The sequence below is a fragment of the Mirounga leonina genome, unplaced genomic scaffold (assembly GCF_011800145.1).
Source record: "Mirounga leonina isolate KUSES-001 unplaced genomic scaffold, KU_Mleo_1.0 Mir_53, whole genome shotgun sequence".
Lineage (NCBI taxonomy): Eukaryota > Metazoa > Chordata > Mammalia > Carnivora > Phocidae > Mirounga > Mirounga leonina.
The window spans coordinates 78,897,023-78,969,111 of NW_023270807.1; the positions used below are offsets into that span (position 1 = coordinate 78,897,023).

Genomic DNA, 72,089 nt, shown 5'->3' on the forward strand with positions numbered 1-72,089 from the left:
TCTCTGCTTTCATCTGCTGGCTCACCTCTTCTATCTCCAATCACACTGGCTTCCTTATCACTTCTGAATACACCCAGCACACTCCTACCTCAAAAGCTGGCTTTTTCATCTCAAGATATCCATATTGCTCACTTTTTTCCTTATTCAGACTTCTGATCCATCACTTCTTGTCAGAAAGGCTTTCCCTAACCATGTATTCTTTTTAAATATTATTCCCCTGACTTGCTTTATTTTCTTCTTAGAACTAATTAACATAAGACCCATGTATTTGCTTATTTCTTTATTATCTTTCTTTCATAACTAGAATGCAAGCTCCATTAGGCCAGAAACTTTATCAATTTTGTTCACTGTTGAATGATATCTGGTAACATAGTTGGAGTCCTTTTAATATTTGTTGAACAAATGAAGGATATTCCTTTATTTATCCACCTTAATCTAATCTCAGCCAAATTTCCCAACAAGTCCTAGTTTTACTGGACTTTCTTTTCTTTTCTTGTTTTCTTTTTTTTGGGGGGGGGATTGATCATAGACCTTGATTATGATTATGGTCTTTATCATTCATTAAGCAGCCTGCACAAATCATCTTCTTTTCCTCTGCCTCAAACAGCAGCGGCTGCATCCAAGCCTAAGATGGAAAAACACAACTACAGGAAGGCCTTGTAGAGAAAAGCCAACAGGTGAGATCTCTGCTTATCCTGGCTTAGGTGAAGGTAGAACAGGAGAAGTATCTAAGTATAATATTCCAAATACTCTGTTCTTCAAAGCTGAGGCCTGCCGGACAAGAGCTAGCTGAAGGATGCAGGTGAAGGCTCACAAAACTTCCCAACTCGGCAATCAAGCCAAAGTTCCTTCCAGAAAAGCAAATTCATCCACAGCTTCTATTTCATTATCCAAATCTCTCCTCTGGAGGGTTTTCCCCTTTCCTTGTTGAGCACAGCAGTAGGCACCGTTTGCAATGGTCTCCAGGGCTTGTGACAGACTAAAGATGGCTTCCTGTCCCTTGAGGGTCACGTTGAGGTCCGACTCCACGAAGGCCTTCACTTGCGCCAGAGGCAGCCTCCAGCTAAAAGCCCAGGCGCACTCCAATAACAGGACTTGGGGCGCCAGCCCCACTGCCTCCCCCCTGGGCCCCTCCTCCTCTTCCCCCAGACGGCGTCCCACTTCCAGGCCGCTGCCATCTGGCTGGAGCATGCTGCGCAGGGCCACCCTTTATCGGACTTCCTTATTGTCCACTCAGGTTCTTAACAAATGATCACTGGAAGCAGACCGATGGCATGTCAAATAAATCACTCACGCAAAAATTGCAAGTTCACAAAAGCAAGAGACTATAAAGATATTGGTGAGCTTTGAAAAACCCAGATCTGGATTATGTGCTTAAGAATAAAAATAAGCAGAGCATAAAAAATATAATTGGAGAAAATAAATACAACTATGAACCATGCATGGAATGTGTAACTGACTTTAGTTTAAATCCACACCTCTAGGGAAAGAGGCCATTTAAGTTACAGAATAGAAAAAGACATACCCTCAGCCATATTCAGCCAATAAGTATATTTAAGTGACTATGAAAATAAACAGGAGGAAGGGGAAGGAAGAATACATGTGATTTAAATTGTAACAAATCATAATGCATTTAGTTGATATCATAGACTATTGAAAACAAAGTAAATTTTAAGGAAGGATTCACAGCCTTATTGGGAAAAAAATCAGTTAATACTACTTCAAAATTTATTGCTACATCTGTTTTCTTTATTTTTGTCTTTTTTTTCCCCCAGTAGAAAAGCTCATCCCTGAATTTGAATTAGTTGGCTTTTGCTAGACCAAAAATCTTACTTCTTAAGTCCTGTTGAAGACAGACAAGCACCAAAAAAAATGATACCATTTACTCAGGTCAACAGGTGACAGAAGATTTTATTTATTTATTTATTTGAGAGAGAGAATGAGAGAGAGAGAGAGAGAGCATGAGAGGAGGGAGGGTCAGAGGGAGAAGCAGACTCCCCGCTGAGCAGGGAGCCCGATGTGGGACTCGATCCCGGAACTCCAGGATCATGACCTGAGCCGAAGGTAGTCACTTAACCAACTGAGCCACCCAGGCGCCCCAAGGTTCAAATATTTCTTGACATAATACAGCTGGATTGCAAGAGCTAATTAATACCTTGGTTACTTTTCCATTACATTCCATTATTTTAGACATAGGTTAATGTGTCTTTTGGCTAATGTTTTAAAAATCAGATTTTTCCACTAGGAACATAAAATTCATTACCATCACTTAGCCATATTTCTTCCCCATGATATTTCTGTTTAGGACTTTTTAATATTGACATATGAAATTTTCTATTTTAGGAAAACTGGACAAATAATTTTTCATCTATCCCTTAACACTGAAGATCATTTTTAGGGTTAGTAATAAGGTAACATATATATACTATTTTGAGAACAGCTCCTGGCTGCTACTGGGCTCTAGTAGAGATGAGCGTTCGATTGTGAGTCAAGAGATCTTAATTCTAATCCTGCCTCTAGCAATAATAACTAGTAGCTCTATCACTTTCAGGAAAGTCATTTAATCTTTGTGTATCTTGGTTTTTTCTCATCTGTAAGAGGGCTAGAGAAGGACTAAGTTGGGTTCCATCTTTAAAATTATGAATCCATATTTAGTTGTTTTGTCTGGCATGGTTTGGTGCATTCCTGATCTGAATCTGTACAATTATAAATATATGTGACCCTAACAACAGAGCTCAAAATACATGGAACAAAAACTATCAGTACTGAAGGGAGAAATGCAAAAATAATAGTTGTAGGTTTCATTATTCCACCTTCAAAAAAGGATAGAACAACTAGACAGAAGATCAGCAAGGAAATAGAAGGCTTGAACTTTTTTTTTTAAGATTTTATTTATTTATTTGACAGAGAGAGACATAGCAAGAGAGGGAACACAAGGAGGGGGAGCGGGAGAGGGAGAAGCAGGCTTCCCACTGAGTAGGGAGCCCTTTGCAGGGCTATATCCCAGGACCCTGGGATCATGACCTGAGCCAAAGGCAGACGCTTAATGACTGAGCCACCCAGGCGCCCCTTGAACAACATTTTAGACCAACTAGACATAACGTATCTAGAAAACACTCCATTTAACAATAGCAGAACACAACATTCTTCTCAAGTGCAGATGGAACATTCTCCAGAATAGGCCATGTATTAAGCCATAAAACAAGTCTCAAATCTAAAAAGATTGCAATTATACAAAGTATATTCTCTGGCCATAAAGAAGTAAATTAGAAATCAATAACAAAAGGAAATTTGGCAAATTTACAAATATGTGGAAATTATAAGTACGTGGAAAATATGTGGCAATTACAGCACACTCCCAATCCTTTTCAAAATCTCAGCTGCCTTTTTTTTGCAGAAATTGACAAACTAAAATTCATAATAGCCAAACAATCTTGAAAAGGTATAACAAAGTTGGAGGACTCATACTTTCCAATTACAAAGCTATGAACTCACCATAAAGCTACAGTAATGAAGACTTTGTGGTATTGGCATAAGGATAAACATATAGATCAATAAAATAAAGATCCCAGAAATGAACCTACATATTTATGCTCAATTGATTTTGACAAGGGTGCCAGGATCATTCAATAGAAGAATAAGCTTTCTAACAAATGGTAGGACAACTGGATATCCACATTTAAAAGAATGAAGTTGGACCCCTATCCCACACCACGTACAAAAATTAACTCAAAATGGATCAAAGGCCCAAACGTAAGAGCTAAAACTATCAAAATCTTAAAAGAAAACAGGGAACTAAATCTTCATGTCCTTGAATTAAAGCAATGGTTTCCTAGATACAACACCAAAAGCACAAGTAACCAAAGAAAAAATAGACAAACTGGATTTCATCAAAATTTAGAAATTCTTGCTTTAAAAGACACTACCAAAAAGTGAAAAGATAAACAATAAGATGGGAGGAAATGTTTACAAATCATATATCTGAAAGTGATCCACTTTCTAAAATAAAGAACTCTTGCCACTCAATAATACAAGACAACCCAATTAATAAATGAGTGGAGGATTTGGATAGACATTTCTCCAAAGAATATACACAAATGACCAATAAGCACATGAAAAAATGCTCAATATCCTTAGTCATCAGAGAAATGCAAATCAAAACCACTATAAGACAGCACTTCACAACCATCAGATGGTTATAATCAAAAAGACATAATAACAAATGTTGACGAGGATGTGGAGAAATTGGAACCCTCAAACACTGGTGGTGGAAATGTAAAATAGTGCAATTACTTTAGAAAACTATTTAGCAGTTCCTCAACAAGTTAAACACACCGGTATCATATGACTCTTTAACTCTACTTCTATGCATATATAGCCAAGAGAACTGAAAACACATGTTCACACAAAAACACGCACATGAATGTTCATTACAGCATTACTTATAATAACCAAAAAGTGGAAACAACACAAATGCCAATCAACTGATGGAAGGTTAAACAAAATGTGATACATCCGTGGAATGGATATATTTCGTAAAAAGGAATGAAGTACTGATCGGTGCTACAAGATGGGTGAACCTTAAAAGAAACCAATCACAAAAGGTCATAGATTATATAATTCCATTTAGATGAAATGTCCAGAACAGGCAAATCTATAGTGACAGAAGGTAGATACTGGTTACTGAGGGCTGGGTGAGGACAGAAAATACGGGATAACTGCTAATGGGTATGGGATGTCTTTTGTGGGGAATGAAAACGTCCTGGAATTAGATAGTGATAATAGTTGCACAACCTTCTGAATATATTTGGAACTACTGAACTGTACACCTTAAAAAGGGGAATGTCATGATATGTAAATTAAACTTCAATTAAAAAAAAATCCAAATCTGCAGAGTAACAAGTTGTGTAAAATGCACTATATTCTGGGGTGTACTCTGCTGTGACACCCACAGAGTGAAGGTAAAGCAAAGAGGACAGACAGGTGGAGGTATATTGCTAGAAAACGAAAAACATCAATATTTTTTTCCTTCAGGCAGAAAAGTTTCTATACACCCATGACAAGGAGGTTAGTGACTATATCCAGAACTTATGTAGACTGTGAAAAATGAAGTGCCTAGTACTCAGATATACTTTTTTTGTGGTTTTAAGACCAAGAAATGGAAGGAGTTTCAATTCCTAGATCACACGTATTTTACTGAGCAAACAAAAGTCTGGGATAGTTATATTTAATTTAAAATCTGTGCCCCTTCTCAATCAGGTCCTTTAGCCAAAGACGTGCTGTGACATTTTCCCCTGTCCTAGTTATCAGGTCTTTTTAAGCTGAGAAAAAAGCCTGTCACCAAAAAAAGAGAAAGTTAAAAAAGACTTTGTATTTGAAAAGTTTCTACTTTGATTTTTAAAAAATAAAATTTCCAATAGCTTTGTACTTTTACTGTGAAGAAAATACATACCATTTCAGGATAGTAGTTACATCCAGAAAGAAAGGGAGAGAGAAACAAGGGGCAGGGGTTGGGGGTGGGGGGTTCTATCTTTAACAATGTGCTTTTATAAAGACAGAGAGAGCGCTAAAGCAAAGTATTTGCATTTGTTTAATTTTAGTGATAGGTATATGGGCCTCTGTTATTTTAGTTTTTGAACTTTTTGGTGTGTTTGAAATATTTTTAAAATATTAAAAAAGTTAAAAATGTTCAAAAATGATTTTTAAATTATTTGATACTAAAACATGATATATTCATCACTGTAATAATACTTTCTTATCATGAACACATTTTATGCTTTTTAAAATTATATTAAATTTTTAATTTTGTTTTATGTTTTCATCATGAAAAGTGTACTCTTTAATTCCCATCCTCTATTTCCCCCATCCCCCTACCCACCTCCCCTCTGGTAACCATCAGTTTGTTCTCTGTAATTAAGAGTCTGTTTCTTGGTTTGACTCTCTTTTTTTTTTCCCCCTTTTTTTTTGTTTCTTAAATTCCACATATGAGTGAGATCATATGGCATTTGTCTTTCTCTGGCTAACTTATTTCACTTAGCATTATACTCTTTAGCTCTATCCATGTTGTTGCAAATGGCACATTTCATTCTTTTTTATGGCCGAATTTTATATATATATATAATATATAAACATATATATATATAATCACCTCTTCATTATCTAATTAATCTATTGATGGACACTTGGGCTGCTTCCATAGTTTGGCTATTATAAATAATGCTGCAATAAACATAGGGGTGCATGTATTCTTTTGAATTAGTGTTTTTGTATTTTGGGGGCAAATAACCAGTAGTGTGATTCCTTGATCATAGGATAATTTTATTTTTAGTTTTCAAAGGAAAGTCTATACTGTTTTCCAGGGTTACTGCACCAATTTGCACTCCCACCAATAGTGCAAGAGGGTTTCTTTTTCTCCATATCCTTTTTGTTTCCTATGTTTTTTATTTTAACCATCCTGACACATATGAGGTGATATCTCATTGTAGTTTTGATTTGTATTTCCCTGATGATGAGTGATGTTGAGCATCTTTTCATGTGTCTGTTGGCCATCTGTATGCTTTGTTTGAAGAAATGTCTATTTATGTCTTCTGCCCACTTTTTACTTGGATTATTTACTTTTGGGGTATTGAGTTGTATCAGCTCTTTATATATTTTGTATACTAACCCTTTTTTGGATATGTCATTTGCAAATAGCTTCTGCCATTCAATAGATTGCCTTTTAGTTTTGTTGATCATTTTCTTCATTGTGCAGAAACTTTTTATTTTGATGTAACAATATTATGAAAACCTATATGCCAACAAACTGGACAATTAGGAGAAATGGATAAATTCCTAGAAAGATATAACCCACCAAAACTAAAGCAGGAAGAAATAGAAAATTTGAAAAGACCTGTTACCAGGAATGAAATTGAATCAGTAACCAAAAAAGCAAAAGTCCAGGACCAGATGGCTTCACAGGCAAATTCTCCCAAACACTTAAAGAAGAGTTAATACCCATTCTTCTCAAACTATTCCAAAAAATACAAGAGGAAGGAAAACTTCCAAATTCATTCTATGAGACCAGTATCACCCTTATACCAAAACCAGATAAAGACACCACAAAAAAGAGAACTACAGGCCAGTATCTCTCATGAATATGGATGCAAAAATCCTCAACAAAATATTAGCAAACTGAATCCAACAATATATTTTAAAAATCATTCACCACGATCAAGTGGGATTTATTCCCAGGATGCAAGGGTGGTTCAATATTCACAAATCAACATGATACATCACATCAATAAAAGAAAGGATAAAAAAATAATAAAAGGATAAAAAACACATGATCATTTCAATAGACACAGAAAAAGCATTTGACAAAGTATGAAATACATTCATGATAAAAATCCTCCTCAAAGTAGGTCTAGAGGGAATATACCTCAACATAATAAAGGCCATATATGAAAAAACCACAGCTGGGGCACCTGGGTGGCTCAGGCGTTTAAGCAGCTGCCTTCGGCTCCGATCATGATCCCAGGATGCTGGGATCGAGCCCCGCATCCGGCTTCTTGCTCAGCGGGGAGTTAGCTTCTCCCTCTGCCTCTGCCTGCCACTCCCCCTGCTTGTGCTCTCTCTCTCTGTCTAATAAATAAATAAAATCTTAAAAAAAAGAAGAAGAAGAAAAACCCACAGCCAACATCATACTCAATAATAAAAAACTGAGAGTTTTTCCCCTAAGGTCAGGAACAAGACAACAATGTCTACTCTCACTAGTATTATTCAACATAGTACTGGAAGTCCTAGCCTTAGCAATTGGACACATAAAGAAATAAAAGGCATCCAGATTAGTAGGGAAGAAGTAAAACTCTCACTATATGCAGATGACGTAAGACTATATATAAAAACCCTAAAAACTCCACCAAAAAAATACTAGAACTGATAAATGACGTCAATAAAGTCATAGGATACAAAATCAATGTACAAAATACTCTAATAATGAAGCAGCAGATTGTGAAATTAAGAAAACAATCCCATTTACAATTGCACCGACACCAATAAAATATCTAGTAAAAAATTTAATCAAAGAGGTGAAAGACTTGTGATCTGAAAACAATATAACACTGATGAAAGAAATTCAAGACGACACAAAGAAATGGAAAGACATTCCATGCTCTTGGGTTGGAAGAACAAATATTGTTAAAATGTCTATACTACCCAAAGCAATCTATAGATTTAATGCAATCCTTATTTAAATACCAACAGCATTTTTCACAGAACTGGAACAAATAATTCCTAAAGTTTGTATGGAACCACAAAAGACCTCAATTAGACAAAGCCATCATATAGAAAAACAACACTGGAGGTATCACAATTCCAGACTTCAAGTTATATTACAAAGTGGAGGTAATTAAAACAGTATGGTACTGGCATAAAAATAGAAACATAGATCAATGGGATAGAACCAAAAACCCAGAGATAAACCCATAATTATATGGTCAATTAATCTTTGACAAAGGAGGAACGAATATCCAACGGGAAAGGACAGTCTCTTCAGCAAAAGGTGTTGGGAAAACTGAACAGCCATATGCAAAAGAATGAAACTGGACCATTTGCTTACATCGTATACAAAAATAAACTCAAAATGGATTAAAGACCAAAATGTGAGACCTGAAACCATAAAAATCCTTGAAGAGAACACAGGTGGTACCTCTCTGCCATCAGCCATAGCAACATTTTTCTAGATCTGTCACCTGAGGCAAGGGAAATAAGAACAAAAATAAACTACTGGGAATGCTTAATTTTATTTTAAAGATGTTTCTTGGTGTAATTAATAATTACTAAGTCCTACTATAAGCTGGCACACAGTCCTTAAAAATACATTCCATCAGTCATGAAACATTTTTGGGGACCTACCATGGCACCATGTACCAAGTGCTATGAAACAAAGTGCTCATGAGGCAAAGATAAATAAGACAATGTCTCTGTCCTCAAAAAGCTCTTGGCCTAGTGGCTAATTCAAACCACTGAATGAATAATCCCAATACAATTTAGTAAGGGCTATGAGAGATACATGCACAGGAAGGGAGTGAAAAACAAAATCAGTCACATGTACTCCCCAATTCTCCTTGATGGATACATCAACCCAGTGGGGAAGGTAAGGTAAGGAGAAGACAACAAAAAAGTTTATTTTATCTAGCATAGGGACACAACCCACTGAATGTAGGCCACAATACATATAATTTTTCCCTTTATAATTTTTAAAACTTAATTTTATACAGTTATTTCAATCAAACTCACTTAGCCAACTACAACATTTTTGCATACTTATACTAGGGAAACTTTCATGGCTAACATTTATTTTTTACTACATGGAAGTCATCGTGCATGGATTATTTCATTAAATCTTTGTAACGTCTCTGGGAGATAGGTGCTGTTATCATCCCCATTTTACAGAGAAGGATAACTAAAAAATTTAGAGTAACTAGAAAATTTGTCCAGGTTTGCAATTCCAATTAAACAGAGCCTTTAACCATCTGTTCATGCTACATCAATGTCAGTTATGTAATAGGAAAATAAAGGATCCATAGAACCCTCTGTTAGCACAGAGAATATTTTCATCATGATGTTTGAAATTCCATCCAATTTTTAAGATGAAAAAAGCCCTTGAAATTATTTGGCTTATTATATCTTAGTAACAGAGTACTTGTATGTTTAATCTTTAACTCTGCAAAGTGTGCAAAGAGAAACCAATCCAATAGCATTCATTTTCCGTGATCGAACAACTGGATTTGGTTCTGGTCAATTAAAATGGTCTGCCCAGGGCTCTCAACAGGATGGTGATTGATGTTAAGAAAGAGCACTTATTGAGACCTACTGGCTGCTTTAAAAAGAAAAATCACAAGGATCCCATTCCTTAGTGCTGTTTGGACTAGGGGGACACAGTGCCATTGCCAACCAGCAGGGTGTTAGAAAAAAAAAACAAAAACAAAAAGAAAGGCATGTATTGTTTAATAGAGATCAGCTGCTCAAGAGACACTTATCAGAACCCCTTTGTTCCCAAGGCTGGGAGGATCTGCCACAGACTCACCAAACAATAAGAACTACAAGCAGCATCGCACAGAAGAAAAACACATCAGAAACTACCCTGGAGCCCAAGGGCCCAGGGAGATGCCCAAGAACCCAGTAGGATTGCAGAAAATGATGATTGTCTGAACAGCTCTCCAACGTTGCATGATGCCAGACTCCTGGGACAACAGGGGCTGAGGCGTCAGGGCTGCCAAAAGCCACAGAACTGTTGCCATTTAATGAGGCCTGGAAAAAAAAGGGCTGCGTGGATGTATTTTTACTGTTTTAATGGGCTTTAGCTCAGGTCTAGGCTAAGTGGGATCCTGTGTCTCTCAGTGACCCAGCCACCCGAAAGACTGCGCACCCACGGGGACCCTTCCCATCCCATCAAGTGTGTGAACAAATTTGGTAGATTCTCCTCCAGAGAGATCTTGACAATCACACAGCAGGTTGTAAAGCATTTCCTTGTATTCCAGTGACATTTGCTTCCATCCCTTGCTTCGACCCCTTGCTTCCACCTCTGTTTGCCTGGTCTGTAACACAGACACTGTGTTACATAAGACATTGTTTTGTGGGCTCAGGAGACATTCTTTATTATTTGACTGAGGCCATGGGTCACCATGCTGACACTGACAGTCCTCAAAGAGGCCAGGCCAAGGCTGAGGGGGCATCCACCTCCCTGCCAATTCACTTCATTGGAAACAGTGCATAAAGCAGAAATTCTAACTGGGTGTCCTGGCTTTGAAGCTTACTCTCTCTTTTCCCTTGTATAAGAACACAAATTAAACAGAAGGCTAATTTTGCTAGTTCAGAAGGCAACCATCAGAAGGTTCAAATGGTAACTTACCTAAACAAAGTGACCTGTCTATTCATAGGGACAACTATGCAACTATAAAAAGCATAAAAGCACTCTGTCTGAAAATGCATATGGCATTGTAAGTTAAGAGTTGAACTAAATATTTAGTTTACATTCTCTATTTAAAATGCTGAAACCTACCAGGGATAACTAAGGTCAGAATTTTAGGTGCTTAGTTGTATGCCACAGTTCAGAAAGTGATGCTTTGTATATTCAACAATTTCAGAGAAAATAGGCCCCCAAGTTTGGGGGTTCTTATAAAGACAGCTCTTCTGTAATGGCTTAGGATTCCATGTGGTTGTGATATTTCCAGAATGAAGGACTAAGTCAATCCTGATGAAATTTTGAAAGATGCCACCACGTCTAAATGTTTCAAAGCCAACACTTCAACTGCTAAATCATCCCCTCTGTTTTAAAGGAGTGATTATTTGATTGGCAATGGGGGTGGAGAGAAACCTGTCATCAGTAATGCAGATGGGCACATCATCTCCATGATTACATATGAAAGAGAATGGGATCTGGGGAAAACCTCCTGATTCGTTCAGACACACAAATCATCTGAAGGAGGGGCTTACCCCATTTTCTCTTGAACTCTAGTAGGAAATTTCCCATGCCATAATTGTATTTGTTATACTGCCATGATCAAAGTCAATAAATTCCTCCATCCATCCCCATTCAGGGAAACCATATGGCATTACTAGGAGAGTCACATGCAAGGCCGGTTTGTCATATACATGATTGAATACCCATGGGGAAAAGGAACACTGAAGAGAGCAAAAGTATTTAAGACTAAAGCATGAATTCCAAGAGACATGCGGATATATACTCTACTTCTTAAGCTCTCAAGTGGCAGGTCTATAAAGAAAACAAACAGCAATATGATCATGAAAAAAAAAAAAAAAAAAAACAGATTCCTGAAAAGAATAGGTGATTTCACTCCGCAGCTGTGCACATAGAACCACTGAAGTCTAGGTCAGAAGTTAGCACTTCTAGGAGGCAAGTAGGTCCATTCTGAAGTCTATTGATTATCAGACAGTCTTATTTTCTAGTGCTCTGTTTGGTTACAGAGAAAGGAAGGGAAGGAAAGGGAAGGGGAGGAAAGGGGAGGGGAGGGAAGGGAAGAGGAGGGGAGGGGAAGGGAGAGGAGAAGAGGGAAGGGGAGGGGAAGGGAGCGGAGAAACAAAAAGAAAAGAAACAGAAACTGTTTAGTAAAATGCCCCAAGAAGTAGGAATCTGGAGAACGAACTTTTACTTTTTCATCTTATATCATTTTGTTCTATTTGGTATTTTTTCTCTTAAATAAGCATGTAAACATATAACTTTTTAAAAACTAACTTGTAAAACGTCATCTGTAGCTCAAATTTTTCTCTTTTTCCTAATGAAACATTATTGAAATACAATTTATATGTAATAAAATTTCACTGCCTTTAAGTGAACAATTCAAAGCGTTATGACAAATGTACACAGTCTTGTAGCAGCTATCATAATCATCATCTAGAATATTTCCATCACTCCTAAAATTTGCTCCTACCCTTTTGCTACTAATTCCATAACCCTATCCCTGGGTCCTGGAAACCACTGATCTGCTTTCTATTATGAGTTTTGCTTTTGCTTGAATTTCATGTACCATAATCATATAACAAAATCACATAAAATGTTGTATCTGGCTTTTTTTACTTGGCATACTACTTTTAAGATTCATCTATGTTGTTGTACGTATAAGTAGTCTGTTCCTTTTCACTGCTAAGTAATATTTCATTGTGTGGATACACCACAACTTGTAAATCTAGTCACCAACTGATAGACATTTGAGTTCATTCCGATTGTTGACGATTTCAAATAAAGCTATTCTGAGTATTCAAGTACAAGTCTTTCTGTGGACATTTGTTTTCATTTTTCCTTGATAAGTAACTAGAAGTGGAATTACTGTGAAATGTGTTTTTCATTGATTTTTCTCTATTTTCCTCTTTTTTCTTTCATTTATTTCTGCTTTAATCTTTATTATTTCCTTCCTCTGCTTATTCTGTGTTTAATTTTCTCATCTTTTTCTAGTTTCCTAAGGTGGAAGCTTAGATCATGGATTTGAGAACTTTCTCCCAACTGTAATAGAAATTAATGCTTTAAATTTCTGTTTAAAACAGTGCCTTCACTGCATCCCACATGTGTTGGTATACTCTGTCTTCATTTTCCTTTTCAGTTCAAAATAATTTCTAGCTTTCTTTGTAATTTTTTCCTTGGCCCATATTTCGTTTTTTTTAATTGTGTTGTTTAATTTCCAAACCTGAAGATTCCTCAAATAAATATCCTTCTTATATTGATTTCTATTTAAAGCCATTGTGATTAGAGAACATACTTTGTATAATTTCAATGTTTTTTTAACTAATTGGGATTTGGTTTATGGCTCAGAACACAGTCTACCTGGGTGAATATTCCACACGCACAAAGGAATATTTATTCCGCTATTGTTGAGTGAATTATTCTGTAAGTATCAATTAGGTCAATTTGGCTGATAGTGTTGTTTAGTCCTCTTTTCCTCACGAATTTCTCTGTCTACTCTATCAACAAAAAGAACTATTAAAATCTACAACTATAATTGTGAGTTTGTCTTGTTGTCCTTTAATTTCTATCAGATTCATTTCATATATTTTGAAGTTCTTTTATTACATGCAATAACATTTAGGCTTGTTAAGTCCTCTTGATAGACTTCTCTCTTCATCATTATGAAATGTCCCTACTTATCCTGGTATATTACTTATTCTGAAATTTACTTTGATACTAATATAGCAACTCTAACTTTCTTCTGCATAGAATATCTATTTATTTCCTTTTATTTTTATACCATCTGTGTCTTTATATATTTTTTAAGGATTTTATTTATTAATTTGAGAGAGAGCATGAGTGGAAGGGATGGGCAGAAGGAGAAACAGACTCCCCGATGCGGGGCTTGATACCAGGACTGTGGGATCATGACCTGAGCCGAGATCAAGAGTTGGACGCTTAACCGACTGAGCCACCCAGGCGCCCCATCTGTGTCTTTATATTTAAAGTAGGTTTCTTTATAGATTTTTGATACTAGCCCTTTATCTGATATGTCATTTGCAAATATCTTCTCCCATTCGGTAAGTTGCCTTTTAGTTTTGTTGACTGCTTCCATTGCTGTGCGGGAGCTTTTTATCTTGATGAGGTCCCAATAGTTCATTTTTGCTTTTATTTCCTTTGCCTTTAGAGATGTGCCTTGCAGGAAGTTGCTGCAGCCAAGGACGAAGAGGTTGCTGCCTGTGTTCTCTAGGATTTTTTTTTTTTAAAGATTTATTTATTCATTTGAGAGAGTGAGAATGAGAGAGAGTACATGAGAGGGGGGAGGGTCAGAGGGAGAAGCAGGCTCCTCGCTGAGCAGGGAGCCCGATGCGGGACTCGATCCCGGGACTCCAGAATCATGACCTGAGCCGAAGGCAGTTGCTTAACCAACTGAGCCACCCAGGCGCCCGTTCTCTAGGATTTTGATGGATTCCTGTCTCACGTTTAGGTCTTTCATCTATTTTAAGTTTATCCAGTGTTCATAGCAGCAATGTCCACAATACCCTAAGTGTAGAAGGAGCTGAGATGTCCTTCAACAAATGAATGGATAAAGAAGATGTGGTTTATATGGACAATGAAATATTACTCAGCCATCAGAAGGGATGAATACCTACCATTTACATCGACATGGATGGGACTGGAGGGTATTATGCTAAGTGAAATAAGTCAATCAGAGAAACATAATTATCATATGGTTTCACTCATATGTGGAATATAACAAATAGTGCAGAGGATCATAGGGGAAGGGAGAGAAAACTGAATGGGAAGAATTCAGAGAGGGAGAAAAACCATGAAAGACTCTGGACTCTGATAAATGAAATGAGGTTGTGAAGGGGAGGTAGGTGGGAGGATGGGGTAACTGGGTGATGGGCATTAAGGACGGCATGTGATGTGATGAGCACTGGGTGATGAATTACTGAACACTACATCTGAAACTAATGAGTACTTACTGTATGTTGGCTGATTGAATTTAAATAAATAAATAAATAAATAAATAAATAAATAAATAAATAATAAATACATAAAGTAGGTCTTATAGATGGCATATAGTTGTCTTACTTTTTTTAATCCAAGATGACAATATTTGACTTTTAACTGAAATATTTAGATCTACATTGTACAATATGGTTGGCCATATGTGGCTATTAAGCACTTGAAATATGGCTACTGTAAATTGACATGTGCTTTAAGTATAAAATACACACAAGATTTTGAAGACTTCATCTTATATGAAAACAAAATAGAAAGTATCTTAGTAATATTTATCTGATTATATATTGAAATGATAATGTTTTTGATATTTGGGGTTAAGTAAGTTATTAAAATTATCTTCACATGTTTTTATTCTTTATGTGACTAACAGAAAAATTTAAATTATACACATGGCTCATATTGTATTTCTATTAAACAAAGCTAGTTTAAACAATGTACATTTAATATCATTGTCAATGCGTTTGGGTTTAAATCTACTACATGAATTTTTTTTTTTTTTTAGGTTCAGAGCAAATATGAGGAGAAAGTTCAGAGATTTCCCATATATCCCCTGCCTCCATACATGCATGCATAGCCTCCTCCTTTATCACCATTACTCACTAGAATGGTACATTTGTTCCAGCTGATGAACTTTCATTGACACATCATAATCACCCAAAGCCTATAGCTTACCTGAGGGTTCAGTCTTGGTATTCAGTAGGTTTGGACAATAATATAATAACATGTAACATGCATCCATCATTATGGTACCATATAGAATATTTTCACTGCCCTAAAAATCCTCTGTGCTCTGTCTATTCATCTCTCTTCAACACTATCCCCTGGAAACCACCGATCATTTCACTGTCTCCATAGTTTTGCTTTTTCCAGAATGGAATATAGTTGGAATCATACAGTATGTAGCCTTTTCAGATTAGCTTCTTTCACTTCATAACATGGATTTAAGTTTCCTCTATGTCTTTTCATGACTTGATAGCTCATTTCTTTTCAGAGCTGAATAGCAGCTGTTTCTAGATGTACCACAGTTTACCCACTCACCTGCTGAAGAATATCTTGGTTGCTTCCAAGTTTGGGCAAATATAAATAAAGCTGCTATAAACATCATGTGCATATTTTTGTACAGAATTAACTTTTCAACTCCTTTGGGTAATTATGAAGAGCATGACTGCTGTATCATATGGTAAGAGTATGTTCAGTTTTGTAAGAAACCACCAAACTATCTTCCAAAGTGGTGGTACTATTTTGTGTTCCCATCAGCAATAAATGAGAAGTTCCTGTTGTTCCAGATCCTCTCCAGCATTTGCTATTTTCAATGTTGCAGATTTTGGTCATTCTAATAAGGTGTGTAGTAGTATCTTTTTGTTTTAATTTGCATTTCCCTGATGCCATAAGTTGTGGAGCATCTTTTCATATGCCTGTTTGCCATCTCTTTGGTGAGGTATCTATTAAGGTCTTTGGGCCATTTTTAATCTGGATGATAATTTTCTTTTTGTTGAATTTTAAAGGTTCTTGGTGTATTTGGGATAATAGTCCTTTGTCAGATGTCTTTTGCAAATTTTTTTTTTCCCAGTCTGTGACTTGTCTTCTCATTTTCTTGACATTGTCACAGAGCAGAAGCTTTTAATTTTAATGAAGTCCAACTCAGCAGTTATGTCTTTTGTGGATCATGCTTTTGGTGTTATATCTAAAAAGGTCATCTAGGTTTTCTCCTATGTTATATTCTAGGAGTTCTATAGTTTCTTATTCTACATGTAGGTCTACAATCCATTTTGAGTTAATTTTTGTGAAGGGTGTAAGGTCTGTGTTTAGATTCATTTTTCTGCATGTAGATGGCCAATTGGTCCAGCATCATTTGCTGAAGAGACTGTCTTTGCTCCATTGTATTTCTTTTGCTCCTTTGTTGAAAATCAGTTAACTATATTTATGTGGATCAATCTCTGGTCTTTCAATCTATCTTGTGTGCCTTTGAGTTATTTGTCTATTCTTTTGCTAATACCTCACTGTCTTGATTACTCTGGCTTTATAATAAGTCTTGAAGTTGGGTAGTATCAGTCCTCCAATTTTGTTCTTCTCCGTCAGTATTGTTTTGGCTATTTTAGGTCTTTTTCCTCTCCATATAAATGTTAGAAACATTTGTCAATATCCACAGAATAACTTGCTGGGATCTTGATTGGGATTCAATTGAACCTATAGTTCAGATTAAGAAGAACTGATATCTTGACAATATTGAGTTTTCCTATCCATAAACATAGACTATCTCTCAATTTATTTAGTTTTTCTTTGATTCATTCATCAGAGTTTTGTAATTTTCCTCATATAGATCTTGTACATATTTTGTTATTATTTATAACACATTTGTTACAATTTTTTATACCTAAATTATACTTTGGTGGATGCTAATGTAAATGCTGTTGTGCTTTTAATTTCAAATTTCATCTGTTCATTGCTAGTATATGGGAAAGTAATCAACTTTTGTGTATTAACCTTGTATCCTGCAACCTTGCTGTAATTGCTTATAGTTTTGGGAGTGTTTTTGTCCATTCTTTCGATTTCCTACATGGATGACATATAATTTGTGAACAAGTTTTATTTATTCTTTCCCAATCTGTATACATTTTGTTTCCTTTTCTTTCTTTATTGCATTAGGCAATATCCAGTTAATGTCACAAAGAGGTAGTGAAAGGAGACATACTTGCTTTGTACCTGATCTTAGTGAGAAAGCTTCTAGTTTCTCACCATTAAGTATGATATCAATTATAGTTTTTTTGTAGATGTTCTTTATCAAGCTGAGAAAGTTTTCTTCTATTCCTAGTTTACTAAGAGTTTTTATCATGAATGGGTTATTATATTAATATTTCTTTTCATTTTTTGTCCCATCTGTTTTTTGTTCTTTTTTTTCTGTGTCTTTAACTGCTTCCTTTTGGATTCCCTGAAGATTAATTTACTTCATTTTATCTCCACTATTGGCTTAATAACTATACCTCTTTGTTTTACTTTTTTAGTGGCTCCTCTAGAATTTGCAATATACATCTTTAGTTTATCACAATCTACCTACAAATAATATTGCTTTTTGCATATTATAAGAACCTAAGAACAGTATACTTCTATTTGCCTTCTCTCATCCATTGTACTTTTGCTATACTTTTTACTACTATATGTTACAAATTTCATACTACCTTGTTAATTCTTTTTGCTTTAAACAGATCATTATCTTTTTTAATTGTTCATATCGTTTTTTCAGTATAATTCTATTTCCAGAAAGCTATCCTAAAGATTTAATAAACATGCATTCCAAGAAGATTCAATGGAACAGTATTTATTAAAGTGAAAATATGACAACAACTTAAATGATCTATTGGAAGGGAAGTGTTAAATTATTGTATTTCCGTACAATGGATTATTAGAGAGCTCTTAATTTATGTTTAAAGACATTTAAGGACACAGAAAATGCTCACATTTTTTTAAGTGAAAAGAAAGCAGAAACCTGAAGATCCAGTCAGTGAAACTTAATACTTGAGAGAGACAGGTTCTGAGAGAGAGAAAAGTAGGGAGACAGAATGATGCAAAAATACCACAAAATGCTTATCTATAACTGGTTAGGTAATTTTAATTGTTCTTTTCCTAACCCATTTTTACTATTAAATTATAGAAATATTTGTTTCATTGAAGATGCATATTATAGAATATCCAAAAATGCTACTGAATTTTAAATCCATTGAGTGCTTTTTTTTTTCTGTGCAAAGTTTACTTTCTAAATTGTTGTTTGCAGGGGTTTTTTTTGGTTCTTACAAGCTCTGAGATAGATATTTACATATCTATCCCACTGGTCATAAAAGATAATGAACTTTTGGGGTACCTGGGTGGCTCAGTTGGTTAAGCGTCTGTCTTCAGCTCAGGGTCCTGGGATGGAGCCCCACATCAGGCTCCCTGCTCAGTGGGAGTCTGCTTCTCTCTCTCTCTTCCTCTACCCTTCCTTCTTCCCCTCCCCATGCTTGTGCTCTCTCTCACTGTCTCTCTCAAAAAATAAATAAAATCTTAAAAAAAAAGATAATGAACTTTTTTCTTCATTAAAGTTCATTATATTTTAAAGAGATTTAAATAAAATAAAAATTGTCCTTTTTTAACACACATAGTGATCATTTTCAGAACTGTTCATTTCTTTATGTACATCTAGATTTTTATATTGTATCATTTTCCTTCTGCCTGAATCACTTCCTTTAATATTTCTTGTAGTGTAGATCTATTAATTAAATCTTTCAGCATTCATATGTCTGAAAAAGGCTTTATTTCACCTTTGTCTTTGAATGATATTTCCACTGGGGAAGGAATTCTAAGCTGACTATTTTTTCTTTCAAAAAAGTTAAAGTTGTTGCTTCATTGTCTCCTGGGTTGCATTATTTCCAATGGCAAATCAGTTGTCACCCTTATCTTTGTTCTTCTGTATTTAAGAGGTCTTTTTCCCACTATCTACTTCTAATAATTTCTCTGAATTATTAGTTTTGAGTAATTTTAGTGTTATATTCTTCTCTGGTGTGTTTTTCTTCATATTTCTTCTGCTTGCAATTCATTTAGCTTCTTGCATCTATGTATTTTTAGTTCTCATCAAATTTAGATATTTTTCAATTGATTATTACTTTAAATATTTTTCTACTAATCTATTTTTTGGGGAGTCTATTTGTTCAGTTATCATATATTACAGTTCTGTAAAGTGACACTGAAGTATATAAGCCTCTGAGAGATAATATTACATATTTTCTTCACTCCATATCTCACTATCATCCTGGATGAAGCCAGTATGTACAGACAACTGCTGCAACTCTATTTTCACAATTCTCTGAAAGTGTTGATTATTTTATGCTTGCCTGTTAGATCCAAATTTTGTGCTTCTCTACTTCTTTCTGCCTTCTGGTTAGGTTTAACCAATAGAAGGTCCTGGCAAGAGATCCAAGGGTGGGAGGAGACAGTGATCCCATCTGCCCACATTCTTTTTCAGCCAAGGTTTTGGCAAGAGCTGCATTCATCTCGGTATGGCCAGAGCTCCTAGAAGCAATCCCTCTCCCATGGCTACAAAACCAGCCAGATTCTAGTAACACCACTCCCTCTCCTTGGTTCTTCAGGTCTAAGAATGAAAATGGCTTAGCTTTCTGTCACTGCTAGTTCCTGAATGTATTACCATTCCTGTTTGCATTTTTTGTTTTGCCTGCTCACACCTCTATAATTGGTTCCTTTATTAAACTCTCTTTGGTTAATCCTTTAGTGGGTCATTCATTTCCTGCTGGGGTCTCTACAACTTCAGGCCACACTATTAATTCTCCACCTCTGAAATCATAAATTCAACATCCCAGTCTCTGACTACAACTTCCTATCCTTTCATTTGTCTACTTACATGATTTTGAATCTGTTCTTTCTCCAATCTCATGCCTCATCACCCCACCCCCACCTGCTTCTCCCAGTATTTAAACCTTTTTCTGTTTTTTCCCCCCAGTTTAGCCTAGATTCAATAGTCCTATGTCACTGGCTATGATGACATCTCTTTCAATGATTCTCTCCATTTCCAAGAGTCTGACTCCAGACTCGTGGTCAAGTTTTTTTAAATACGCTGGGTCTTTCTTTGTCTATAGAATGAAGAGTTGGATAATACAGTCTTGAAGTAGGATAACTATTGCCCAACTGGGTTGGTTTTGAGCATGAAAGGGAGCACTATTAATTAGTACACCAGGATAACAGGACAGTTGTAAGGAAACTGGACAAGTGACCATCTATCTCTATTGCATCTTCTAGTTCTAAAATGCCATGATTATATTACATACATTAAAATCAGAAAATAGATCTCAGTTTTTTCTAAAGTCATGGGCTAGCCTTACAATACATCTGCTTAGTGAACACAATGAAACATTTGGAAAAAATTAAGATAAGGATAAGAAATCAAAGACATAGAGGTGAAGGCTTTGAAGTGTGAAGACAGTGCAAGAAGAAAAGATCCACAAATAAACGTTTCTTTCCAAATCTCAGACTCATCTGACAGTTGCCCTCAAAGAAAGGCCCTGCTTTTTCTAACAAGTAAGTGGAAACAAATCCACAGAATAATCTATCCATTTGGGTATAAATGGAAAATCTAATGCCCTCTCGCCTTCTTGTCTCTTCTCTTCCATTTTCAGTTTTCAGTTTCAAACTCACAGAAGCTGATGCTCTGCCCGGTGCCCTGCCTCCTATCCCACAACAAAAAGACTCCTCAGCCTGAATAGGCATGGTCGCCATGGTAGCTGGGGGTCATAAACTCCTGAGCTGTGGGCCTTGGCACAATTCCATGCATTATCTGCATCCTGGTGCAAATCAGTCCCTTTATCTAATTAGTAGCCTTACAAATAGCCACCTGCCCCAGAGCTTAACCATTAAAGATGCAATATTGGCTGAATAGCTTGAGACAAGGGGCGAGGATAACAGAAAACTGAAAGCTGATCTTGGTGAGGCCCTGTCTCTCCTGGCTACAGACACCTGCAAGCTCCAGCCCACCCACATAGCAGGAGTTCAAAGGAGTCCAAGAACAAATCGCTTCTGTCTTCTTTTCACAGCTCACCTTGAGTGTCTCCTGATCTACTCGCCTCCCAGAAGCTGGGCTTGGTGACCTCTGCCTACAGGACCTGCATGACCATTTCTGCTCAGGTGCCCAGCTGTTCCCTGCTTCAGAGCTTCTTACCTGAAGCATCCTGCCCTGTCTCTTATCTCTAGAACTTGACTAACTGCTCTGATCCTGGTATTTCAGAACTATCTCCTGATTTACTTGAAAGATTGGATCCTTTCTAACCTGTTCAAATGCTAAAACTTTCTTGGATGAATGAGACCTTACTCCAGACTCATATTCTCTGGATGTTTGTTGGGTTCATCTTTTTCTTCCAGTTAAAAATTCTAAGGACAAAAAACAAAATTATTTTTATTCAACATTCCCTAAATAGAAGTATCTTCCTATAGTCATTCTAAAGGTAATGATGAATCTAAACTTTTAAAAGGTTGAAAGGAATGCATTCTGGATGTGCACACTGTGGCAAATCTGACTTTTGCACCCTGGGCTGAATTTCAGGAATGATATAAAATGCTGGGGATAGAAGGATGGCAGAGGAATCTAGCTACAGTTTCACAGTTGATGCTGTGGTGCCCCATTCAAGTGTTCCATTATGAAAACAAAAGAGAACTCTAATGCAGTATATCTACCCTGAGCTTCTAGAATTGAAACAGACTGAAAAATCACCCAATATTCTCCTTTATTATGGGGAATATTTGTTCCGTATGTGCTGAGCAAGTACATGTCTCATTGTAATTTTATTGTCATATAATGATTTCAAAATTTCTTGATTTTTATTATTATACTATGAGTTTATTTACCCAACAGAAACCTCTTAAAGTAGGAAATGATTATCCTCACTATGCTGGCAATGGTCACATATGAAAACTACAGATAAAAACCTAGAGGTAGAAAATGTTTACTAAGTCTTTTCTATTCTTTTGTTAGTGCAAGCTATGATTTCTTTTGTTTTACTATCAGATTAGTCACTCCAGTTTGAAACAATATCAACCAACAAGGTTTCTCATACATCCTTAGATATGCTAGTCCAGAGGCTAGCACATCTGACTGATACAGTCTTCTTAATATTCAGATATAGTCTATTTTCTTGAAGTTCTTATTATTCTTATTTGTTAATTTATATTGTTAAACAAAATATCTTCAGGATCTCTGAAAAGAAGTCGGTGTTTTAAATCTGTGCAAGCAAAAATGAAGCCAGGCCTACATTCCCTCCCTGCCCACTGTGACTTCCCAGACCATTCCAAGAACAACCAGATTCAATAGTTGTGCTCTGAACCAAAGCCGTAAGGCCATTATTTAGGTTTCCTTTGAAAAAGAGAGAAACTGCAAACTTAAAAACATGAGCTATCTTTGTGAAAATTCCCACTTTTCTTCTCCAGCCCTCTTCTGCTAAGGTTGCCAACTAATCACCACTGTATTCAACACAGTTTGAATAATTCCTCTGTGCATTTGTCTCTTTGGCAACTTATAATTCTTATCTGGTGTCAGTTGTAATTTTATTAAACAACAGCATTCAGAGATTAAGGAGGTGAGGCCTTCCTGGTACATAATTGCCTGTTTAATGTCTAATTTCACTCTAGATGTTGAACTCCATGAGGGAAGGCACAGCTCATTTTTTTATCACCACTCTGTCCCTGTGAATGGATGCTTATAAGAAGGAGAAAGTATGCAATGGCCTCTTTATTGTTTAGGAACTATAAAGAAAAATAAGTTAAAATTCTATGGCTTTTGGGAATTACAAAGTAGCATTTATATTACCAACAGTCTCTTCATAATATAAACCATATTATCATCAATGAATGAGCAAAAAGAGTATTTGGGCTTCAAAAAGCAATGGAAAATATGTTTGCTGAACCTATGACTCAAAAAATTTAAGGAAAATAAAAATTTCCCAAACAACCATTACATTGAAAAGTTAACCAATTTGAAACTTGTTGAGTTACTCAAAGGAAGGTGTGTTCACCAAAAATGCATTGTTAAGAAACACATGAAATAATCTGTAATTTCTCACTTATGTGGTCTTTGGGAGATAGCTTTTGACTTAAAGATAACCTTCCCAGCTTGAAAATTTTATCATTATCATTAATAAATACAGAATCATTTGTTTTTCTTTCCAGACTGTCTTGTCCTCTTCTGCAAATCCCATAGAGAACACAGTAGAGAAGTCAGGAATGCAAAGGAGGTCTGTGGTTTGGAAATGGCCCAAGACAAACTGAATTTTCCTAAATATGCATTAAACTGTCAGCAAAGAGCACCATGACCCAGAGCTTGAACAAAGGGAAAACCCCATAACCCTCTGAAGTCACTGGTTCTGTGAGTTGTATTAGGGAAAGGGCAGCTAAGCCCCAGTAAAACTTCCTCATGAGTAGAAAACTGGAATTATCTCCCTTTCTCCATCCCAGATTAAGTGTATACTCCCCTGAGCAGCTCAGATTTTAGAGCACTTGCTGAATCAACAGATCCCCACATTTTCTCTGAGACTTGCAATATAGGGTCCTGCCCTCATCCTAAAGGAAGGTTCCAGGAAATTGACATTTAAGATCTGGGATTGCAAGATGGTTGGAACCTGAAGGTAAGCAACTGGCCCCAATTCTTCCTGAAACATCACCTTATAGAGATATCCTAGCCAATGGTGTGGGTGGGAACTCTGGCAGAAATACCGGGGCAGGGAGAAGGGAGGATGAAGACAACCACCTGCTCAAGATTCTCCCATCTCCCCTTATTCTTATTCTGATGTGACTAATTGGGAAAAGAGAAGGTAGAGAAGAACCATCTTCCCTCACATGTTTATTAAATTCTTATAGAGTAAGTCTCTGGTGACTATATTGATTCATGTGTTTATACCCAAGGAACATGAAACTTAAAATAGCATTATTGATACAGAAAATAAAGAACAGACAAGAGCATAGAGTTAAACAACTTTAATCACCAAGGCTTGTGTCTGCTTAACTAGCTGCATGAATACGAGCAACTTAATTTCTCTAAGAATAATTTCCCCATCTTCTATATGAGGCAGATGAGGCCAAAAGTTTCTATTACTTCCAGCTTTACAGTTATATGATTCTCTGTCCTAGTAATGAATGTCTATAAATGCTACATGTAAGCAGAAAGCATATGCTGTGTGACATTCAATAATAGTAAAGAGGGAGGGCGCCTGGGTGGCTCAGTCGGTTAAGCGACTGCCTTCGGCTCAGGTCATGATCCTGGAGTCCCGGGATCGAGTCCCGCATCGGGCTCCCTGCTTGGCAGGGAGTCTGCTTCTCCCTCTGACCCTCCCCCCTCTCATGCTCTCTCTCTCTCATTCTCTCTCTCAAATAAATAAATAAAATCTTTTAAAAAAAGTAGTAAAGAGGGAATCATGAGGGATGTGTGTCAGTGAGAGTTTGCTGTTCTCTTCCAGTCATCCTGGAGGTATTTACAAAAGAATAAAACATTTTGTAAAAATGTCTGCTTAGCTAAAAGGTACAAACTTCCTAAATATGACTTGTAGCCAAGGTAATAAAATTTAAGGATGGAGTAGAAGCATTAAGGAAATTTTTCCTAGAAAGGAAAAAAAATATATGTATCAGGAGATAGGGAAAATGGACAGAAGTAAACTCATAAGAAGCAGAGAGCTAAAGAGTTTTGAAGTAGAATATGAAGATCTAGACATATTTGAGAAGATATGTCATGGTCAAAATGAAGGACAGAAAAGATTCAAGCCCACCTTGACAGATATTTAGAGAAGGCCGCTGGTGGTAAGCATGAATCTAATGATGATAAAGAGGGCAGTAATAATAGCTGCCATTTACTGAGCACTTACTAAATTTTAGAACTCTTTGCTAGAAAATTTATAAATATCTTGTGTAGTTTCTAGAACTCTCTCCAAAGGATACTTGTAATATTCACCTTATAGATAAGTAAACAAAGGCTCAGGAAAAGTGACTTCCCAAGGGCAAACCCAGGTCTACCTGCTCTGTTTTCAATAATCATTCCTGTTTGCCCATGAACAGAAAGCCCCTCTAGGGCTTTGGACAAATCTAAGGTTTTGGGCAATCAAAATTATTAAGAAAGAAAAGCAGTCAGAGGTAACCATTGATAGATCAGATGGAACTATTTCTCCTTGAACAAAGGGACGGTGTCTTCTTTATCTGCTTGTTCCCTGCACTTAGCCCAGGGTCTGGCACCTTGTGGTAGATGCAGAGATATGCCATCCAGGTGCCCCTTCATGGAAAGACTTGTTGCCCAGCTGCTGGGAGTGCAGTCAGAACTCCAGCTGTTGGTTCCATTTAGTTGGCCTCAGGTGTAGATGGTGATTGCCTCACTTGAGATCATGCCCTTTTCTGGAAGCCTGCATCTTCTACCCAAACAACCAAGGGGAGTGATGTAGGAGGATAAAGAATGGAAGCCAATCTGGGACAAAGCTGATGGGCAGTTCTGACTACAGAGCTCTGTGACAAATGGACTGAGATTTTGTCAGCCCTGCTTTGCAATTTGACTTCTCCCTTGGTCCAGTTCTGCGGCCACCTATTCTTTTCATAGCTGTTGGTCCCTGATAAAGACCTTGTACTCCAATTCCATTTCAGCAGCTGCTTCCAGAGAACATAACTTGGAATACACCCACTATGTACTCAATAAATGTCTGACAACTGAAGGGATGACCGAAGTAGTAAGAGTTAAGGAGCATTTTTAAAGATTCTTTTCCCCACCAAAAAATGTTCTCATTATCTGGTGACTGAGATTCTCCAATTAGAAGTTATTCCTTTGTCTTAGTGTTTCTGCCCTTGTAAATACTCATGAGGTAAATAGCATATTGAACTTATTGTACACTTACACCATAATGTAAAGAAAGTCCTGAAAGCACTTTCTGACATTCTGGTAGAAGTGAGAGAGAAAAAGCCTGGGTACACTAATCAAAAAGCATCAACACAAGTGTCTATAAACAAATGGATGGATAAAGAAGATGTGGTATATATATACCACACACACACACACACACACACACACACACACACACACACTGAATATTACTCAGTCATAAAAAAGATGAGATCTTGCCATATGCAACAACATGGATGGACTTAGAGGGTGTTATGCTGAGTGAAATAAGTCAAAGAAAGAAGATACCATATGATTTCACTTACATGTGGAAACTAAAAAACCAACGGAATAAACAAACGAAAAGCAGAAACAGACCCATAAATAATACAGAGAACAAACTGATAGTTGCCAGAGGGAAGGGGGATATGAGATGGGCAAAATGGGTGAAGGGGAGTGTGAGATACAGGCTTCCAGTTATGGAATGAATAAGTCATATGGATACAAGGTATGGTCAATGGTACTGTCATAGTGTTGTATGGTGACAGATGGTAGCCATACTTGTGGTGAGCACAGCATAAGGTATGGATTTGTGGAATCACTATGTTGGGCACCTGAAACTAATGTAACATTGCGTGTCAACTATACTTCAATTAAAAAAAAAAAAGAGTATCAAGAACTAAGTGCCTGGATACAATTCTCATTCTACCAACTTCCTAGCTATGCGTCCTTGGACAAATCCCTTAGCCTTATTGTGCCTCAGTTTTTGTATCTATAAAAGGGAAATAATAAATGTAACTACCTCAAAGGGTTGTGAGAATTAAATGAGTTAAAACAGCAAAATATTTTGACAAGGAAATGACATGAAGTAGAGCACTGAATAACTATTAGCTATTTCTAGTACTAAGGTCATACTTTTGCTATTGAGCAGGCCTAGCCATACCTAGACATTAAATATTAAGTTGAAGAAAATGAAGAAGAAAAAAGTGAGTAAAACAGGATTATACAAGTATAACTAATAATACAGTCATATTAATGTAATATTTTTCCATCACATTCATCTCCAACCCAGCCTGGGATATGGGTTTCTATGAACTCTTTGTATATATTTTCATTCCTTGTATTACCACCTTACTTTATAACTACCTGTCCTTGTGTCTATTACCACTCTCACCTCTTCATTGTAAGGTACTCAACAGTAAACTATTCCATCTTATTCATCCTTATCTCCCCTTTCCATCCACCCATTCATTTATTTCTCCATTCATTAAACAAATATTATGTGCATTTCATCAGTGGTTTTTTTTTTTGAAATAAAACAAGAAACAAAATTTCTGTTCTCTTGGAGCTTATGTGTTGCCAATTTACACAGCAATAATAAAACAAATATCCAGCATATTATCCAATGAAAGGTATTATAACGAATTACCCAGTGCTGAGCTCAGAGTTGGTTTTCAGTAAATAATTTTTGAATTAATGCATTTATGCAAAAGACAAAAAAAGAGCCAAAAGGCAAATAAAAGACATTTTCATTGTTCTTTCTGCTCAATTCAAAATGGAAGAGCTGTATAGGACACAGATGACTGGGACAGGAGATACTTTTTTTGTCTTCTGCAGCTCAGCCATTCAGAGGTTGAGCAAAGTAAAGCCAACACAGTAGAGCTAGAGAACCATGGAAGTCATTTAAAGGCGAACATTATCTTTTTATGTATGTTACCTTGGTGCTGCTTGATGTGAATTTTCATTCTCACGCATTTTTCACTCCTTTAGTGATAGAAAGATGCCATCATACCAGCAAAATAGAAGCTTAAGCTTTTCAGTGAGTGTCTGTGTTAATTATTATTATCATTATCACTATCATCATCATTATTACAACAGACAAGTATTATCTACCCATTTTAAGTCACCATGGTACCATTGTCACTCTGTCATCCCCCAGGCTACTTCTCCTTTGTATATTATTGTTTTGAATACTTCTTTAAGATGAAATGAAAATGGCACGTCCACTTTCATATGCAATGATTTGCCACCTCAAAATCTCTTTGGTCAACTGAAGGAAAATATCCTCTACAATTGAGGATAGTTAAATAATATTAAATTGTTTCAAGATACTTTCAATCTCTTCTTATAAATACCTTGATCTATAGAGGCTTTTCACTTCTCCCTTAATGTCTGTCCTCTAAGAATGGCCTTAAAATCTGAAGACATTTTTTAAAACCGCAGTGCATGGGTCTCTATTCAAAAAAATGCTGTCTTGGTGATCACTGATTTGTAATATAGCTTGAAATTGGGCAACGTGATTCCCCCAGCTTTGTTTTTCTTTTTCAACATCTCCTTGGCGATTCGGGGTCTTTTCTGATTCCATACAAACTTTAGGATTGTTTGTTCCAGGACTTTGAAAAATGTCATTGGAATTTCGATCGGGATGGCATTGAAGGTATAGATTGTTCTGGGTAGCATAGACATTTTAACAATGTTTATTCTTCCGATCCATGAGCATGGAATATTTTTCCATCTTTTTGTGTCTTCTTCAATTTCTTTCATGAGTGTTTTGTAGTTCCTAGAGTATAGATCCTTTACCTCTTTGGTTAGGTTTATTCCGAGGTATCTTACGGTTTTTGGTGCTATTGTAAATGGAATCGTTTCTTTAATTTCTTGTTACAGATTTGACATTAGATTGTCTTATCCAAAGTAGTTTTTTTACATGTATATGCAAAGTAGATAACATTGGAAGAAGGAAAAAATCACTCTGAAGACTTTGTGCACCCCCATACTGCTTTGTTCTCCCTGTTGGGATGGTGGCTGGTTATGCTTTTTTGTCATCTTATTCATCCTTAAAATCCTGTCCAACTCCCTAAATCCATTCTCTATCATGACCATACTACCACTCCCCTGCAATTTCCTATCCACCCAATATTCCTTTTCACCAATGCACATTTTTACTCCCCCTTCTGATACCAGGTTTTGAAAGGAGAAAAAATATATTTCTTAACTCTGTACTCTTATTTAAAATCTCGTCCCTCTTCTCCTTGTTCTCACACTCACCATGTCTCCAGCTCACCTCTGACCTCCACACCTCCCCAGCAATTTCATCACTAACTTGGCCTGAGTCAGAGGAATGATTCATGGAATCATAAAATTCAGGGTGGAAGAGACCTTAAAGGTCAGCTAATTCAACCACTCAACTGAGTGGAAAAACCAGCTCTCATTTTCATTCTTTCTTCCCTGATTTTCCAAACGCAATTGCAAACATAAGAACAGTGTCTCTAGTTGTCACAGAACTTCCTGCTTTGTATATCCCTTCTCTCTGGGATAACTTAGGCAGAGTCCTGTCAATAGTAGACAATGGGTTACAGATGAGGAAACCTGCAATCCTCTGAATATTGAGTTGGCCACTCTTTCAAAAAGTTTGAACAAAAGGTGAGCATATTTATTTCACTTACTCCATTTATAACATGAAACAACTATTATTCCCAGAAGATATAAACAGATAATTAATCAAAAAAGATATAAAAATGGCCCATAAATATATTAAAATATAATAACTTCATTCATAGTAAATAAATGTCAATTAAGACTACAATGAGATAATATTTATCATATGGCAAAAAATTAAAGCAGGCACTCTCACACATTGCCAGTGGTATGTACAAAACATTTATGGACAGGGATGTGTGATATCTCACAAAATTACATATGTGTCTGCCTTTTGAGCCAGCAATTCCACTTGTAGGAATTTACCCTGAAAATACACCTCCAAAAATACAAAAATATATCTGTACAATATTATTTAGATTATTCATTGCTGTATTGTTTATAATTTTTAAATATTGGAAACCTTTATGCCCATTTATAGGAGAGCAGTTGAATAAACTCTGGTGCATACACACAATGGAATACCATGCAACTGTAAGAAAGAATAAGATCTATGAACCAATACAGATTGCTCTCCAGGATGTACTATTAAATAAAGAAAGAAAAATATATCTATATGAAGTTATTTTGGCAAGAAAAGAGAGAGATTTAGAAAATATACATGTATCTACTCATTTGTGCATAAAGAAACAGAGCAGGATAAAACAGAAACCAGTAAGACTGTTGAAAAGAATAAAACAAATGTGGGAAATCATACCACTTTTTATATAATCTTGACTTGTGGAAATGTTAATGCTTCATATACTCAAGAAAACAAGGATGAGGGGGGAAAACTGAAAAAATGAAATATAAACAGAAACAAACAAATGAGCCAAATGAGAGGGAGAACGAACTCAAATAACTTGTAAGTGGAATAGTTGGACTATATCCCTTCAAGCTAAAAACAAAAAGTGTTAACAATTACTGAAGTTCAATCAGTAGAGTTTTCTTTTTCTCATAGACATATAGATTGGCATTTCTGAAACTACTTTCTGCATATTCTAGTATTAAGCAAATAAGTCAATATACTATGGTCAATGGGAGCCAGTTTTCTTGCTGACAAAGAAGAGAATTGCAAATGTGGAAAGGAGAAAGGTCTGAATAATCCCTGTAGCTTTCCCAGCTCTGTCAGCTGAGATCTAAAAGCAATGACACCCCTTTTCCATTTATAAAACAAAACAGGTTTGGGACAGGGAAAGTACCACTTGGGTGGGAGAAAATAAGAATGATAGGGATATATCAAAAGGATAAAGAAGCCAGCTTGAAGGACTTCTCATTAGTCAAATCTTGGAAATCTGGACATCAAAATGATAAAGACAGTAACTTATATCCTATTGAATAAAATAAGAATCATGAGTCCATAGTGATATGCACACACACACACACACACATATATATATACACACACATATATATACATACATAACGTAGGAAGAGAAATCTCTTCTTTTTTTAATTTGTCAGAGAGAGAGAGCACAAGCAGGAGATGCTGCAGGCAGAGGGGGAAGCAGGCTCCCCACTGAGCAAGGAGCCTGATGCGGGACTTGATCCCAGGAATCTGGGATCATGACCTGAGCCAAAGGCAGATGCTTAACTGACTGAGCCACCAAGGCCTCCCAAGAAAGTCCTTCTTTTTTTTTAAAAAGCTTTTATTTATTTGAGAGAGAGAGAATGAGAGAGAGTGAGTACATGAGAGGGGGGAGGGTTAGAGGAAGAAGCAGGCTCCTAGCTGAGCAGGGAGCCCGATGCGGGACTTGATCCAGGGACTCCAGGATCATGAGCTGAGCCGAAGGCAGTCGCTTAACCAACTGAGCCACCCAGGCGCCCGAAAGCCCTTCTTTACAGTGCAAAAGCAACTAGTAAATATAGAAGAAATGATGTACAGGGAAAGTCACTGTTTAGCGACTGTCATTGAAATAATTGCTTCAGGCAAGTATCATCAATGGACAGTAAACTAGTATGTATCAATTTGAAGAGCCATCAGTTATCTATATAGTCTCAAAGTTTCTCCCTTAAGATATTTATTAATTACAATGAAAAAAAGTAGTAACGTTTTAGCGCAGAATGATGCACTGAAAAGGATACAGCACCTCTCCTAGGTTTTTCCTGCTGAAAATGTATAACCTGAATCTAATCATGAGGAAGCATCAGACAAATTCAAATTAAGGAACATTTTGTAATATAACTGGCTGTGCACTTCAAAATGTCAGTGTCATAAAATATGAAACAAAATTGAAGAACTATTCCAGGTGACAGGAGACTAAACAATGCAATGTGAGATCCAGCAGCTTTTTTTTTGTTGCTGTTCTGTTTGGTTGGTTGGTTGGTTGGTTGGTTGGTTGGTTGGTTGGTTGGTTGCTTTCTATAAAGAGAATTACTTGGACAATTTGAAAAATCTGTCTGTATATTAAGTAATAATTTATATCAATGTTAATTTCCTGACTTTGATGATTCTATTTGTTATGTAAGGAATCTCCTTGATTTTAGGGTGTACACTTGAAATATTTAGGGGTAAGTTGCATCATATCTGCAACTTTCAATGTTAATCTTTTTGAGAATCTTTTAGGTGAAGGGTATCTTTTGAAATCTTCTTGCAACTTTTCTATAAGTCTGAAAGTATGTTAAAATAAAAACATACAAGAAAAAAAACTATTATCCTTATGTGGTTGATGTCTCCATTACTTATTGAGCATCTATCATGTGCTCTCTCCTCTACTTCATCTTCTGTTCTATTCTACAGCATCTTCCACCCACTCATCCTGGTAACAAAATTGAGAGTTTGGGTAGAGTGGGCAACCTTTGATTCTCCTAACTCTCAGATGTGAAAAACAGATATATTTCCATTTTTGCTCAAAAATCCATCCTTCACACACAATAGTAGTTGTTATAGGTACATATGTTGCTCTCATTATGTCACCTACCAAAAGTGGCTGCAAGAATATGATGTGGGACATTTGGACCAATTCCAACCCTTTTCTATAAATCTGTTCTAAAGCAAGAATACTCAAACACCTATATAGTAGGTCCAAAGAAGCCTAGGGGAGACTAAAATAGGTACATTTGTACTTTTTAAAATTATCTATACACTTGAAGATGAGTTTGTGTAGTATATTTAAGTTGTGCAAATGTGTGTGACTCATGTGTTCATGTATTCATCAGAAGGCCTTTATGGAAAACTAGTACTTGCCAAGTTTTATGGGTACATTCTATAGATTCCAAAGCTAAAGGAAATGTTCCTGGCACAAAAACAGACACATAAATCAATGGAACAAAATAGAGAGCCCAGAAATGGACCCTCAACTCTATGGTCAACTCATCTTCGACAAAGCAGGAAAGAATGTCCAGTGGAACAAAGACAGTCTCTTCAACAAATGGTGTTGGGAAAATTGGACAGCCACATGCAGAAGAATGAAACTGGACCATTTGCTTACACCACACACAAAAATAGACCCAAAATGGTTCAAAGACCTCAATGTGAGACAGGAGTCCATCAAAATCCTAAAGGAGAACACAGGCAGCAACCTCTTCGACCTCAGCTGCAGCAACTTCTTCCTAGAAAAATCGCCAAAGGCAAGGGAAGCAAGGGCAAAAATGAACTATTGGGACTTCATCAAGATAAAAAGCTTTTGCACAGCAAAGGAAACAGTCAACAAAACCAAAAGACAACTGACAGAATGGGAGAAGATATTTGCAAATGACATAGCAGATAAAGGGCTAGTATCCAAAATCTATAAAGAGCTTATTAAACTCAACACCCAAAGAACAAATGATCCAATCAAGAAATGGGCAGAAGACATGAACAGACATTTTTCCAAAGAAGACATCCAAATGGCCAACAGACACACGAAAAAGTGCTCAACATCGCTCGGCATCAGGGAAATCCAAATCAAAACCTCAATGAGATACCACCTCACACCAGTCAGAATGGCTAAAATTAACAAGTCAGGAATCGACAGATGTTGGAGAGGATGCAGAGAAAGGGGAACCCTCCTACACTGTTGGTGGGAATGCAAGCTGGTGTAGCCACTCTGAAAAACAGTATGGAGGTTCCTCAAAAAGTTGAAAATAGAGCTATCATACGATCCAGCAATTGCACCACTGGGTATTTACCCCAAAGATACAAATGTAGTGATCTGAAGGGGTACGTGCATCCCGATGTTTATAGCAGCAATGTCCACAATAGCCAAACTGTGGAAAGAGCCAAGATGCCCATCAACAGATGAATGGATAAAGAAGATGTGGTATATATATACAATGGAATATTATGCAGCCATCAAAAAGAATGAAATCTTGCCATTTACAACGACGTGGATGAAACTGAAGGGTATTATGCTGAGCGAAATAAGTCAATCAGAGAAAGACATATATCATATGACCTCACTGATATGAGGAATTCTTAATCTCAGGAAACAAACTGAGGGTTGCTGAAGTGGTGGGGGGTGGGAGGGATGGGGTGGCTGGGTGATAGACATTGGGGAGGGTATGTGCTATGGTGAGCGCTGTGCATTGTGTAAGACTGTTGAATCACAGACCTGTACCTCTGAAACAAATAATACATTATATGTTAAAAAACAAAAACAAAAAAGAAGATAGCGGGAGGGGAAGAATGAAGGGGGGGAAATCAGAGGGGGAGACGAACCATGAGAGACTATGGACTCTGAGAAACAAACAGGGTTCTAGAGGGGAGGGGGGTGGGGGGATGGGTTAGCCTGGTGGTGGGTATTAAAGAGGGCACATTCTGCATGGAGCACTGGGTGTTCCAGCAAACAATGAATCATGGAACACTACATCAAAAACTAATGATGTAATGTATGGTGATCAACATAACATAATAATAAAAATAAATAAATAAAAATAAAGGAAATGTTCCTCTTCTGGAATAGTATTTTTAGGAAAGAACAATGTGGTAAGTGCTGTAATTGAAATATACACTATGTATTATGGGAAACCAAAGGAGAACACAATTAACTTCACAACAGTTGATATTAAATCACAGAAGCAAAAGTCAAAAAGCCATAAAAGACACCTGAGACACCTAACTGCTTTTGCTAGACTGACATCCTAAATCTTGTCAATGGTATTCCTGACCAGTGACCATAGAAAAGGCTGTAGTATCATCCCTTGCCTTGGAACTGACTCAGAGGCAGGAGCCAGGAAAAGGTGGGGCTACTGAGGCAGGGATAGAGTTGACCAGAGTGTCAGATCCCCTAGCCTTCCTCCTCTACCCATCCAGAGTGCCTCTACTTCCTATCTTTAAAATATAGACTTGCCACATAATATTTCATTTAACAAAAAGATAATGGTGCTAAAAAAATCCAACTGAGCATGAATTTTAGCACACAATTTCTCATATTGATGTGAGTGTGTGTGTGTGCGTGTGCGTTTCCAACTGATATGTAATCCTCTCAATACCAGGCATCTAGGTACACAAAAAGATTGCTCAAAGAGGCTGTGCTAACAACAGTTGGTTTCCATAAAAGGATAATTACTGCTGCCACATTCCTAAGAGTGAAATTCTGATACAACTTAAACATTCAGCAAATGGTTAGGTAAATGTTACACTGAGCCATATTATGAAAGGATTTTTTACAGAGGTAGATTTATATGTGCTCATATAGACGACTGTTCCAGATATATTGTCAAGTATACATACAATTTTATTAGCATTGCAATGCTAATGAAGTATGAATCTTGATTTACAAACTTAGATATGCAAGAAATGTAACTTTTAAAAAATAATAAACTTTCTGTTTTAACCTTACTTTTATGTGGTAATAGAAAATTAATTTCTGATATTGCATTTGAGTTCCAGGAAGGTTTATTTCGGCCAAGTTGTGGGTGAAAAGACAGCTCATCCCTGGTTTTGTCCTCTATCAGTTACTGGTATCCTAGGATCCATTCTTAACCTGTCTGGCCACCCATCTTCGGATCATGCCAATCATTTCTGTGTCTTTCCCTTCCTTAGTCTGTTCTCCCAGCTACTCCCATGCCCTTCCCATGAGTCATTCCATACATGCTAGGCTGTAGGAAATTCTGAGAGACTCTCCAAAGTCCAGTGGGTCTTATGTATCCATACAAGCAGTGTGTATTGGAGATTGTCTTAAGTCACAGGGAAAGTGGTAGAAAACTCACCCTTGTCATTGCCAGAAAGAGTGATTTATGGCTTTGTTCTTTTCCTAAGTTCCCAATTTGGCTTCATACTATTTCTTGTGTGGGCTTTTATTCCTGAATCTTGGCTAAACTCCTTAGGCTTAACCTATTGGCCTCAAAACAAAACAAAACAAAACAAAAAACAAAAACAAAAAACCCAAAACCTATTGGCCTCAAAAATATTGGGCAGTTGCATTTTCTGTCTATGTCCTCATTACTATAGTAATTGGTTATATACTCTTATTTGTAATAAACATGATGAGTACCCCTCCACTCAATGCCATTCATACAATCATAGGTACTATACTAAAAATCAACAGTAGAAGAAATACAAGAAGAGACCATCCCAGCATTAAGAAATATTGTTATTAGTGGGGCACCTGGGTGGCTCAGTTGGTTAAGCATCCAACTCTTGATTTCTGCTCAGGCCCTGATCTCAGGGTTGTGAGATCAAACCCTGCGTCCAGCTCCATGCTGGTATGGAGCCTGCTTAAGATTCTCTCCCTTTCCCTCTGCCCCTACCCCCTCTAAAAAAAAAAAGAGAGACGGGGCGCCTGAGTGGCTCAGCTGGTTAAGCAATTGCCTTCGGCTCAGGTCATGATCCTGGAGTCCCAGGATCGAGTCCCGCATCGGGCTCCCTGCTCAGCGGGGAGTCTGCTCCTCCCTCTGACCCTCCCCCCTCTCATGCTCTCTCTCTCATTCTTTCTCTCAAATAAATAAAATCTTTAAAAAAAAAGAGAGAGAGAGAAGAAAGAAGTATTACTACTAGTAAAGTAAACCAAATGTTCTTTCTTGCAGTCAAAGAACTTTATGCCAAAAACTAAATTGTATATAGACTAACACCAAGCATTTATTATAAATTTTTGATATAACCCTGACCATAATTTCGACTATCTTTTTTATTAACACCTGATATTGAAATGTAAAAAAAGCAAGTTGAACTTCTCTTAGATTAAGTTTTTTAATTTTATAAATGTTCTCAAATATTAGTTATTAATAGACAATAAATAAAATACTGTATTACTATAAAAAGCTAGCTACCCCCATTGACATTTCTTTTCCTCCCAGGACTTGCCACCACCCCTGCCTGAGCATCTACCTAGAAAGCAGGCACAACGTCTCTACCTTCAAATTCCCTAAGCCTGCTTTTGTCCTGTCACTTTACTACCAAGTTCACTTGAGTTGGGGAGGCAGGACAGAAGACCTTCTTTCTCAGGACCCCACAAGGAAAGATGTCTTATACAGTTTTGTAGTTTGAACACTCTAGAGAGATACTTGCTGTGGCATGAATAGGACTGAAATCTAGAAAGGCAAGACCCTTGGCATGGGGCCAAGGCTGCTGGAAGAAGGAAGGGCTTTTGTCTTTGTACAAAGGTGTTGCCAGATGTCTAAGCCACTGCCCCTAGGAAGGATCTACTCAACAAGGCACCTTATTGTAATTCATTCACCAAAATGTGCCCTTTTTCTAATTTTCAGAGAGAAGCAGCATAAGTTGCCAGAGGTCCTTTCTTCCTAAATCTCTCTCTTCTCCCAAGAGCTGAAATCTTTTGTTATCTACTCTTAAAAGCTCTAAGGCCTCTTCTGACTTATCATATATTCTTCCAAATCTCTTTTTATTCCCTGTGTCTTTCTCTTCCCTCAAGGACTAGAAACTCAAAATTAGAAACTCAAAAGTTCTTGACTTCCTTTTTTTAATGTATTCAGTTGGGTTATCTTTTCCTGAGGCAGTGAAGGCCGAATGTGCTAGCTGATGGAATGGGTGAAAGGCCAGGACCACCAGGAAATGCAGTGGAAAGAAAACCCCTCAGTTAATATTTCAAAATGTCATCTGCCATTGTGTGTGCATAGACTAGTTCTGGACGGCTACACACTTGTCTAAACTGTTAGCAGTAATTCCTCTCAGGAGTGAAATTTGGAGATGAGACCCATATTTTTTGCTATGTAAATTTCTGCATTTGCAGTGTTTTTACAGGAGCTTATGTGACTTCTGCACATTTTTTTTGAAAGGCAAACTTTTTTAAAACCGGAGGAAAAAGGCTCCAGTGTACTTTCAGTGATGGTATTCAGAATGACAATTTGTTTGTTCTTGCTTCTCATGAGTGTTTTGCAGTACATCCACCTCTCTATGTCAGAGTAAACTATTTTTAAGTTCTTACATACTGTTTGTAATTCTCACATTAATGTGAGTTGCGGAAATGGCAGTACTAATCGATGGAAATAACATGGACTAAAATGTACATAATTTACATAATTCAGTATGATTTACTTCCCAGGTCCCACAATGGAATGCCAATTTCCCATTTCCTTTTTGCAGATGAGGAAGGGCCAGTACTTAACAGATAACAAGAGTAAGTCCCAAAGGGTGGCCCAAAGGAACAGAGCTGAGAGAGCTGGGACCAAAGCTCCAGTCCCCTAGATTCCAATCCAATGTTATTTCTATTACAGAATGTGCTTTCTCAGTTTGGGCTACTTCTTTCCTTTAGTGACATAGAGAGAATGGTGAGCAGAGGCGGATTTACAGGAATGAGGTTTAAGCTTTAAGCGCCTAGTTTGCGTGGGCCTTTTCTGAGGTCCTGGGAGGGCCACAGCATTAGGTTCATATGGGCACATGATTTTGTAAAATGTGCACAGTAATTTTTTTTTTAACAGCAATTGGTTAAGGCCACTGTCTCTTTCCTCTCCAGGTTCCCCTCATGCTAGGTGGTACTCGGTAGCCTTGTACCTTTTGAGGATATGAGTTAAGGAGCAGTTGATTAAGTTGGGATACACACAATTTCAGTACATTGTCATTTATATGGTTCACAGTTAAGTTCCATGAAAATTATTGACAGCTAGCTATCCCAGTGTAGGGACAGATTCTAAGAATACCCTTACTGCCCATTGTGTCAATTCTCCTGGTTTCTTGACACAAAGGTGCAGAGCCAGAGGCTGATTATTACATGACAGCATATGGTGGTGGAGGTAGGAATTACAGAGCCAGAAACTAATCTGTAGAAAATTCTTCCAATCATCAAGTGCATAAAATTTTAACAGAGGGTTTTGTTCCCATCAAGATCTAATCAAAACAAATGCTTTCTCCTCTCAGGAATATATTTGAGAATACAGTATATACAATTATAAAAGCTCCACACTTTTCATAGTTTATGGTAGTTGTTGAAACAGAATATTTCAGAATTGCTAGGTTTGAAGGGAAGAAACCTGTAACTATACTAAAAATAGAGCAGGTCTGTAACAGTTCAACAGCATGACAAGAGGTTTTCCCCAATTGACAACAGTTGACAGCAGTTTGCATGTCATTACAAATAATGATGGCATTAAAGTTTTATAAACTAAAAATAATTTTTTAAAACATTCAATCAACACTAGAGCAAATTATCTTTCTATTCTGTCTACAGAACATAAAATTGATTCTTAGTAAAGAAGTAGTCAAAAAAAAAAAGCAGTCAGACTACACAGCCAAAACAATATTCTAAGTATTATAGAAGTGTGGCAGACAAATAATTGATTTAAAATTGCTCTTTCTGGGCTTTTTTTTAAGTTTTATTTATTTAAGTAATCTCTACACCCAACATGGGGCTTGCACTCACAAGCCCAAGATCAAGAGTCATATGCTCTTCTGACTGAGCCAGCCAGACACCCTTACTCTTTTTAGATTTTTGTTTTGCATTTGTGACTTTGTGACCTTTTATAAACATATAATTTGTGTGATCTTTTTGTACCTGATTTCATACTTTTTTTTTTTGAAAGAAAGCCCCTCTGCGTATGCTTCAGAAAGCTATTAAACTCAGATTCACCACTGATGGTGAACATAGTTTTAGATTTTCTTTTGATGCTTGCCTCTAGCAGCTTCGTTAATCCCTGCATTTTACTGAGTTCCCATCCCACTTCTTTCTAATTCTCTCCCTCATCCTTGAAGGTAACATGCACAGAAGCCTTCCCAAGATACCTAGTTAGAATTAATTGTTCTTTGTTTCAATTTCCATAGCAGTCAGTATTTAATCTCTGTCATCATACTTACCAGAACCTGCTCTGGATTAATTTATTCATCAAATATAACTTGAGGACCAATTATATGCTAGGTTCTGTGCTGGGTCTCAGTACCTCCCTTAGACCAGGATTTGCACAGGTCCCTGTATTTTAGAAGGCCGTCCAGCCACTCCCCTCCAAATGGGCAAAAGGTCTGCAAGGCGAAGGGGGCGTGCTCATCCAGAACCCTGATCTCCTTCCCTAGATCATGTCTCAGGTACCCGGGACTCCAGAATTCCTAGCTTAAATCCAGAGTCCACTTCTGTGTGGGTTTCTTCCACTGGCCCTTCCTCCAGAGGGCCAACTTACCTCTGGGATGCTCACTCCAAGGGCCAAGGAGAAGCTGCTATTGAAGTGGGAGAAAGAATGCACAGAGCTTGGGTATAAAGCTGGTGTGTCCATACACATGCATGTCATCTCACAAAGGTAGGAGCTGTAACGGGAAAAGAAAGGAGCAAGCTAGTAGCTCCATTTGTATTCATGCCCGGGACCCTACAAATGTCAATTATGGCCCTGCTAAGACTGTAGTTGAATGTCTATATCTTGTTTTTATCCCAGAGATTCCTAAACTGTCTCTGTAAGTTTTTTTCATGGTATAACTAGGACAAAAGAAACAGTTCCACTTATTAAGTAATTAGGTCCAAACAACTTACTAGTAATAATTCACACTGTGTCTGACAGATGTCATATTGTTTCCCTCAAAAATGTCAAGTATCCTGTAGCTACCTGTGAATTTGTTACAGATACCTGGGGTACCTTAGTGCATAGTTCAAGAATCATGCTTTATCCACTAGATTATGAGCTTCTTTGGAAAAGATGTTGTATCTCATTCATCATGGAAAACTGTATCTTTCAAAGATGACCACATTCTCAGTCCCACATGCTTTTCTAGAAACTTACCACTCCCTCAATGAGACACAAATCTAATTCTCTTCCCCTTGAATTTGGAGGGACTGGGGACTCACTTGTAATCAACAGAAAGTAGCAGCAATGACACTGTTTGATTTGAAAGGTTAGGTCATAAAAGGTGATTAATTTCTACCTTGTTAGCCAGAACATTTGCTCTGAGCTGCCATGTAAGCAACCCAACTGTCTTGAGGTCATCATGCTGCAAGGAAGTTCAAACTAGCCCACGCAGAGACACCGCATGGATAAGCCCAGAAGCTACTTCAAGGAAGATAAAGTCCTCAGTTCCTCCAACCCCCTGCTCTCTCAGCTCTGACCACTACCTTAGTGCAACCACAAGAGATAGCCAATGCCACCACCACCCATCTGAGGCCTTCCTGAATTCCCGTCCCACAGAATCTGTGATCCTAATAAAATGACTGCTGTTATTTTAAGCCATCAGTTTTGGGTGATTTCTTAGGCAGCAATGGTAACTAGAAAACTCTTTTTCTTTTTCTTTTCTTTTTTTTTGGGGGGGGGGGCCTTAACAGCATAGTATTTTAAGATTTTATTTATTTATTTGAGAGAGAGAGACAGAGATAACAAGAGAGAGCAGGAGCGGAGAGGAGAGGGAGAAGCAGGCTCCCCGCTGAGCAGGGCTCCATCCCAGGACCCCGGGATCATGACCTGAGCCAAAGGCAGATGCTTAACCAACTGAGCTACCCCGGCATCCCAGCAGCACAGTATTTTGAGTACTTTGGAGGTTCAGTAAATGCTGATCAAATTGAATATAAAAATGAAAATCTCAATATATGGATTAATCTAAATTTCAGTGATGATTGAAAAGAACAAAATTATAGATGTATATGTTGAAAAATATGGGAACTTTGGTTAGATGTATAGTGATGCCAGAGCAAACCATGGATATCAGGGTTTGAGTTTTTTCAGAGTTTTCATAAATCCCTTAGATGAGTCTGTTTCCTTGCCTTTTGTTTTTGTCCCCTCAAAGGGCAGGGAAAGAATTCTAAATGCTCATTTGCAAACTTGCTATAACATGAGGTCACCATAGGGGTTGTACATGCTGAATTTTCCATTCTAGTTAATTGAGGATTTTAATTAGTCAATTCAGACTAAGCAAGGTACTACTATAATTGGTGGATTCCAAAGGCAGCCATCTGTTCCCTTTGTGAATATTAATACTATGTCATGTAGAGTCTAGCAAGGAGAAGAATTTGTCCAGTAGGAATTTTCTTAACATTAGCAAAAGGTGAATGCTTCCGAAATAAAAAGGAAGAGCTAGGAGAGCAAACAGACTAAAATAAGTAAAAAAAAAAAGAAAAGGCCCACGGAGAAAGGAAACAGTCCAATTATTTGGTATGTTAAGAGAATCTACTGAATTTAACCTGAGACATCTGTTTGTGCCTGGTGTTGTTTTTCATTGGAGTGGAGGGAGGTAATTAAAATGCCATGTAGCTGCTTGCCTTGTATGCATTTCTAAGCATAATTCAAACTCTTATGAATCTGCCCTCTCAAAGAAATGGCTGATTATAGAAACAGAACAAAACCTCTTTGATCCCTCTTGTGATACAACTAGGTCATGAGAAGCAGAATTCCAAATATATTCTGTTTTGGATGGCTCTTCATGGAAAGTCTGACTTGGGGAGGTTTTGAAATGAACAATGATGGAAACCAAGTCAGAATATAAAGCAAAAGATTTGTTGGCATGAAAAAACACCAACTCTGCAAAGGTTATCTAAATGGACTTTTTGTTAACAACAACTTGTTTTCTAACTTCCTTCAAAATAGGGTTTTTCTAATGAATAGTAACTAAAAGGTATAATGATAGATATCAGGTGTGCATTAAGATAGATGAATTGATTGTGCCATGCAAAAACCCATAATGGGTTTTTGGGGGAAAAAAGTATGCAATACTTATGAGTTTCTCATAAACTTCGACCTGTTTTGCTAGTGGTTTTATTGTCTAAAATACATAAATGTATCTTTGTATTCTAATCAGAGGAAACTTTTGTGCTTTTGGAATTAGTTGTGTCTCTCTCTAAAAGCAAAAACTTAATCTTAAAATATTTTGTGGAGAATCTAATATTTTTTTTTTAATTCCTGTAATGATTGGGATAAGGCTATATAACCATTATTCTCTTACCCTTGCAAAGGACAGGCAACCACATACTAACTGGTTTAAAAACAAAAGGGATCTAATGGCTCATAAAACAGTAAGGTTCAGTGTTAGGACTGGTTTCAGGTATAGCTCAGTCAGGGACATGGCTCTGTTTTTCTACAGTTTCCGTAGTTTTGCGCTTCTCTATAATGTCATCTTCAGGCTTCCTTCAGGATTCCAAAACAGTCTCACAGGAAGGAGGGTTTCATGTGTTCTCACATCTCAATATGCTCCCTGATTGAACTTCTCATCATCAGTCTCAGTGACCTGGAGACTGTGCATGTGCATACATGAGCCTAGAGCAAGCAGAAGGGGCATTTTCTGATTGGTTGGTCTATCCCAGTTCAGGGTCCACCCCTGGACTGGAGTCAGTTCAATCTCACCTCAGCTAATAGCTACTCCCCAGTGATGAGGGGTGGCTCTTCAAAGGAAAATTTGAGTATTGCAACTTAGTGAGGCAAGGGGTAATAGGTACTGGGAAGATAATTAATTTTTAGTCCAGATAGTTCTTATTAACTGTCACAGTAGCTCTTCTGTTTTCTGGACAAGTATTATTATGGGCAAGTATACAATTTTCATCAGAGAAAATAGTCCTCCTATTTTAAATTGTATTTATAAAACATAGAAATAAGGAATTTATCAGAAACAAAGAATCAAATTAGCAAAGATTTCAACCACAGCAACAGTTTTGATTCTTTTAACAAATACTTATGTGTATCAGGTGCTGTGCTAGATTCTAGACACCAAGGAGCTCTTTATTATTTTTCTACACTAATTCTACATTACAAAAAAAAAATTACCTATGAAACAAACAACAAAACCATTCATTTGTTTTTCCATTTTAAAGATTAATCAAAAACACATAAATTATAAGAAATCCTAAGAGGTAAAAAAATGACATAAATTTTAAGAAATCTTAAAAGGTAAAAAATGAAATTTTGAAAACAGTTGAAGTACTGAAACTTTGAAGACAATTGACATTTTTATTAGTCTATTCAGTATCATCGTAATATAAATATATTATTCAGTTGCCTAAAAAGCATTATTAAAGATTAAAATAAATAATATGTATGTGATCTCTCTTGGCTTTTAAAAATAATGACTTTTTTTCCAAAAAAATATTCATGACTACTATTGTGAATCACTGGTGATACAAGGGCCCCAGATTAGGAACAATAATCATAAAATAAAACAAAAACAAAACAAAAAAGTGTAGACACCAACATATAAATCATATAAATCCTATACACCATTGCTATCAAGTTTAAAGCTCACTTCTCCACTAAATCATTCTCTACCACTCTGATGAAGGGCCCCCACATTTCTTATTTGCCATTTAATTCTCTATGGAGTCAGATTGAGCCATCCGGACTCAATCTGAGCTCAACCTGAAGTTGCTTCTTCATCATATGACCTCAGGGTGCCATTGGGTATGCAGTATGCAGAATTAACCTTAAGAATTAACATCGTTAGTATTCAAGTAGCTCATACCACTCACAAATTTCTAACAAAGAATAGCCTGTATTTTATACATTAGTTGAAAACCTAGCAGAAGGGTACACAGGACTAGGCAAGCACACAGTTGACCTTGTATCAGCAATGAATGCATGCTGAGCACCCACTTCCCACTTTTCATATTTCCATCCTGCCCCCACACAGACAACCTCTGTTCAGATGAGCATTTTTACCAAATACTTCACCTCCCACAAAGCAATAGTGTATAAGATTTATATAATTAATGTTTATAAGGGACTGGTAGAGCCTTGTCTGAAAGATGCCTTTGAAGAGGAAAGGATTGTTGATACTGTGATGTCCTGGATTTCTCATCCTTATCAAGACTGCTTCTATGGGGAAAAGCTACAGAAATGATAGATGGGACCACTTCTATTCAGCACAGTTACAGGTGGCAAAACACTGCGGCAAGACGCAAGCAAGAATATGTCCCTTGGCAACATCAACACTATACACATGTATCTTGTCAATCACTAAGAATGCAGGTACCATACTTTACAGACCAGGGATAATGTTAATTCCATCCTGCTTACAGTGTGCTTTGTACTGGTAAAGTTCAAGGAGCTTTGCAAGCACCATAATTTAGCAAAGCGTGAAATGAAAGCTACATATAAGAAAATTGAGGCATTTCGAAAAATTAAGACATCTTTATTCAGCCATTAACAAGAAGGGTTGACACATTCAGTTTCAGAGCTACAAATGCTTTTCCCCATACAGATTATTTTTGTTGTTATTTAGAATTGACCTTCATTGAGAATATACAATGGACTATATATTGCTAGGAGGTTTCATGTTATTTATCTTATTTGATCTTTAAAACAACTCAGTGATGTATATTTTACAGTTGAGGAAATTAAGTCTTAGAAGAAAAATTAATATGGCTAAGATAACACAGGCTACTAAGTGACAGAGTCAAGAACCTAAGTCTGCATGATTTCAAAGCCATTGCGCTTTCCATTATACATACATACATACAACAGGGGAAGAATAATCACCACCAATCTAATACAGTTGACCCTTGATCAACATAGGGGTTAGGGGTGCCAACCCCTACGTAGTCAAAAATTTGCATATAACTTTTGACTCCCCAATAACGTAACAACTAGTAAGTAGCCTAATGTTGACCAAAAACCTTACCAACAACAGTCAATTAGCACAAATTTTGTATATGTATTATATACTATATCCTTCCAATAAAGTAAGCTAGAGAAAACATTATTACAAAAACCATAAGAAAGAGAAAATATACTTACAGTACTGTACCATAGTCATAAAAAATAATCCACACATAAGTGGATCTGCACTGTTGAAACCCATGTTGTTCAAGGGTCAACCACAGTTTCTTTCTTCTAGGAGCTTGTCCATACCTCTGCAAAGAATAGAAGAAACATAACTTTTTCAAATAAATTACTCTTTAACACCCATGAAGTTGTCTCATAACATGCCAGCCTCATTTCTGTTTTCCATCCCTGACCTGTGGACTAGCAGCCACAGTTTAGCATTTGATTATTTACATTAAGTCTCTATTTTATTTTATTTTAATTTTTTTTATTTATTCATTTGAGACACAGAGATACAGAGAGAGAGAGAGCATGAGCAGAGGGAGAGGCAGAAGCAGGCTCCCTGCTGAGCCAGGAGCCCGATGCGGGGCTCAATCCCAGGACCCTGGGATCATGACCTGAGACGAAGGCAGACACTTAACCATCTGAGCCACCCAGGTGCCCCAAGTCTCTATTTTAAAATACTCCCTGATTTATACCTACCCCTGCCAATCAGACACACACACTACCTCCAACACTTCCATCATTAATGGGCTCAGTAATGTCATTACTACAGGAGGAACTCCAAAAAGAAAGAAAATTAATGGGTCCATCAGTGAGAACAGAAATAATATGTGACAAAACAGGAATGCCTTCAGGTAGCTTGGATGGGCAGGCAGACTCAAGGAGCTGGCCCTCAACCCAAAAATACATTACCCTTCTGTAGACTGAAATTTGAAAAAGAGACTTTGTTATACTATTGGAATTTGAAAAAATAGCAAATCATTTAAGTCCACAAACATCCTTTTCCTAAAATACACATTCCTACCAAGAGGCATCTAACACACACAACTTAGGGCCAGTTCAGACTGTTTTCCCAATACCTCTATGAGATCAATTACACTGAGGAACTATCCATTCTTACTAGGAGAATGAAGATGGAAGTAATGAATTTTAAAGTATGGAGCAGCTTGAGGGAAAGAAATGTTCAAGGATCAAAGTACAATGCTGGGTTTGGGTCATTATGAAGGCACTCAGTACTAGTAACTTGGGGAGACAGGAATGAAAGGTAGATAGAAAGGCACATGAGAGGATGTTAAGAAGACATTAGAGGATGGGTTGTCTGGGTGGCTCAGTCGGTTAAGCATCTGCCTTTGGCTCAGGTCATGATCCCAGAGTCCTGGGATTGAGTCCAGTCCTGCATGGGGCTCCCTGCTCAGCGGGGAGTCTGCTTCTCCCTCTTCCCCTCCCCGTGCCCAACCTGCCTTCCCTGCCTCCGCTCATGTGCTCTCTCTCTCTTGCAAAAATAAAGAAAATCTTTAAAATAAAAAAAAAGACATTAGAGGATGTACTTGAGAAAATGATTCTAAAGTTCTTCCAGAAGTATAAGCATTTTTTAAAGTAATCTCTACACCCAACATGGGGCTAGAACTTATAACTCCAAGATCAAGAGTTGCATGCTCTATCAACTATATAAATAGTTGAATGGATACACAAAATGCAGTATTACATACAATGGACTATTATTCAGCCATAAGATAGCATAAAGTTATGACACATACTACAACATGGATGAAAACATGCTAAGTGAAATAAGCCAGACATAAAAGTACAAATATTATGATTCCACTTATATAAAATATCTAGAAAAGGCAAATTTATTGAGAGAGAAAGTAGATTAGAAGTTACCAGGGGTTGGGGGAAGTGAGTTGTAGGAAGCTATTATTTAATGGGCACGGAGTTTCTGTTTGAGGTGATGAAAAGTTTTAGAGATAGTGATGATGGCTGCACAATATTGTGAATATAATTAATGCCACTGAATTGTACATTTAAAAACGCTTATAATGGAAAATTTTGTTTTATGTTATACACGTTATACCACAATGAAAAAAATAGTAAAAAAAAAAAAAAGAAGGAAGAAAGAAAGGACAAGTCAAGAAAAAATTAGAGAAAAAAGAAAGAGGAATGAAATTAGCCCTTGTCTTACTATTAATTAAAATACATTGTTCTAAAATTATAATAATTAGTAACAGTGAGATCCTGGCACAGAAACAGAGAAACAAGTAAATGGTATCAAATAGAAAGTCTATAAGCAGACCTGTTTATACACATGAATTTGGTATGCAATGAAGAAGGAATATAAGTCAGTGAAACAGTAATGTAGGAGCAGCAATAGTCTATCCTGAGACAACTAATGAGCCATTTAAAGGATGAACTCCTTCTTGAGGGCAGGAATTCTGCCTGCATTGTGTACCAATTTCCCAAGCAAAAGCATGATACCTGGTACATTGTAGGCATGCAGTTAATGTTTGCTGAATGAACTAAAATTCATTCCTATGTAAAAAATATACCAAAGTAAATTCTAGATTGAATAAAGATTGCTTCTAACTGGAAAAAAAATTAAATACTGATAAACTTGAAAAAGTAAAAACCTCTACACATAAACATCAAAGGTGCATAAATAAGATTTAAGAGAAAATGACAAACTGAAATAAATATATATGTATATTTATAATATTTGAGACAAACATTAAGTGCCTTGGTTTATAATTAGCAGCTTTAACTCAATAATAAAAAAAAGACAACTACCTCAAGAGAAACATTAAGTATGTTAACAGTCACAAGAAGTTATAAAAAGCCAATAAGATTATGAAAAAAAATCTAACATCATTAATAATAAAAAAAACTAAAATTAAAATAGATACTATTTCACCTATCAGGTTGGCAACTATTGAACTATCTAGTGTTGGTGATGATTCAGAAAAATGAATATTCTTACACACTGGTGGCAGAGATATAAATTGGTCCAACTGTTATTAAAGGTAATTTGGCAGGAAATATCAAAAGTGATTACAATTTGAATACTATTTTGTCACCTGACTCTATTCCCGATAATTTAGACTAAAAATAATTAAAACACATGCACATTTTTTTTTACCTATAAGGTTTCTCTAAATTTCAGCATTGCTCATAATAGAAAAAAACTGTAAACATTTAAGTGCCCAATATGAAACAGCTAAGTAAATTTATGATACATCCATTCCAAAGACTACTACACTATCAGAAAAAAAAAAAAATGATGTTATGGACTGTTTAATGACTGGAGGAAATGTTCACTATACTAATTTAGGTTTAAAAAGCAGTTTACCAAATAGTATTAGGCAAAATGATTTCATGTTTTGTGAAAATGAAAAAATATATAAAATTAGAAGGATAAACTTTACATCCAGCTTCAATTTAGAAATCACTAATGGTGATTGATTATCAGGTTAAATGGCAATTTAAATGTTACTGCTAACTCAATTTACTAATTTTTCTGCAAAATCATGTATTGCTACTATAATATAAAAGCAATAAAACATGCCTTCAATTTCAATAAAGAAACAAAAGGTAACAAGGAAGTTGGTCCCCTATTATCAGGACCCACAATTAGTTAATTAGTTATAATATCTGTCTCTTTTCATGTGTCAAGCATATTACTAAGCACTTGACACCCATTATTTTATTTGTTCCTTACTCTTTTATTAGGTATCATTAACCCCTGAGGTCCTAGGTTTGGAAAAAGGACTGCTCAAGGCCATGTGGTTAGTGACAGAGTTGGGAATGACCTCCTAGTGTCTGAAGCCAAAGCTTATATTCTTAACCACAAACATTCTTGTTGTGGAGTAGTTTGGCTTTTTGAAGGTAGACCCTCAAAACAAACAAACAAACAAAACACACACACACACACATCCAAAACCAAACCAAACAAACAAACAAAAAAAAAACTACCAGGTATCACATAGTTGCTATGAGATTTGACACTCCAAACAATACACTTATAAATGGTCTTTGGGAAACAAATTTTTCTCGAACTGTGCATTGCTTCTACCTGTTTGCACTGGCCGTATCTGTCTCACATACATCCTTTTTGGAGGCAATATCCAGTAATGGGTAAGAGCACTGACCCGTTTTTGGATTTCCTGAGTCAAACCTGACTCTACCACTTAATACCCATAACACCTTAAGCAGTTATTTAACCTCACTGGGTCTGATTTCTCACCAGTAAAATAAAGATGATGATTGTCCTACCTCAAGGAGTTCCAGAGAGGATTAAAGAAATGAATCCACATAGTGCTTTGTTAGTTAACTGACACAAAGTAAGCACTTGCCAAATGGCAGCTATTCCAATCATTAATGTAACCTCTGGATAGTAAGTTCCCCCCAAAATCACATGTTACATTGCTTTTGAATTCCCTAAAGAGCTCACTAGATGATTGATCAGTGGATTGAAGCTGGATGTAAAGTAATATCCAATTCCAAATCTCAGCACTGCAAGTTTTCCACTCTGATTCAGTAAGAGCCCTATCTTGTTAACCTTTGTTCACTAATAGGAGCTTTGTTTTATTCTGACCTGCAATGCAGTGACTAAAAGAAAATCACTATTTTAAGGCTGTCTTGCATTTCCTTCTTAAACATTACTGTTGTTTACTGATTGAATATTCAACATTTAAATGCAAGTTACTTTCACTTCCACAGGGCCTTTTGGGGAAGAATGTAACTTTATGAGTCTAAAAACAGTTAAAGGACACCTGAATTGTAACATCCCTAAATATTTATGGCACCCAGTAGAAAAGTAACTGTAACTTATTTTTCTCTTTCAGCAAGAAAGTAGAGGAAAGAATCAGGGCTCAATCTTTCACTGAAAATATCTAATCTGGGTAAATCTGAGATAGCTTGCAGTGTTCATGTACCATAGGTTACTCAGAAGTCAACGAAGCTGAAAATCTCACTTTTAGAAAGTTCTCTTAATCCTTGAGAGTGTAACTGTTTATTGATTTTAATAATGACATGGCAGATTTTTAAACAAATCTGTAAATACTGATATGCAACTCATGGCATAATTCTGTGAATTCTCCACAAAATAGACAGTGAACATATTATTTCATCTAAACTGGTCATATTAAATAAATCCAAGAAATGTAATAAAATTCTATGACTTTCCCAAAGGCCAAGTTAACAGTCCTGACAATTCTCTTCCAGTGGCTAAAAGACTTACACAGAGAAACAAAGAGTATCAAAATTCCATTTAGAAAGACAAATTTTCCTGGAATTTTTCTTCTACTACAACGTTTTCAATTCAAATTAGTGATGACAAAACAAGGAACAAACATGATTGGATCAATCTAATTAATTATAGCTCTTTCAGGCAGGCAAACTTCTCCATGATTTGGCTACAACTTAATTCATTTCCCCCAAACAACTCTCTCCCTTATACCCACCTTTCCTCCAGATCCTTCACTCTAGCTAAGGATCACTTCTTTCCCTAAGAATGGCCTGCATCTTCAGCCTCTGTGTATCTTGGCAAATGCTGATCCTTCTCCAAGAAAGTGTGTTTAGGATTATGCTGATCCTTCTCCAGGAAAGTATGTTTAGGATTGTAGCTATTCCAGACACCTTTCAAGGCTCTGCTCAAATGCCACTTTTTCTCTTAATCCTACAACTGCACCAAAGGATAGATAAGAGGTTAGACAACCCTCCTCATAATGTTTGACAGCAATACAAAGACATCCCAATAATCATAATATCTAAATGAAAACTGTGCTTATTATATAAGTGGAAATTGAAGACAAAAATCCTTGGGCCACCCCCCCATCCCCCTTCCAACACGATCGCTGCCTCTAATCCTACACAAAAATTTTGGAACTACCATGGATGAAATCACCCTCTGAAAATGAATTTTTCACTTTATGCCCACAGCATGCAGATTTCTTTTACTTTGGCCTTGAATATATCCCATCTTGTGTAACAATTCCTTGTATTTGGACTCCTATATTATTTCTCCTGCTATTTCTGGAGAGTGGGAATTGGGTCTTATTCACCAGATATTACCCACACTGCTTAACAGAGAGCACTGCTCAAAGTAGGTATTTAATACTTCAGTGGCCTGGAAATAAGAACAAATTTAAGAGAGGCACAGTCCAAAAAATCAGGCATGATTAATGAGTGAGTCTTATTACTTTCAAGTATACAAACTAACAATTCTGTTAGCGATCTCTGTTCATACTCTCTTCGGTTTCATTTTTAGATCATTTCCCCCACAATTCTACTTATTTAGCCCCTACTGTGATGTTCCCAACATAGTAGTTCTCAAACTACATTTTTGAATGAGAACAGTATCTCATTGTTAAAATCAAAGTGTGGATATTCTTTTCCCAATTCACACAAAAACATTAAGTTATTGTTAGAATTTTTCAATTTTAAATTTTGCTCACACCTTCGTTATCACAACTGGAATCTATGCAAACAAATATATAGTTAATTTATCAATATTTCATGGGTTCACACAAACAGAACATGATTTTTCAGGTGTTTCACCTGAATGCCAGAGAAACTCACTCTCCCAACCCTTTTATATAACAATCTTATTCCCCTTGCACCAAGAGATTCAAAATACTAAAGTCTGCTTTTCCAAGGGTGTACATTTTAAAAATTGAAGAAACTGATTTAAAAATGTAGATGATAGAATAGACAAAAGATAAGGTATTTCAGTATCTAAAATAAACTTAAATATAATGAATGCAATTTTCAGAAATAGAGAAAATACAAAACCTACAAAATTTGCAAATTCCTTTTTACAAATGGTGGTTTAATTATGCAATGCAGCATTTCCTCTCTGACTTGAACTACTGGTCTGTACCAGGTATTACCATAGCCTCTTATATACTAACAATCAAGGCATGTCAATTTAAAAACTTTTAATTATTTTGTGCTTTGTACATGTATCTGTATATAGACACTTCTATCTACTTATAGATGGATAAACACTTAAGTGCCCATAAACAACATTTGTATGGGTTTTCTATTTGCTATTCATATCTTGACCTATTTTCAGACTTTATTAATGTTCCTGTTAAGACTATTCTAGCAAAATCCTGATAGCCAGCCTTGACAAGTAAACCCTACAACGCTCTGAGTTTTGATTCATACATGATTCACTAATGCCCTAGGATTCTCAGATTAAAAGTGCTATGGAAACGCCTTTATTACATATTCAAGATGCACCTTTCTTACATATTCAAGGTACAGTACACAGCCCTTTCCATCCTGCAGCTGAGCATGTTTGCTCTCTGCTAAGCACCATGACATTTTGTTCTCAAAGAGGTTGCATTGTCTTGATGAATGTTGCAGTTCCTAAGAGAACTGTTATTTTTTTTTAAGTATTCATTTCCTAGAAATAGAATGAGCTATTACTTAAGACCAAAATCTATCTCTAAAAAATATATCTATCTCCAATGCCCACAATACATTATTACATTAAATTATTTTGAAGGCCATAGGCAGAAAAATTTTAAAACTTCTGTGTTTTGCCTTTCAACCAACAGATCCCCAGAGTTAGTTAAACTCGTATCTGCTAGAAAAAATACAGTCCTGTCTTGGGGGGAAAAAAAAAAACAAAAAACTTGCTATTTTTCTGTTTCTCACAAAGTATGTACTTCAATAGGTTTGCAAAGCATGAAGGTCCAGAAATAGCCTGTTATTTTTTTTCCACAGAAAATCTAAAATTAGCAACTTATTTCCAATCTAGGAGAATTCCCCTCCCCATGAAGTCATCTATCAATTTTAAAATAAGCAGTAAGGGCATAAAATGTGCACACATCTAATAAAATTCCCAGTGAAAGTGTTAAGGAAATATAGGTGTTCATTTGCATTCTAGTGGGAAATAATTTTACTCTTAAACTTTTCCACAGCATTTGATATTTCAGAAACCTATAGTGTTTCTTTCTTTCACTCTCATCAAATAATGCCAACCAACCAGTTCCAGGAATCTTTGATTTAAATTTTTTTTCTAAAACTAGAAGCAGACACTTTCCTATGGAGAATCCAGATTTTTGTAACTCTTTGAGGTACTGGTCCTATTTATGTCAGTTAATTAAACTTGAGAGCTTAGTAGATGGCTTATTCAGCTATTAGGAGATAAACTATTGTCTTCATTTACACATAATATGAATGCTATTGTTCATGTTGTCATTAATACAGATACTTGGAAGAAAATTTTAGACAAAGAAAATAACTGTTCTCAATAAAATAAAAATTTTAAAGTCTGTGAACAAAGCGGTCATGCAGTTCTTTTAGAATTCAGCTACTGGATAAAGTTTTTCTTTTTTGAAAAACAGATGTGCTTCCTCTTTTCTGGTTACAAGAATTAGAAAACTCACTATGTTTCTTTCTGACTTGGCTGCCAGGAAGCTCAGAGCTAAACTAAGTTCCCATTAACAGTAAATGCTTTCCTAGCTTTTAAATTCATGGTTGTTTATTGCTATTTTATTATGCCAATGTATTTAAATTCTATATATGTGGAAAGAAGCAGGAAGTTCATTAATTTCAAAAGAATTTCAGTTCAAACCATTTATTGTGCACCCCCTGCCTGCCAGGCCCTACTCTAGAGGATGCGGATGAGGTTAGTTAAAAGATTATTTTCATGAGAGAAGTGAATATATCTAACTGTATCCTTAAAGAGGAAAAAAAAATTCCAGTCAAACCAACTTCAAGAAAACAGAAATTTAAAAGAATCTCTTTGAAAGAAAAGCCTGCCAATATCAATTTAACCCTCACAAAGAAGTTGATAGAGTGAGTGTAGTTATCTTTTGAATGTGGCTTACAGGGATATGGAATACTAGTTACTTAATTATACAACCTTTTCCTCAAGGGTCCAACAATAAAACCAGCTTTCATTCTTGGGCATGTGCTAAAAACCAATAACACTATTAATGAAATAAAAGCTTTTAAATAAATTACCCCTTAGTAGCAGAGATCAATTTAAACATTCTAACTTCGAAGAAAGGAGGCTTTGGGTCTAAGATTTCCTACCTCAGAGTTTTTGATGTAACAAATAAGTAGCACCTATTGGGGTAAGCCAAGAAATATGATGCACTTTATGTGACCAGGCAAGAATAATTGTTAACTAGTAAAGCAGTTCCCTTTTATAGTTGACTTCAAGGTTGGTGGGCCTACATCTGCCCTTGCTTTCTGCTTTGTTTTACTTTACTGGCTTGCTAATATGTGTCCTGTCTTACGTGACCCTAGGTTGGCTTGCCTTCTGCCAGCCTGATGTTGAGAAAGGTATTAAAATTTACAAGGATCTTGCCCTTGGCCTCCACTCTCAAGGGTGCAGCTTTTTCACACACTTTAAAACATTGCCAGCTCACAATAGCCTTCCAGTCAGGGAGGGAAGCCCAACAAAACTGCCCACAGATGCATGTGCTTGTCACCTGCCCCAGCAATTGCAAATAGACTACCACTTTTCAGAGCAACCTGTTTGTCTTCCCTTTGCAAGAGAAAGCTCGTAAATAACCATAATATGTATTTCAGATAGGCCCAAAATTGGACTTCTCAATTTGAACTATGTGCACACAGGCTTCTCAGACTAACATAGTCTTTACATAACAGAGCTGCCTATAATTTCACTGACAACCAAGTTAAAACATTTTTTTAAAGTGGTGTCATGCCTTGGTGATTTTCTAAGAGAAGCCAAACATTGGAATGGCAGATACCTTTTAAGTAATCCTAAGGAGCATCTCAAAGGATTCAGAGAAGTTACAAATAGCAAAGTGTATGACAATTGATCTTGAAACATTAGAGAGCTCTAAGGAAGAAAAAAGCAGACCAAGAAGATTTTTTTTTTTTTAAATCCTAGGTTCCTTCCCTAAATGGTGCAAGGGGAATGTTAGAATTACAGCAAAGTAAGCACTTCACTAATCTGTGCAAGAAAACCCAAATTTTGTGGGACAATATAAAACTAGGTCAAGATTGCCATACTTAGAAACACAGGTACAAAAATTGTAATTTAAACAGCTGCAAAATTAAATGGGTAGAAGAGTTGGGGAAGGGGATCAAGGCCATTGAGTCTGATGTTTCCAGATCTTGGCATTCGACATCTCACTCCCACGCCTTTAAGTGAGTTAAATCACATAAGCACAAAACATGGGCGAGATGACCAATTTCGGGAAGACGGCAGATTTCCCCCTCCTCCATTCCCTTTAGATCCTCGTCCTGAACGTTCTCTCTTAATGGCTTTTCGTTTCTAGGGAAGTCTCTCATATCTTTCGGTCTCATTATCTCACTGTACAAATCTTTGAAAAGGAAAGAGCCCGTGGTTTGCTCTGTGCGCGGACATCTTTTCTTCTGCCGGGGCTCTTAGTAAGCCTTCAACCAACTTTCGCTGAAAAGGATGTTGCTGAGGGGTGATGAGGCTTGAAATCCCACCGCTCTCTCATTCTCTTTTCTTTCTCTCCGCATAGGTCACCTCTCCATCGCCCTCTATTCCCCCGACAATCCACAATCCACAACCGTTTCTAAGTAAACCGGGGCGATCCTCCCCGTTTCTTCCTTTGACCCGAGAGTTACTTTCAGTGGAAGATAGATCAGACAAGATGCTTAACCAGGGGATAGTCAAATGGAATACTTGAGGGGAATAAAAGACCTAATTGAAAAATCCCGTGCTGCCTAATTGCGATTATTTTGCAGATAAGTGAGCATATTATTCTTTTGGTAGTGGTTTTTGTTTTGACACCGAGGTCTTTTGCCCTATGCATTCTTGTTTATTTAAAGGACTTATATAGCGCTTACCATGTGCCGGCACTGTTCCAAACACTTTTTAAAATATGACCCTCTTTGCTTAAAAAAAAATTTTTAAGCGACATTAAATCCGCGTGTGCTTTTCGAACGTCCCTGCTGTATTTTTCTTTATAACACGTTACAGCAGTTAAGTCTTCAAAGACAAATATGGAAAAATTATAACCAGTTGCTAGTTTATTGCAAGCAAACCATTTCCCTCTTTGCAATTTTTCACAATTATAGTAATCAAATGCACTAATATAGTGATAATGAACTCTTTAATTTTTTTCAGTGACGATCTCAGATTTTGCCTCCGGCGTTTGGAAGCGCGGGTTTATTTGCTCGCGTGGCAAACGTTAATTGCACTTGTAGGCATTCACTTTCCGAAAAACGTGCATCCCTCACTGAAAGTTGTGAAGGTTGATTCGCGCCAGGCCTGGTGCAGCGCATTCACCTGTGGCCCGAGCCGCCTGGCCATTGGCACATCCTCCTTGGAGGTGGGGCGGGCGACCCGCCGGTTAGGCTCAGCACTGCAGAGCTACAGGGATCCGGAGCGGGTGACGTCGGGGGAGGTCGGAGCGCGTGGGAAGCCGGCCGGCTCAGCTCTGCTCAGCGCCCTCAGATGAGCAGAGGCCCTCGCGGGCTGGGTACCCACCCTGAGGCAGGCAGCCGAGTTGGGGGGTCACTGCTCCCCCCACCCCCACCCCCGCGTCCCCGGTGTCCTGAGCTGACCTGGTCCAGCCCCCCAGGGCCTGCCCGGCCCCCGCCGACTGTGTGCTTTGCCCGAGGTTAAGTTTCAGAAGTCAGGATGAAACGTTTTGGGTTTCTGTTCACACGGTTATTGCAGGCACCGCGGCGGGGACCGCACAAAAGAGACGAGGGCTTGTGGGGAAGGGGGTTTTGTGTTTTAATGAGGGCTTAACACGCTGGCTGCAAGTCCTTCCCGCTCTCCCCCGCCCAACCCCCGCCCGGGCCCAGCCTTTTCCCGACGCATCCTTTCCTCTCCGCCTCCCCGCCCCGCGCCGGTCTTGTGTGCGGACAGAATGGAGTGTCAATGGGACGCCCTAAGCAGATCCCTGGAAAATCCGGAATCCGTCCGTGGCGGACGGTTATGATGAATGACAGACGCCCCTTTCTCAAAGCCTTTTCTCCCCCACTAAAGAAAGCACGGAGCTGTCCCGGAGCAACGAGTCTCCGGCTCGACCGCGACCAACCCGCCGCCCGCCTCGCGGTACAGCGGCTCGGGGCCGTGCGAGCCCACACCGCCTCTCGCGCTCGGTCTGCTCAGCTCCAGCCCTCGCTGAGGCACCCTGGCGTAGCCTGTTCAAGTACCGCAACACACGCAAAGAGCCGCTAGAAAACGTGTTTTGAAAGCACTTCTGTAGTTTTTACAACCCACCTTGTCCAACGCTCTAAGAACTGGACACGAATTCGTACTTTAGAAAACAAACTGAATTTCCAAGCGCGAATTTTTTCACGTTCGGAATTCTCATTAACTCTACCGCTACGACTGCACACACCAAGGGGAGTGGAGAATTGCCATCATCTGGATAATCCAAGCCCGAAAAACTCGAACTTGAAAAACTACTAAAATTGTGTCCTGAAATACCTGCGTCATTGGTCTCGTCTTTCCTGCCGCCAGAGCGGACATAACTCCGGCTCACGGTCTACTCAGCGCAGTCTACTATCCACAGCCCCCGTGGCCAGATGGAAATAACTGATTTAGAGCAAATCGAACGTCACATGGTAGCCGGGCTCAGACCCTCAGACAGCCAGCGGTTAAGTACCTGGTCGGGGAAACTCACGTCCTTATCTGTCCACAGCCCAGAGGCCGCGAAAGCAGCCTTGGGAGTTGCCAGGGAGAAAAGCAACTTTGATTTAAGGTTTTCAAAAACCCCAGAGGGCAAATGTGACCCTCAGGGTCAGCCAGTCAGCAGTTTTGGTCCAGACAAGGGACAGCCGAGTGGGGCGGTTCGGTTAAGCCACGGCGCCTCCCAACGTCACTACACGCTCGCTCACACTCAGCCACGCGCTTGGGGTTATTCTTTAAACACAAGACAGAAACTTCACCGCCAGACTGTGGGGAGGGGTGCGAGGGAGGGCCGAAACCCGAGGTCTGGAGCCCGCCCCTCTACGGTCCTCCCCCGCCGCGCCCGCGCCCACGTCCGCGTGCTGCCCTAGCTGGAGCTATCGACCTCGCGCTCACGCTCGCCGCTGCCTCTCCCGCCTGCGCGCAGCTCCCGGACCCTAGGTGCGCGGCAGCGTTCCCACGCCTCCGCAGGAGGCTCGCCGCGAGCATTGGCGAGCGCGGCCCCGCCCCTCCGCCCCAGCCAATCGCAGGCCACGCCGACCCGGAGGAGGCGGAACCCGGCGGGGCGGCGGGGGCCTGCGCGCGGGAGGCGGGCGAGGTGGCCCCGCCCGCGCGGAGGGGCGTGGCCGGCGCCGGTTCTTGCGGCCGATCCCGGCTGCGGCGTGGGAAAGAGCCGCGAGGAGCCGACCGCGCCGCCGCGGGAGCCGCGCCTTCCCGGACCCAAAGAGGGAGGGAGGAAGGGAGGAAGGGAGGAGGCTGGCAGGGCCCCTGGGCGCTGCGCCCCGCTCCGCGTTGGTGGCTCGGGCTGGGCTGTTCCCCACGCCGTCTTCGCCGCGATGAAGCGCCCTTGCGAGGAGACGACCTCCGAGAGCGACATGGACGAGACCATCGACGTGGGAAGCGAGAACAATTACTCGGGGTGAGCGCGGGCTCGACGGGAACTGCCCGGAGCCCGAGGCATCGGGGAGTTTTGTGCGCGAGCGGCTCCTGGGAAGTCCCGAGGCTCCTCTCCGCGACGTCCTAACGAAGGGGGGAAAGTTTTGCCCGAGAAACTTTGGGCGGTGGGCGCTCACGGAGCGTGCGTTGGGGTGGGGCGGGGGATGTCGGTTTTCACACCAGGGGTGGGGCGGAGAGGAAGGGAGACGCGACTGAACCACAGCGCAGGAGTTGGCGAGGGAGGGTCCCCGGCTGTCAGCGTTGGGAGCGCGGACAGGCAGGCGCTGGCGACGGGCGACGCCCCCGCCACTGAAAACTGCGGGAGCACTTCCAGGATAGGCCAGGCGAAGAGAGAAAGAGATTGATATATATATTTTTTATTTTTCAAGAGTCTAAAAAGATGATTTGCCTTTTGGAGAAATTAAAGCAATTTGCAATTTTAAGGCCAAGTAGGTTGAGCTTTCCAGGTTGACTATGTGTGAGTGGCCTGACGGGAGAGTGAGTGACAGACGTAAGGATCGTTTGGGGCATAGATCATCTCTTTGACTGCTTGTTCTTAAGTCTGGAAAAGATCGGGGTCGTGATCACAGAAGCCAGACCTCTACTTTCCAGTGACAGAGGGAGATTACCGAGGCATTTTAATGCCAAGGCGGGTCAAATGATAATTGCTTCTAATTGGCATCCCCACAAGCTCCTTAATTATTTATCTGCAGCTGTCACTCAAAGAGCAAAATTCTTCCTACCTTTGGAAAACAGGTTTTCTTTCCACATCGTTATTCTCATAAGTACAAACCAAAGCGTGAAATCGGCAACAGCAGAGATATTTACATGAAACGTTGCTTGCGAAGGATCTTTTTAATTATTAAAGTGTGCGTCATCTTAAAAAATGAGATCTGAAAAACAGAAGTCATGTGAAAGGCGAAACCAGTTGGGATGGGGTGGGACTGAGGGGGACACTTAATTCAGAAATAAGATCCAGAAGTGAGAAGGTGAGATAATAAGAACCTGGTGTGTGCAACAGTCCTAAAATGAAAGAGGACAAATAACAGGAATCTGGAGAATTTGAGAACATAAAGAAGCATAGTATCCATGAATTATGAAGAGAAACATGTACAAACTAGAAAGGATGGCAAAAGCTGTAAGTGACAAAATAATGATTTGATTGAATTTTCAATACAAAATATTTTTTCATTAGTAAACTCAAGATGGATTGCAGCTTCTAGAGGTTTAAGCTTAGGCTGAAGACTAGGAGATACCTACAGTTTCATTTTCAAAGTAAAACATTTACCTAGTGGTTGATCTCATTTTAATTTCCCTGTCAGTGGCATATATAATTTGGGGCATTCTTTTGGAAGATTAGTATACAAAACATTACATTTGTCATTTTTTTTCCTGTTGTGAGATATGACTGACTGAAGTTTTGAAATAGTAAGATAACTTCTGTTTATTTTGAAGATTGCATTAGGGACAACAGTTTGACATGTGATGACTGTCTATCTGTTTGATAGTGGTGCTAAACATGGCCTTTATTTTAAAATAGCTTTGCTTTGTTTAGTGTGTCTGACCGGAGGTTGGAGGAGGGATGCTATTAGGGATTAGTTGATTTTTAAGAAATTTTTATGAGTGGAACTAGGAAGTACTAATAACTGACTTCTCACTCTGACTGCTCGTAAGTTTTTCACTGCAAGACTTAAAAGTTTAGAGATGTTTTTGCAAATGGATTTGGTGTCTGGATGACTTGTTAAAAAAGGGGGGGAGGGCATGATTCTTACCTGAAAGTAGATATAAGGACTGAAAACAAAGTATGTTAAAAGTAAGAATTAAGAATAAACACAGAACTGAACTGTGCAATCACTCAATATTTAATGGATGCCATGAAGCACCCAGAAGAAACCATTGTTATGTTAATGCAGCACCTGACATACTGTTCCTATTTCATAGGCAAAGTACTAGCTCTGTGATTAGATCAAATTCCCCAACAACAACATCTCAGATTATGGCAAGAAAGAAAAGGAGAGGGGTATGTGATTTTTTTTTCTTTTTATTTCATGTAATGAGCCTAATGTGTAACAGTTGTATTCTTCCATTAAGAGTAAATTTAGCATTTGTGTATTCAAAAACTTTTGTTATTGTTTTGCTTCCTTTGGAATAGATAATAGAGAAAAGGCGTCGAGATCGAATAAATAACAGTTTATCTGAGTTGAGACGACTGGTGCCAACTGCTTTTGAAAAACAAGTAAGCTACCCTTACCCCTGACCACCCCACCAAAAGGCTCAAAAAAATCTGATTCTCTCATCTGGGAATGTGGGTTCTTGTTAAAGCTCATTAAAATAATGGTGTATGTGCCCTGATCTGGCACAGAGCAGCTATTTCAATAAAATGCTTTGTTGTGGCAAAACTATTAAAAACATAATCCATCATGAAGTTGAAAAACATTTCCATTCTTCAGCTTATTTCTCCCTTAAGGGTAACAGTGTTCATGCTTTCTCTGTTCTTTCTATGAAGACCAGTAGTGGTTTTATTTAAAACTGAGCTGTATGTCGTACTCTTTTAAAAAATATACCATGTGAAATTTCATTTTTGTGTCAAACGGTTAAAAAAAAAAATGCTTTTTAAAAATAACCAAAGTCCAGGAAGTAACATCTCTAGCTCTATTTCCTATGATAATACCAATAAAATTTTTTTACCAAATCACTTGGTTTCATTTTTAATCCCTGGATTAATAGAACAGTGTTCTACTTGGGGCATCTTTTTGGAAGTTTGGTAAAAATACAACTAGCCATAAATTTCCTTTTTCAGAATTCAAGGTATTCCTTTACAAAAAAAAAAAAAAAAAGATTTTGCACACTTAGAAAAGGAAGAAGCCAAATGTTTAAATATTCCTTTGTCGTTTTGGAAAAGTTTTATATCTCTTGCCACAATGGCTAATAGCACAGATTTCTAAGAGCATCTTTCAAAGAATATGGCATCGTATGCTATTGAAAATACTTTCAATTTAATTCAAATAGGGTATAAGGCAGCAGTTGTTTGTTTATTTTGTTGTTTACTTCATGAACCACAACTATACAGCAAGCCCTACAAAGCCCTTGGAAATTATCCAGAAACTGCAATTTTGTTATTTGTCACTTTCACTAAAACTACTGTACATCTTCATGGAGGTACTGCAAATTGACAGAAGTACAAGATGTAATATGCTCTTGATTGTACATTTCTGAGAGAAAAAAGATACCTATATGCTGAAACTGCCTTTGATAAGCTAAATGTAATATGGAAATTGTAGTTTTGATTAGTAACATTTTCAATGACAATAGGCTGAAAATGAAAATATCAGTAATTGGCATTTTCACTTTGAGTACTGAAATCTCTGCAGTTATGAAGAACAGTCAGTTTGATTTTTTTTTTCCCCTTAGTTTGTTAGGGTTTTTTTCTTAAATGTCGACTTAAAACAAACCTTAAAAGCAAACCTCAGTTGTTTGGCAGTTAGTTACCATAAACACAGGCTTTCTCATTTGCCAAGCTTGGCTACCAATCCTAGTTAGCTGGCCCTGTCACAGTATGATTAGAAGAGTGTTCTTTCTAGCAGTTTAAATAACTCTGGCACTCTCACCATGTACAGGGTGCTGATAATTTTCACAAAACAAGTAGAGCATAGGAACCTGAAAAAAACTTCAGTTTCCTTTTCAAAAAGACATATTGATTTAATTATTTAGCTTTTCCAGGAAATTAGCAGCCACCCACAGTCCTCTGAGGCAGTTCAAGGTGGCACATCTGTATTTCAGTTGGTTTCCAGAGGTTGCTTGATTTTAAAAAGTAGGACATATAAATATATTTCCAAGATATTTTATTAAGAACTATTTTAAAGTGTTCAAATATCTTTAAGCATTTCTGATGCTTACTAGATAGGTAGTAAATTATGCTTTCTTGTTTATGATATTGGGACTCACAGTGACACCTGCTGGTAATTTTTGGGAAAAAAAACCCTTAAAAGTCTTCCCTTTTTTATTTTTTGTTTCTGCTTACCAGGGTGTGCCTTAAAGACTTATTAGAACTTTTTATTTTTGAAAAATCTAATTTGCTAAGATCCTGTCTCTTTATCCTTCAGAGTGGGATTCAACTGATCTAGAACTGCAGCATTATATAAGGCTATTAGATGTCTCCTAATGAAATAGAGGGTAGAGATTGGATGCAAGGTTTGAGATTTTTGCGATTATAATTGTTTAGTGGAGCAGTCTTAGGAGTATAATTATTCTTATGATTAAAAAATTATTTGTTACACCGTTTAGTCTTTAAAAGATAAATTGGCCAATATCTGTCATTAGGTGTGACACAGTAATTATTGTTTACATGTAAAGTTTGCCAAGAACTCAGATGTTTCTGTGAAAAAATTTAAGCTTAGAATTTTCTAATGAAAAGGAATATTGAAAATCCAGTGTAAAATGTTCCAATTCAGTTTCCATAGAACTTCTAAGACTTTGTTATTTGTTTATACAGGGATCTGCAAAGTTAGAGAAAGCCGAAATACTGCAAATGACAGTAGATCATCTGAAGATGCTTCAGGCAACTGGGGGTAAAGGTAAGTAGGTGACTTCATTTTTACCCCCTTGCCACCTCTCTCTTTTCATTTTTCCCCCTAAGATTATAGGAAAGTCATAGTTGAACAGTTCTTTAACAAGCTGAGATAGGAGGTCCCAGATTAAAGCTGTGGAAATCAATGCTAGTGGCAGGATTGAACTCGTGGGAAAGAACTTCCGGAACAAAAGAAGCACTTGACCCTGGGCTTGTGTTTGCTTTCATAATACTGTGGGAGTAAAGCTTCATTCACAGCAGCCTGGTCAGAGATTTGTTTGGGACCTCAGGAACACATGCTGGAGTCTGTACAGAAAGACAAAACAAACACGCAAACATCCAAACATAAACAGGAGGTTAAAGGCAATCTTTTTCTCTTCTTCTTTCTCATCCTCTGATACCCCCGAAATTAAGACTAGGACTCAACCTAATGCAGCCATTCCAAAGGAATTGACTTTAGAATTATCTTCACTGTTTTCAGATTTTGGTTGATCTTGGGTTTAGACCAGACAGAACATTTGAACTATAGGTAGTGAATCTCTGTACTGAAAACTATTAATGGAGCAGAGTCATTCCTGCAGAGAGCAAGCAGGGACAGGTATCCTGGGCCCAGGGCCCTGGAGAGATGTCTTCTGTACTAGATAGTGATTTAGGAAAGAATCATCCAGAGGTCAGAGATGGACCCCTCATGTCACGTTAAAAATAGACTTGCGATCCTGAAAGCTGTAATATTCATTCAGATTTCATGATCCCTCTTCTCACACATTACTCAGACTTGATTTTGCCCTTTAGTATCTTTTTCACTCTTCAAGCAGGCCTTTGCTAGTCACCTTCACCAAGAGTCTTTTGTTATTTAATGTATTTGACAACTGGCTAGGGAGAGACTACCACCACGAGGGCTAAGTGCTGCCCTCAACCCTGGCAGCTTCTCTGCTCAGCATTATCCTTTCATTACATAGTATCACAGTTTGCCCTAGATCGGAGCAGGGGCAAGGCACTGGAGGGAAATAGCTGTTTACCAATTGCTGTGGAAGTACTTCAGTGTTTAACTCCAATGTGACCATACTGCCAAGGACCTGTGGAACATCAGCCCTGGCATTACTCTCTTTTACCTGTATCAGGTGTGCGGGGAGGGGCGGTGATCACGTAAAGAGAAGCCCCCATGGTTTGACTAAACCTCAGTTGCACCTTCTCTAGAAACCATCCTGGATACGGAATTGTGATTTCTTATCATGAAAATTAACCTTCAGCATAGGATGCAAAAACTCTTACATAATAGAGAAGAGAACTGGATGAAATCGTAGAAACCAGTGATCCAGCCTAGCTTGGCCATTGCCTTGCCTTTAACCCACGACAGAAGTGCTCTGCTGCACTGTGAGGCCTACACTAGCATTCTGAGCTCTAAAGCCCCTGCAGCCCCATGATTTTGATTCTGCACCTGCCACTTCAGGATAGTAGACTGATGGAGTTGGTGATGGTGCAGGAACAGCAGTCTGACTGTTTTGCCTCCCTTGGTGTTGTTCACAAGGCTAAGAATTCTTACCAGGGTTTCAAATATTTGGCATGAGCTATACTTCTAAAGAGGAATACTGTTCTTATGCCTTATTGTAAAAACTAAGTTCCATTCTTGGTTGCTATTCTTGGCTACCTGAACAGCCCTAAAATTCATCCCAGAATAGTTTATGAACAGATATTTCCAAGCAAGCTCCGTACAAGTTGCCTGATGGCCAAGTCATCAGAGAGGTCATCGCACAGGAGGAAGTATGGACCTTGAAGAGGAGGGATTGGCAGTGGGGGCTCACATCATCCAAGACTCACAGCTGCTGTGGGGCCTCACAGTGTAGTGGTGAAGGACACAGATTCTGCAGTTGGGTTGCCTGGTTTCGAATCCTAGCTTGGCCATATTTTAGCTCTGTGAACTTGGGTAAACTACTAACCCCTGCTGAGCCCCAGTTTCCTCATCTGTAAAATGAGGACAGTGATAGTGTCTACCTCACAAGGTTGTTGTGAGTTTATTCACTTAAAGCCATACATTAGTGATGGCACAGAGGAAGTGATATGGACCCATGTGCCTTCATTATTGGCCCAAGATTATTCCTAGGGGACAGCTGCTTATCATCATTTTCCTCTGCATTCAGCAATAAAATAGGAATTACACAATTTATATTCCTTAATACGCAACAGAGAACTCAGCCATATATAACAACACAAAGCTGGCAAATCACAAATTTCAATCACTTTGTGCCCACTCATGAAAATTCTTGGAAGCCCCTGGGATTCCCGTTCTGTTGGTCCATTCTTTACAGTGTGTCTTGGTACTGCAGTGTCTTCTAAAGAGAATTTAGTAGAGTAACCTAAATTTCTAGATCCCTCTGTGTTTCTGGACTCTGTCTTCTGTTGGATTACATCCATCCTTCTCTCATGAAAATTAGAAGCCTGATCCTTCTCTCATGAAAATTAGAAGCCTGAAAAGCCCGACAAAGAACGCTGAGGGTTCTCATGTGAACTCTTTCTATGGAGGCGTCTTCTTCAGGAAGAGCTTTCTCTCTTAATCCCAGGGATTTTGTTGCTATCTAAGCTGAAGTCCTGGGATGATAACTATTTCTGTTGCTGATCTTCCACATTTCATGATATTCTCTTATATCAGCTTTGTGCTGTTATTGTTACTGTTTTAATGGTGTGTATTTTTGCCCCAAATATCTTTTTGAGACTTCCATATTTCTGTTGATATAATAGCTTTAGGAGTTTCCAAAGTGCTTTGATTACACAATAAGATGGTTTAATTTTTAGTAGATGATAAATGAAACAGTAATACTTGGGTCTGCAGAAACATGAAAAAGATAATACATTAAATGCCTTAGGTAAAAATAACTTTGTAATATTTTTCATTTCTGTATACCCATATCCCAAAGCTGAATAAATTTTTAATTTGAAAATTGCTAAAAAAAAAAAAAAGTTGCAAATGAGAAAGAATCTGAAAAGGATACATTTGTACACATTAGAGGTCACTCAGAGTGGTGACATTTCCCCCAAATGTCTGATTATTATTCTACCCTAAATTGGCACTGATAATAATGATACATTACTATTTTTTATCTAATGTACTACATTTGGATAAAAAGGGATTCTCATAAATGTGACTCAGCTCCAGCCATTTTTATGGTTGTAACCTTAGGTGTGGGAGGGGTGTGGTACATGCATACACACTGAAAAATTAACAGTTTTTTCTTGGGTGGATGCCAGGAAAATATAAGCTAACCGGTAAAGGAAAGATATCTTTGAATTTCGGGAAAGTGAGAGGAGTTATCGTAATCTATCAGTAAAGCAGCCTTATATTGCCTGATAGAAAAATAAGATCTTCAAATTAGTAACCCCCAAATTAAAAAAAAAAAATTTTTGTTTTCATCAAATTTTTCATACAAGTAATTTGCTAAAAAAAAAAACAACAGCCAAGAAGTACTTATGAATTTATTAAGAGATTCTAGCACATATTTAAAGAAAGTCCTCAAGCTGCTAAGATGTATTTCATATCTGTTACAAATGCCAAGAGTGCGGCTGTTTCAGAATAACCCTTTAATCTCCACCGCATGCGACAGAGACAGAGGGACTGAAATCCTGTACGACCGTGAAAAAGTTTACCAGGGAATTTCACGATCCCACAGTACAAAAGGAGAGGCCCCCCTCCCTTGTTTTTTTTAATGGAAGTATTGAAACGCGGGTGTTCTTAATTACTTTTTCCCCACTGTGATATTTAGTTGCAAGAACTGTAGTATGTAGCATTGCTAGTGTTGTCACACATGTGCATTGCAAAGTAGACTTTCTTCCGTAACAATTACAGCCAGAAATAACTGGCAACATTTTCAGAAAGGGTCGTCATTCTCCCCGACTCTTCGGAAGCACAGGGGGAAGCACAGCCGGTGGTTACTCAGTCTCTGTACCGCTTTCTCTCGCTCCTCCCCCCCCCGCCCCCCCCCCGCTCCGACCCCCTCTCAGGCTACTTTGACGCACACGCTCTGGCCATGGACTTCATGAGCATTGGCTTCCGGGAGTGCCTAACGGAAGTGGCCCGGTACCTGAGCTCCGTGGAGGGCCTGGACTCCTCCGACCCCCTGCGGGTGCGACTGGTCTCTCACCTCAGCACGTGTGCCTCGCAGCGGGAGGCGGCGGCCATGACGTCCTCTCTGGCCCACCACCACCATCCCCTGCACCCGCACCACTGGGCGGCAGCCTTCCACCACCTCCCCGCGGCGCTGCTCCAGCCCAACGGACTCCACGCGTCCGAGGCCACGCCTTGCCGCCTCTCCACCGCTTCGGAAGCGCCTCCTGCCCACGGCTCCGCCCTCCTCACGGCCACGTTCGCCCACGCCGACTCCGCCCTTCGGATGCCGGCCACGGGCAGCGCGGCGCCCTGCGTGCCGCCTCTCTCCACCTCCCTCTTGTCCCTGTCCGCCACTGTCCACGCGGCCGCGGCCGCGGCCACCGCAGCGGCGCACAGCTTCCCTCTGTCCTTCGCGGGGGCCTTCCCCATGCTCCCCCCTAACGCAGCTGCAGCCGTGGCAGCCGCCACAGCCGTCAGCCCGCCCTTAACCGCGTCGGCCACGTCCAGCCCGCAGCAGACAAGCGGCGGGACAAACAGTAAACCTTACCGACCCTGGGGGACAGAAGTGGGAGCTTTTTAAGTTTTCACTGAACTTTTTGCGGTGGTAACCGAATGGCCTTCGTTTCCGAGTCAGCTTAAACCTCCGCACCCTGAGAGTAGCCATACAGATGTCTACAGATCCGCAAAGGAACAATAAAGCTATTTGAGACACAAACCTCACAAGTGGAAATGTGGTATTATCTTTTTTCTCTTGTTTTGTTTAGGGCAGCTTGGTAACTGACATCAGCAACTTTTGAAAACTTCACCCTTGTATTCATTTAGAAGTTTCCTGGAAGATATATGGACTGTATCATCCAGCAGTGCATCAGTATGTCTGAATTGGGGAAGGGGGGGGGAGGGAAGTCCTGACTGGATTCTCTTTAAACTAGATGGAAAAAAAAATTCGTGTTTCATAAGTGCCTGAGCTAGTAAAGTTTTCTTCTGAATATATAACATTGCACAAGTAAAGAGCGTAGAGGTTAGGTTAAGAAAGGAAAGGGACAGAAGTCTTACATTAGGCTGCAGACATTTTAATACAGTGCCAGAGAAGAGTGCTGTGTTGAAACCAACAGGTTTTTATTGGCCAAAAGGATTGCTGAAAATAATTTTCAAGTTGAAAGACCCTAGTTTTATCTTAGTTTGCTTTCTTTGTACAGACTTGCCTGCCAAGTGGTGACATTTAGCAATGCATTGGTATAAGCAATTATTCCATCAGTGCTCAGATTAACAACCATTTCTGCCCTGCCTGCAAGCCCCCAGGCACTTTTTTCATGGCTCAAAATATGGTGCTTCTTTATGTAAACCATGCATTTATATAGAGAGTGCACCTAAAAGCAGTTGCCTACCATGTGCCCATTTGATTCATGCCAACTTGAAAATTCTCCAGTTTGTAAAAGTCTAGGTTAATTTATTGTTTCATTTGGACTCTTTTTACATACTTACCTTCTTCATTTCGTCCTGATAATGTTAATATCTATTCTCGTCACCCTTTGGGAAAAGTTGCATTTCTGGAGGTGATGAGACAGAGATAGAGCATTGGGAAGAGAAAAGCCACGATTTTTAAAAGCTCTTTGTCAAGCTTATGATTGCATTTGATCCCAAATCAAGATGAATGTATGCAATGGGATGTACATAAATTATTTTTGTTCATGCCTAGACTAGTGCTACATAATGGTGTTTTTCTTTTGTTTTTTTTTATTCTGTTTAATGACAAAGTAATCTCTTAATACATTAAAATTGAGTACATGAGATTTTATGTTTGAAAGATAAAGACACAGCATGTATTATTATGCACTTCATTTCTCTGCTGTGTGGAGAAAGCAATAAACATGAGAATGTTAAACATTATGCAAAATTATACTTTTTAAATATTTGTTTAAAATTATTGTACCCAGTCTTTTTTGCATTACTTTGTAACCTTTTTCTATGCAGAAGTCTACATATCACTAATTAAATGAAATCCTTTTTGACTATTTTTATGTGGATGAGTTGCTTTGCAGAATGGAAAGTTGACATGAATTTCAAGCAAGGCCTTCTTACATTAACAGTTTAAGCCATGGCTTTTCTTTTTCTCTTTCAGAGTCATTTAATATAATTAATATAATTCACAGCTTGCCTGAAAATAACATTTATCTGAGCTTGTAAATCAGTTAAGCATAGGCGGGTATGACATTATTGGAGACAGGAAGTGATCAGTTTCCTATGCCTTTTATTCTTAACCATGGTTCTTGGAAAAGTGCAAATATAAGAACTCCAAATAATGGTAAACTGAACCTAGGATAATAAGCTAGAATGTGTCATACATTTTGTAACTCAAAAACGTTTGTAGAGGGTTTTTAAAACATCACATGCGTATGTGATAAGCATATACATGCTTCTTGATGATAAATCCTCTGTACCTACCTCAATGAAACTTTCTTTTGATGCTGTAGAAATTATGCACATATCTCTCCCTCTTCAGTGAAGCCTAGAAGAGATTATTTCAGTTCCTGAAGCTTTTGGGCCAAACATAAGAAAAGAATAAAAAAAGAATGTTTTTTATTCATTCAGTTATCCTCACAGTTAAAGGAAAGAGTGTGAGGTTTCTTACATTATTTTAGTTTTGAAAAGTTACATAGTTTTTCTAATTTTTGTCTATAAGTGGTTAAAAAAAAATGAGCAAAAACAGATCACTTTGTTCCTCCTGTCTGTAAGTTCTGTGGTTATTGTATCTTCAATTAGCTCTGATGGAATTAGGTAGTAAATAAGAAAATGAATTTAGTAGTATTTGAAGTTTGCTTTTTAATCATGATTTGTGGACAATAGGCATAGAAATAATTCTTATTTTAAGATCTAATACTGATTCTGTGCCTGTTGTAATGTCAGCATTCAAAGAATTTCTTTTCCTTTTTTGGAATGTAAACCATTTTAGAGATCAGGAATTTTTATTTTTAATTTTGATTAAATATTTTAAGATAAATCCTCTTTCTTCCTCCTTTCCTCCCTTTCTTGTCCTTTTTGTTTTTCCTTATATTTTTTCCTTCTCAGTTACATATGGGTTGTTATTTTTCCAATTAAATGATTAAAATATTTGCAAAACAAATTGCTACATAGTTGCTAAAGGTTGTCATAGTTCCTAAAGTTAATTGTTGTCTGTAATTTTGGTCATGTGAATTTGTTTCTTGATAAATGTTTCACATCCTCAGCTGTTAACATCACAGTACACTGTTAAAAAACAAAATGCAACTAAGTAAATTTAAAGACCAAATTGGCTTTATTCAACAATTCATGAATTGGGCAGCATCCCATCTAGCAAATAGAAAGGAGTTGGAAGAAGCCATACGAAATGGAAGGCTTTTATAGGCAGAAGGGGGCTGAAAAAGGAAGTTTGTAACAAAGAGTGGATTGTTTCAGGGAAGGTCACCTTCCTTGGGGGTGGGGGGCCTGTGACACAGATGACCTCACTGGTACTGATGGGTTAATTCCAAATTGACTGGTTAAAGGTCACTGCAATTTGGTTAGATAGTAAGTCTTGGTTTGCTGATGCAGGGCTTGCACAAGTGACTCCATTTTGAGCCTGTTTTTTCTTTTTAACAACTGTTTCCCATCACAGATCCAATGTTTTGTGAAAGTGGTGTCCCACCTTTAGGTGTGATTAATTTTCATGTTTGCTTCCAAAATAGAAAAAAATTAGTTTTTATGGTCCAAGGGGAAAAGAACTTTTAAAGTTTAATTTGTGGGTGGCTTTTATTTATGCCAGAGTTAGTCCCAAAATTAATTCAAGGGATTTTTGGTAGGATAAAAGGAAAAAGGAACATTTTTAGAAATTTCATTTTCCCCAAATGTTAAAAGCTATATGCATACCTAATGTTAAAAAACAAAGGAAACAATTTAGCCAATACAAACAAACTGTAATACTTCATGAAGAAGTCTCCTTTTGGAGAACTGCAAAATAGGGCGGAAGGCAGGGAGATTTTATAGGATAAAGAATAACAAGGAAGAGAAAAATGGAAAATATCTGATTGGCAGGGTTACACAATCAACCTTGTTTAGGGTGAGAAGGCCCAGAGTTGGCCTGGCATTGGGGGATTGGCTAACTGGATATACTGCATTTCTGGTCAAGTGGAACATGTACAGGGACTCAAAAGTTAGCTAAAGTTCCATTTGCTGATATAGCACCTGGGCAGGAGCGGCTCCATCTTGGGCCTAGAAATGTATTTCAGCGCGAATTAAAACACAGTTCTGTATTTCACATCAGTGAACCAGAAGATATTTATTGAATAACTACCAATT

The 72,089-nt window shown here is 38.0% G+C and overlaps 2 protein-coding genes and 1 pseudogene across 2 annotated transcripts; 2 read left to right on the forward strand and 1 right to left on the reverse strand.

The window, feature by feature from the left end:
* Positions 1-834: 834 nt before the first annotated feature.
* LOC118001358 (DNA polymerase epsilon subunit 4-like) lies at positions 835-1,191 on the reverse strand. Its single transcript, XM_034991448.1, has one exon. It carries the CDS (start codon positions 1,189-1,191, stop codon positions 835-837), a length of 357 nt encoding a protein of 118 aa, XP_034847339.1.
* Positions 1,192-34,663: 33,472 nt separating this feature from the next.
* On the forward strand, positions 34,664-36,736 carry LOC118001359 (annotated as a pseudogene).
* Positions 36,737-58,813: 22,077 nt separating this feature from the next.
* Positions 58,814-70,803, forward strand: HEY2 (hes related family bHLH transcription factor with YRPW motif 2). The gene is made up of 5 exons (XM_034990522.1): positions 58,814-59,095; positions 61,054-61,132; positions 61,265-61,348; positions 63,605-63,686; positions 67,673-70,803. The coding sequence occupies exons 1-5, from the start codon at positions 59,013-59,015 to the stop codon at positions 68,356-68,358; spliced, it is 1,014 nt and encodes a 337-aa protein (XP_034846413.1). The 5' UTR covers positions 58,814-59,012; the 3' UTR covers positions 68,359-70,803.
* The last annotated feature ends 1,286 nt before the right edge of the window (positions 70,804-72,089 follow it).

Coding starts and splice junctions, on each gene's coding strand:
- LOC118001358 (XM_034991448.1), bottom strand. CDS start 1,191: ATGCTCCAGCCAGATGGCAGCGGCCTGGAAGTGGGACGCCGTCTGGGG.
- HEY2 (XM_034990522.1), top strand. CDS start 59,013: ATGAAGCGCCCTTGCGAGGAGACGACCTCCGAGAGCGACATGGACGAG. Junction 61,133..61,264: donor CAAGAAAGAAAAGGAGAGGG/GTATGTGATTTT, acceptor CCTTTGGAATAG/ATAATAGAGAAAAGGCGTCG. Junction 61,349..63,604: donor CAACTGCTTTTGAAAAACAA/GTAAGCTACCCT, acceptor TTGTTTATACAG/GGATCTGCAAAGTTAGAGAA.